This window comes from Homalodisca vitripennis, chromosome 3 (genome assembly GCF_021130785.1).
Source record: "Homalodisca vitripennis isolate AUS2020 chromosome 3, UT_GWSS_2.1, whole genome shotgun sequence".
NCBI lineage: Eukaryota > Metazoa > Arthropoda > Insecta > Hemiptera > Cicadellidae > Homalodisca > Homalodisca vitripennis.
Genome location: NC_060209.1, coordinates 153,516,080 through 153,588,168, shown reverse-complemented (window position 1 = coordinate 153,588,168; position 72,089 = coordinate 153,516,080). Strand labels below are relative to the sequence as shown.

The 72,089-nt window shown below is 32.7% G+C and overlaps 1 protein-coding gene and 1 long non-coding RNA gene across 3 annotated transcripts in view; both read left to right on the top strand.

Moving 5' to 3' along the window:
* LOC124357671 (zinc finger CCCH domain-containing protein 11A-like) overlaps window positions 1-19,048 on the top strand; it is a 23,487-nt gene extending 4,439 nt beyond the window's left edge. The window contains exons 2-5 of the mRNA XM_046809653.1: window positions 46-147; window positions 1,507-1,741; window positions 5,946-6,068; window positions 17,984-19,048. Coding sequence (XP_046665609.1) covers window positions 88-147; window positions 1,507-1,741; window positions 5,946-6,068; window positions 17,984-18,525 — 960 coding nt within the window. The 5' untranslated portion in view covers window positions 46-87 and the 3' untranslated portion in view covers window positions 18,526-19,048. The remainder of the gene's footprint in view (window positions 1-45; window positions 148-1,506; window positions 1,742-5,945; window positions 6,069-17,983) is intronic.
* A 23,275-nt stretch (window positions 19,049-42,323) lies between these two features.
* On the top strand, window positions 42,324-50,326 carry LOC124357669. Of its 2 annotated transcripts, none has more exons than XR_006921961.1 (3): window positions 42,324-42,568; window positions 49,716-49,838; window positions 50,164-50,326. It is a non-coding gene; the product is annotated as an uncharacterized LOC124357669 (long non-coding RNA). The 2 variants fall into 2 exon arrangements; XR_006921962.1 differs by lacking the exon at window positions 42,324-42,568 and adding an exon at window positions 48,008-49,065.
* The last annotated feature ends 21,763 nt before the right edge of the window (window positions 50,327-72,089 follow it).

Below are 72,089 nucleotides of genomic sequence, written 5' to 3'. Positions count from 1 at the left end.
ATATTGTCTAACGAAATGAATTAACAATGGTTTTGTGTTTTTCAGCATTTCTTATGCTACATTTCTAATATAAAAGTAGAAGCAGCCATGGATACACCGAGGAAAAACAACGACTGTTACTTCTACTACTATTCCACGTGTACCAAGGTAAATTGAGTGTTCTTTACTGAGTTAGCTATTAGTAGATATTTAATTTTCTTACTTATTTTGCTTCAGGAGATGATTGTCAGATTACAAATGGTGTTGACCATTAACACTTACTAACATTAACAGGGCCAGAGAAAGTAATTATATCCTTTCCAGGTTCATAATTGATGTGAATAAAACTAAATAATGTGTGATAAAACTGTAAAATGTATTGTTTTAAAAGGCCAAATACCAATGCTATATAAATGTATTGCATATAAAATAATAACAAAAGTAAATTATTTTTGAGAAAATGAGTTTGCTCTCTCCCGAAAATTGTAACAGGCTGTCCAATCTTGGCACAATACGTGTGAAATGTTAACAGGCTGTCCAATGTTGGACCTTATTTTTGGCACAATATGTGTGAAAATTACTGATTCGTTTAGAGAAAGAAATTATATCCTTTCCAGGTTCAAAATTGATGTGAATAAAACTAAATAATGTGTGATAAAACTGTAACATGTATTGTTTTAAAAAGCCAAATACCAATGCTATATAAATGTATTGCATATAAAATAATAACAAAAGTAAATTATTTTTGAGAAAATGAGTTTGCTCTCTCCCGAAAATTGTAACAGGCTGTCCAATCTTGGCACAATACGTGTGAAATGTTAACAGGCTGTCCAATGTTGGACCTTATTTTTGGCACAATATGTGTGAAAAATTACTGATTCGTTTAAAATTGTTTTATATACCTAATCCATATGGTTACGAAGTGTATAAAATGGACTAAACAGTAACATACAGTAATATTTACTTATCAAATCACCTTAATTTAATTAAAAAGAAAACAACTTACATATAGTGTAAAAATGTTATTTGTATACAAATATTTATTAATTATAAACTACTAGCAGTTACCCGCGTCTTTGCACAAAATTTACAATATCAATTAATGGTATAATGCATTTCTGTGCAGTTTAAGAATGGAAGTAAGCTTATCTCAGATATGTATTATGTTAGTGTCCATAGTTAATTACTTCATATGATAAGCAAAATTGCTGATGGCTCTTGTTTGAGGCTCTGTGTGTAGATGAGTACTTCTGATTTGAAAGAATTATATTTTCTACGCCATGGTTGATTTTTCCACTATCAAGAAAATATGTCAAAAACTTCATACCAGCCATTGTAGTTTAATACGGTCTAAGGTACTTTCTAGTACCATAGTTGAGTTTGTCTTGTTTCCACTGACTGTGTAAAAATTATATGTTAGTATATTTGATACAATAAGATTAGAATAAAATATTTGGCAGTATCTGAATGATTCTCTCATCCAGAACTGTTGTATGGGTTCTCTCAGTACTAATTTGTATTGTGCAGGGGGACAACTGCCTGTTCAGGCATGAAGAGGGAGCACTGGGCTGTGAAGTGGTCTGTGCCTACTGGAAGGAGGGCAAGTGTTTTAATCAGCACTGCAACTTCAGGCATATGGAGCTAAAGAAAAACCGCAAAAGTATTCCCTGCTACTGGGAAACCCAACCGAGCGGCTGCTGTAAACCACATTGTCCTTTCTTTCATCGAAAGAACAAAGCTGTCGCTGACAAACCTAATGAAGGTATTAATCCTTTCAAGTTTTCATACAATGGTTAGTTTATGGTGGTTGTTGTTGGTTTATTGATGCGAGTTCAGCCAGTAGTTAAGATGAAATTCAAATCAAACTCACTTTTTGTCACAGTGATTAAAAATAAAGTCTTATTACTGGTACAGTCTTATAATAATTTCTATCACAACATATTTATTTGATTAAGGTGAGAAATACTATACTAAAATTAAATTTAAATCTAGTTCTTCAGTATGAAAATGTCCTTCAATGCCTATGTAATATTTATGAAAAAAATGTATCAGTAATGTTTTGTATTATAAATGTAATGTAGCATAGTACTCGTTACAATAGGTACTGACCAGACACATGATCTAGTCTGCATTGGGGAAAGTGGGTCATTAGACTCGAAATAAATGGAAATTTGTGGGAAGTAGGTACACAATTCGTTACTAATACTAATATAACAAACTTAATTTATAAGAAGTGTGCTTTTTTTAAAGTAAAGTACCCTTTTGAAATTCTGCGTTGCAGCGCTGCAATCAGTATCAGCAGACTGTATGAGTTTATATGTTGTAAATTTATAAAAGAAATTAGATTACATATATTTATTTTACATTTACTTATTTGTAAATACATCTATTTATTTTATTTAAAAAGCCTTTGTCAATTGAGAATCCTACTAGCTGTGAAATATGTGCTTTCATTTTTTTTTCTGGGTGCTAAAGGTCTGAAAGCAGCTGAAATTCACTGTCAGAATTGTGAAGTGCATGGACAAAGAACTTTGAGGGATAAAATGGCATGCAAATGGCAAGGGCTTTAATAGATGGCCGCAAGAAAGTTCATGATGAGAAATGGTGTGGACAATATACAGTGATCACTGATGGTTTGATGCAGAAAGTGAATTATGAATTGAAAATAAACAGATTTTTCACATTTTCATCAGTCAAGTTACAATAAATGTTCTCTATAAACATTTTTTAAATTATTAATTTTTTTAAAAAGGGTAATTTTGCTAGGAACAGTTTGATACCCCTCCAAATAGCCAATTAATGGTCACTATCATATGAATTTGAACAGCGTAAGAGTCGGGGGTAAAAGAAGAGATTTTAACAGTACATTATAGATTATAATTCTATGAAAAAACACCTTTATTCATAGGAGTGAAGTTTATAGGTTTAATTCCAAATCATATCAAAAGTGAAAAACCCCAGTTAAAAAGAAAAATTCAAATAAAACTAATTAGCAAATCTATTGCGTTTTGCCATCTCAACTCAACTTGATTTTGTATTCTTAGTATTGACAATATTGAAAACTGTACCACTCTACATTATATGGATGAAGATTCTTTGACTGACGTCTTGAATCTCAGTACTGCAATCGCAGTACAGTATCATCTAAACAATCGTGTTGTAGTCACTGTTACATCATAGAGAAATTTCTTATGATGAGAGAATGGCATTAATTTCTTAAAATGGTGTTATCTGTGTATTACGCCCTAATGTGTAATGTTTTTACAGCTATATGGCATATGGATCCAATTATGAGGAAATTCATCAATAAATAATCAAAATAAACTATTTATAATAGAAAAGGCGATTATTTATATTATAATACCCAAGCTAAAACATAAAAGATTCACCAAATAAAGTTTCTATGATATCTGTTCCAACATTTCCCTGTACCCATATATGTTGCACATTAATATTCTACAAACATCAGAGGACCAATGAAACTCGAATTCTGCAATATTCTTTTAATATTGAGCAGCATTCAGAATGTGATCAGCGTTATAGACTAGTTTATATGTATCTAACAAGTTGTCTCTATCAGGAAGAAGGATGCTGGTTAATCATTTACCAACAAACAATTACAACCACCGCAGCGAGCAAACGGAAACTATGAAAAAACAAAGAATAAGACAGACTTTAAAAACTAAATGACTTCTTCAATTTTCCCTTTAAAATTTGATCAAAACTGTTATTTGAAAACTAGGTAAGAATAAAACCCATTTCCTTTATATCAAACAGTTTTATTATCTATTAAACCTTTTCTAAATTGATTATATAAGCTTTGTTGCTTAAATAAGGACACCTGATTTCCATTAAAAAAACACGACCTCACGCCATACCCCCATTATCATCAAACTGTTAGGTCTAAAGAATGGCATGATGTGTTTTGTATTATCTTATCAATGTTGATACACAGCAAAAAACTCTTCTAATCTTTTCTTTTAAATATTTGTTAGAACAAGTTCACTTAATTGGTAATTAATTGTTTGCTGAGTAATGTTAATAAATTAAAATGTTATTGTTTAACTCTTGAAGAAGTAATATCAATAATTTATTTAAAATTACGTTTAACATGAAAAAATACTTATTGATTTCCTAATATAGTGGAACTTTGGTAATTCAAGAGTTAAGTAAAGTTTGGGAAAATACAGTCATATTTTATTGAGAACTATTTGTTTATTATGAACAGTGTTTATTATCACTGAACCAGGTACACTATAATATAATAGTACAATTGAGTTCACATAAGTCTCAAATACAAGGATGCAGTTTTCATTATGTAAGAATTCACTGGCCACACCAAAGTTGCAGATAGTTTGCGTTAGTTTTGCCGTAGTTTGTCCTCGCAACTCGTATGGACAGTACAGATGGCTGTGCTACTTTCGTTGACAGCTTGGCGGCCATATTTGTTGTTTGCCTCCCCAGATCGGATTTATTTTTTCAATTACCTCAGCATTATTTGCATACTAATTTAAAACGTTTAAAGAAGAAATGAATAATAATTTAAAACTTATTTTTAATGAATTTTTCCAATACAATGATAAACATACATTTGGGAAATTGAACTCTTATATGTATATTTTAAACAAAGATATGTAAATAAAATGTTATATTTTTACAGAATAAAACTAAAAATACATAACTATGTGTAGTCAGGAATAGTTAGCACATGTCTTTCTAGTTTTCTATCACTTTAGTGTATAGGCCCACTATGTGCCAATCGTCCTATTTGCACAGTGAATGTTCAGAAAAGAATTATAGGCTAATTTAAACTCTACTGCTTTACTTTAAAATAAAGCTGCTCGATAGGTTTCTGTACTCACCAGTGGTGCTGGCCTTACGACCTGTGGTTGTATTATATCTTGGCCAGTACAGCTGGACGTAGGAGCTAAGATAACATTACAGCAAATATTAATCCGCACTTCCAACAAAATGGTGGCAGCCAGTAGAGCTGGCATATGAACCCCAATTATAAATACCTTCCTCGAGTGCATAGAGTTAATAGTTTATAAAATAGTGAGAGGGATTAATTTTTTTTTTTTACATCTTTTGTCTAAATAAAACTGGTTTAGTTATTAAGGAATTTTAAAATTCCCTTGTGTTATGTATCAAAATAACATACTTTTTAAATTTTGGGCAGTGAATACACTAAAAACATCGGCATTAGTCAGCTCTCTGCAGATTTTCACTTCATTGTCAATTTTTATAAAGTTATATTTTACACAACGCTTTTCCCAACATTTGAAAGGTAGTAACATTTTTAGTTTCTTGGAAGATTTCGAGAGCAATATGGCAGACTTTCCTGGTGACATAATACTTGATAGTGCAGTGTTTCTTAGACACTTTTAATGATTACTGTACTTAAAATTGCTCTTTAAATAAATATAAAAATGGAAGCAGGCAAATGTTTCAGAACTTAACAAATACAAAAAATGCAATATATCCTTAAATTCTAATTGGACTTAAATTAGAACCTTTGTGACTTAGTTATATTATTGGCTTCATTCATTCCATTTTTGTACACTACATGGTATGAATATGATGAAACATGTGAAAGAAACAAACACACATGGTCCAGAGCTATGCGTACACTAATTGTAGGCCTATATGATTTGATTTGATATTACTGTAATTTCAAACTCATTTTTTTTGTAGCTCTTGCTGGTTTGTGAGTCAACTGTATAGCCTGCTATGTCTGTGGCATTTTATTTCTCGTAATGTCGCGTCATTTCATAGTTAAAATATCCTAACCATATTAACTTTTGTGTGGCTGATAAATTAATTTGAGTGTTTATTATATGTGTATTTATTTTGAGAAAAAAAAAATAACTGTAACATTGGATAAAAGTATATCCACTTCTTCTATGCCATTTCATTGTTGGATTCCGGTTTTACATTTCTTTTGTCATAATTTTATTTATTTCAAGGCCAAAATGAAGTTAAAGCAGAACCAGCAGCTGTAAGTCCAACGAAGAGACCGAGTCAAGGAAGTGAATCGAGCTTCGGGAACGCTTCTGTAGTAGACCCTGTTGTAGTAAGCTTCGAAGAAGGTATGCACCTCTACTGATCTGCCCCTCGGTCGTTGGATAGTTCTGATACTTGTCTGTGTCACGCTGGGTTAGCGAGACAAGTTATCTTTATTTGCTGAGAGTTTGTTGTGGGTATTATTGTTTAATTATATCATCACTTATTAATGCAGTTGTTTCTGATTGAATAAAGTTTGAGTTTGTTGAAAACAAAACTTTTAAGTGTTTTTGTGTTAGTAAGTGATGATGGTAGCAAATACTTATTTGCCATAAACGGCACCTTGAGTGATTTGTTAGTAGCCTAATAGGGTTATGTACGAGTAGAATCCCATGTAGGGAGATCAGAATATTAAGAAATGAATGTTTCCTACCAATATTTAAACAATAAGAGTATTGTTTTTAAACTATGTTTTGTCTTGTTATGTATTGAAGTAGTAAGTATGAGAAGTGGAGTGTTGGATTGTATTTGTTCTTAAGTTGTAGAGTGGTTTTAACATATGATATCATGTTGTTTTTTAATTTTAATAAAACTTGTAAGTGTGGGGAGTCCCAAAATCTCATAAACATTGAGTTTTAAAGAAGCGTATGAAAATCATTATTGTATGTGATAATAATTAGATTAAAATTCAAAACCAACTAACGATAAAATGTAACAAGAAACTATAACATTAATGTGTGTGCATGACTGAGTAAGTCGATATATGCCCCAGACTAATGTTCTCCTATATGTTCACCTGCAAGGAAATTTCATAAATGAAAAATTTAAGATTAGATTATTCTAAACATTTTGTGTGCGTGTCTAAGGATGTCTTTTTATCATGTTTACTGGTGAGTGGCATGTGCTGTGACAGCCATATGTTAATTTCCTTATATTCCTTGCTAAAAAAAATCATTACAATGTATACAGAACTCGTTTATTTTATAGAAACAAATTTAACAAGATAAACTAACCACATCTTTTGTTGAAAAATTCATGCATTCATAAAAGTTCTGTAAATTAGTGAGGTTATAGTACTAAGTACAGTAGAGTTTATTGATACAAAATAGTTAAAATGAATACCAGTAAAGCGTAGTGGTTACTTTGCTCATTTGTAGTGAGCGATAGAGTGAAGGATAGGTGTGGAACTGAATATTAAGAAAACAATGGGTTTTTATGTTAGTGGAAGTTCTGTAAAGTCTAATGCCAATCCACGAAATAGGTAATCATTTCTCTATTATATACTGGTGAGGCCACAGAGTGGCTCTGTGAGTAACAAGCCATATAATATATTTTGCTTTGTTCACAAAAATATGTACACTAATGAATGTTCAAAGAATTTTATAAATGAGGAAAAATTAAGATTTTCATATCATCATACATATTTCAGTATAAATTGTGCAGACCTCAAAGCAGTTTTAGGTTTCAAAAAAACATATTCTCTTCTTGTAATACTCTTCGAATAAGATATTTTTATGTTATTGCGTTATTTATGCAATTTTTTATAAATATTATTTATAATTTTAATAGTGTGTTAAAAAAAGTTTTTGTATAAATTTATGATTATAAATTACTTTCCTATTTCTTTATATGTGTTTTGACATGTTTCTCTAATATTATAGTATTTAACACTATAGCCCTTGTATTTTCATAGGTGTTCTAACATTGAAGAATAACTGTTTCTCGCTTAAGTCAAACAAAACCAATGGTAGCATTCACGTTTTAACATTAATTCTCTCTAACTAAAAAAAAATTCTCCATGGATATTTTACTATGAAGTAGTTTTTCTTCTTGGCCTAAAAACCATTTTGTGTCATTTTGATTTTGTTGCCAATGTCGTAATCTAACAACTAGTTAAGTCTTGTGTGTATGCTAAAGATTAATTTCTAGTTCCATGGGAGTATCAGCACTAATTTATGACAGTTATTTAGCCTATCTATTGCCTATACAACTACCATAACAAATATATAGCCAGGGCGAAATAATTTGGCAACACTATAGTGTAACATAGGGCAGATAAATGCAGTTGTTAGACATGCCTATGTAAAGTGCATTGAGATAGAGTTACACACATGTTACTATACATAGCAGACAACATATTAAGAACATATCACAGGTTCTAGCCACTGTTTAATCATTTTACGTGCTATAACATAATGGCTGGTATAACGGTTTGATGTATCATTAACTCTTAATGGAGGCTAAAAGTCATATTGTCTTTAAGATAGATTACAGCTTTTTTTAGTTTTAAGGATTTCAATTCAATATAAAAATGTTTAGTAAACCAGTTTATTTACCTTATAATCAGTTTTATTTTCAACCTACCCTGTGAAACTGCTACAGTTTTGCAGTGAAAGTGACTGATCCCAGCCAATTTTGCAATTTTTTATTGCACACGATTAGATTAAATCACAAATTAATTATTTCCTGCGAAGTTTAGTTTATTTCCTACCCCATATCCAATTCGTATCATTTAAGTTAAGATAAAAATTCAACAACATGTATTTGGGTAGGCCTACAGTAGTTAATTAACTACACGCTAGACTTTATAAACTTTTGAGGATTTTTATTTCATTTCTAGAAACTGTTTTAAGATCAAATAATAATTTCTTCTACCAAAAATTACTGATGATGCCGGTTTTTAACTTAAGCTTACAAATTGGCCAAAGAATGTGCATTCAAGATTTAAACTTTGTACTCAAATATTTTATTGACATTCAGTAGAATGTGTTTATACACATGAAAATGCTTGTGTACAAAACGTTTGAAAAGTGTAGACAAAGTTTTAGTAAATGGTTAAATAGCTTAAAGAGCCAAAAAGTAAGTGGTTAATGGTCATGGTAATGAATATGTTGAAATGTGAAGAAATACATAAAGAAAACAGTTCCTCTGACCATATATCATATCATGCTTGCTTTAGTGCTTTTTAATTTTACATATGTAATTGCCTTACTAAAATTGGAGTTTACAAAATATTAAAAAGTTTTAGGTTCTTCAAAATGATAAAATTTTAGAAAAGTTTCATGTGAAATAATTATTTAAAATTCCAAAAATATTATGAAAAAAGGTTTACCACAAACAAAATTGAACTTTTATCATTGAATTTGAAAGAAAATGAACTGAAATGAATTGCCTAATAATTCTGTTAGAAGCTTCTTATAAATCGTTCAACACAAGATATATAATCACTTAAATAAAGTGGGGTTTAATTTCTATAATCAGTTACATATAATTTCCTTTAGTGTAATAGATGTTTTTGGTTGTGAAACTGATGTAGGTTAATTTAAAAATTATGATTTTGAAATCTTATTACATAGGGTTTTTGGAAATTGAAATTATTGTAGGTTAAATGTTATTTTCTGTATTATTATTAAAACCTGAAAAGTTGTGTAATTTTAATTTTTAGTATGTAATAAATATAAACAGATCTAACAAAAAGTGAATTGGGCAAGAATAATTATAGTTTGCGAAAGGTCAAACAACCTCCTTCTCCTCTAGTTTGATTCTAGGCCATTTACAATACATGGTAGTGTACTAGAGTGTACCTGGTCTTGAAATATTTTTTTATAAATGGGCATATGTGTAATCCTTCCCTGCAATAATAGGGTGTTTATCCAAAGTATCATCCAAAGGTATGTTTTGTTGGTTATTGAAATGTCCAGTGAAAACAAAATCTGCATCAGATTCTGTTTCCAGTTAAAAGATTGTACAGTTCCCAATTGTCTGATAATGGCATAATGTTGCTGATATGTTAATGAGCTAACATTAAACAAATAGAAATAGATTCTAATTTGAAAATTATATGTATTTTACAATAATAATCGTTACTTAAAAATACTAATTGTCATACCTGGTAGTTAAATTTAGTAATTATAATTAATTAAAAGCTATTATAAAATCTAATCTACCATTAGTTGATCAATTTTTTATTATTACATAAAATTAAAATTTTACATTTATTTGTGAAATAACTTATTTTAAATTAGCCATTCTCTATAGATAATAACAGAATAAATATTTCATCATAATTTACTGCAATGAATGTGATTATGATGGAATATTCTGGTATTTTTATTTGAGTTTCAAGATGTTGCAAATACACAACGAAACAACAAACCATAACGTACATTTTTATAGAGGCTAATATAATGGTTATACAGTACAACCTAGTTTATCTAAACCGTGTTTATCCACATCTCCGAGTTATTTTACATACTCCGAAACTTTTAACTTTTAACTATCTATGTTGGACTTGGCTACCAGAATGTGCTGTATTTATGACTTTGTCAATGATCATGAGATTTATACGACAATAAAGTGATTTTGATTTGATTTTGATTTTGATTTTTTGATTTTGATTCTGGACGGTTTTACACAATAGAAGGATATCCAATGTTTTGAAGAACGAACCATTTTTTTGAATTTACAGCTGAGTTTATTTTTCCGTTTACACATGTTTGTAATTCAGAATAATATGTAACAATAGAATGACAAATTAACAATGTTCCAGTATGCCTTCCAACAGGTTGTTATTAGTTGAGAAGTTGTAAATGATTAGCTTTAAGGAATTGTATCAGTGCACCTTGTTCTTCAACTACAAAAGAGGACAGTGAAACCTATTCTAGTAATGAATAATCAGAAGATTCCTTGATTTGTGTGATGCCATGGCGCAGTTAGGCCGGCTGATTGTCTTTAGTTAGCGACAGTCTGACTCTTTGTCAGCACAAATAGTTGCCTTGGAAACAATTCCTTATTATCTGTAATCTATTATATGTTTACTATATTCTTGATTTATCCAAATTTTTGTTCATCCAAACCACTTCCGGTCCAGTTAGTCCAGATAAGCAAGGTTGTATTGTAGTTTTAATGTGCTGCCTACTATTAAAAGGCAAGTTAAAGCAAACCATACAAATACATCTACAACAGTTGTATAAGATTTCTAGTACTTTTCAAATGTGTTTTACTACATACATAGTAACTGTACAAAATAATGTAATATGTACAGTATAATTACAATCACATTGGACTGTATATCCAATGATTGTAATTAGAATAATGTTAATGTGCATTAGTCTCTGGTGGTTAAAATTGTTTTAATGTTTTCTAATTTCACATTGAAGAAGCACTTAAAAATGTAATATGTGCTGGATATTAATAGATTTATATATCACACTCAAAACATTAATTTTCATAATTGATATAGACATTGTTTCACAAAGTATCTTAAATATTACAAATTTCCATAAATAGAATTATGTCAGGTTGGGAAACATGTTTAACTAGAGAAATATATGATATAAATTCCTCGTAAAACGACTGAGTTTTAAGTATTTGTATATAGCCATAGATCTTTCACTAAACACTTATGGCTGGCATTAGCTAAATAATCAACTGGCTAGCTTTTTAGGAGTGTGTAATGCTTATGTGTTCGTTTTTTCTAACATTATATATTTTATAAAAAGAAGCGGTTTCTAATAAATCTGAATTCATGAATAATTTCCCTCGATCATATATAACTGCTTTATGTTCAAAGAAGATTGTGGCCGTCTTAATAAAAGCAAAGTAGTGTAGTAGCAGATGGAGCACTTAAAAAGTACATCTTAAGAAACAACCTCCAGATTGCAACACTACAAAATACCTTGAATTTTTTGAGATGCTATAAATTGCACTAGACATCATTTGGAACTTCGCAGCCATGGTACTAGTGGTTTCCAGTTCAGCAGTGGATGTGCCAAAAGTTTTTGTATAGATAAAAAAGCCTGATTGTTCTTAACAACTAGTTATATCTTTTGCTAAACTTTATGATAATATCCTACGTAAAATATAGAATCTTAAATATAACAGAACCATTGTTACTATAAATAAATCATAACTTTGAATAAAAATTATATGTTGTTTTTGTTTTCATATATTATACTTTTGTTTCACTCTTGGTCCATGCCATTAAAAGAAATATGATATTATTTATTTTTTAAATAAAATAGTCCTTATAGCTCAGTTGGAAGAAGTAGGTTGATTTTGTGTCAATAGACGCAATAGAGAGAATGGCAAAAACATTGTTTATTACAAAAGGTTTTTGCAATGTCATTAACATCCAGTACATTTTATTCTTTAATTTCTTAAATAACTGAGTTGTGAATAAAAAAAAAAAAACAAATTTAATGGGCGCCATACTGAAACAAAATATTTTACCAATCTGACCAATAAATGTGGCCTAGATAAGATCAATTTCTGTATCACATTTCAACTTGATAGGGCCTTTTTGGGGCAGTGCCAGAAGTCGTGTCTATGCTACATAGATAATACAAAAAATCCTTTGAATTTTCCTCAAGTCCTACTATGAGGACAGTTACAATAGGCTGAACTTGTATACAAAATCTACCAAAAAATGGTGTGATTTAAGACTGAACTGAAGAATGCGTGTATTATTAATGTTCAAATCACACTGTAATTTCATTTTATATTTTCTTCCTGTTCGATAATTGTGGTTGGAACTTTGTTTGATCCATAAGAGCCTAACATTCTAGCTATGTTTATGGTTTTTAAATTTATTATCGGATAGTATATGAATGGCACTTCTTATTAGGTCAGTTCAATGTAGATATACTTAGTAAAACAATCATTCTTACTTCAATTATTTAAGAAAGTCTTACTCTATTGTAGTTCTACTGTGTTGCCTATAAAAACCATTTGAAGATTCATCACTAAAAGTATATATATATATATATATCATAGAAGTAGTAAAGAATATGATTTTTTGATGTGTCAGTATAATATCAACAAAAGTATATGATCTTCTCTCATAAAATTGTTTATTTAGTGTAATAATTCAACATCACTAGATCTGAGTTGCATCAAAATAAATATTTAACTAATTATTCGTGCCAGAGAGGAAAGCTGTAAAACTTAATTGTGGAAATGATTGGGACAAGACAACAAAGATAAATGTTTATCTTTATTATTTGTGCAGGATGTTTTCATAATTAAGCGATAGTGCAAGATGTTGCACATGTGTAAAAACCATGCTTTGCACACTCCTAAATTTAAAATAAACAAATATGTTTATTTTAGACATTTGTTTGTAATTAATACACATAACTATAGTAATTATAACAAAGCATTTTCTAACAAATGTTTATGGCATTACTCTACTTTCACATTTATTTATGAAGGTTTGTGTTTAAGGGTGTATGGTTGGATAAATCTAAATTAAACTACGTTTAAAGTACATTTTCGAGGCCTTGCATTAATTTTGCAGTGTCCACACACAACTTAATAGCTTGTACTGAGAGATGAGACTCATCTGCCATCTCAATATTAAAATTGTCATACATTTTCATAAGGATTGTTCCCTAATAAATAATCTATTTTGTTTAGTTTTTTTCATGAATTAAATTTATTTTTACTGATGTACGAAAATAATGATTAGATATTATTGAAATTGTTTTAAAACATGACCATACATCCTTATGTTGCAAAATATTGATTTATTTAATGTTATATACTAAATATTGATTTATCAAAGAATTTGAAAGAGGGGATAACAAAGGTCTTCACTGATTTTGATTGTGCTCAATTCGCAGAACACTTGCTTTGTAGTGGGCGAAACTTTGATTAGACATTTCTTGAACTGTACGTAAGTCTTTGATACCCTTCTTTAAATTTCCAATTCTTCGACATGTTTAAACATGTTCAGATAAACTGGAAATATTTTGTTGGTTAATATAGTACTTGAAGTCTGTATTATTGTTTTGAAAATTGTTCTTGAAGTGTGTTCATTTCTAGTTATCTAAATAAATGTGAAAATATTTGAAGTATAAATAGCACTCAGCCAGTTTTATATGTATTCAATGTGTTTTAGGTTATATATTGTGCCCATGTATGTTTAATGTGCTATTTAGAGGTAGACTGTATAAATGTTTAACAAGTTAAGTTTAAATCGTTTTCAGAGGAAGCAGTTTGTCCATATAACCTTTCTGGTGTTGGGAAATAATTCTTATTTATTTTGTTTTTAAAAAAATATTTTCTGATCCAAAACTAATTTAAAGCCCTGTTTCTAATTTAGAACACTTATAGGAAAGCACAAATATGATCGATTGTTCCTTGTGTGAAATAAATTTATTTTAAATAATTGTTCTGTTTTAGGGCTGCTTGCATTTCTCTCAATTTGAAAATTTTCTTCAGCTGTGTTTCCTCCAAGATAATTAGCGATTTGTTTTATTTACACTGTTTAAATCAATATTTAAATGTGGACCAAGTACATTATTGATTTAGATAAAAAAATTCTCTTTAGAGTTTAAGATCTTTATTTATTTTTATATTTAAATTGTGAGATTTAAAATTTAATTTTATATTTAAACCTGTATTGTTTCTCTTGTTATTATTACACCCTTTTGTTACCAATTTTTGTATTAGTTGTATCATTGAATCTTCAGTTATGAATTTTCATATATATAGAGTGTAGATTGTAAATACCATTTTCATAAAATAATGGATGGCGTTTTGTTGTTTTAAGAATATTTGTTTGAATGGGGTGTGTTTCAAGGTGTAATGTGTGTAGTGTGATTTGTTCTTTTGTTATAACTTTATTTTTGTTAAAAAATAATTCTTTACTTTGTTAATTGAATTTTGAGTTTTATTGAAGATTTTTGCACTAAGAGGTTTGATTCTTTTGCTTTACTTCCATTTTTATATTATTATGAAAAAGTTGTATTGTTTATTTTTTTGTTTAAAAAGTTTCTATTTATTTTATAGATCAACTTATAGTATTGAAAAAGATGTGTAGTCAAATAGTAGGAATATTCTTGTGCTACTAATATTAATTAATTGATCAGTATGTACCATAAATAGTAAGTTTTAACGTACAATATTAAAAATATCCGGTATAAATGAACCATCTTTTGTGTTTAATATGAAATTAATTATCTTAAAATTACATAAAATTTATATTTGACTTATGGTTATATAAATAAGTGTTTTATTTCCAGTGTTAGAAAAGAAGAAAAATAGGGTAATTTCCAATCTAGCATTCATGTGTGCAAAATGTTAAATGCTTCATTGTAACATTTCTATATTTTGTAACTATCAAATCAACCACTCACATTGAAATGAACATATTACAGTAATCAAAGCACTTTCAGTATGTTCAGAAATTTAAATAAACAGTAATAAAATAATGTTCATTTACTGTAAACATAAGAAAATTAGAATTATCAATTTTTTTATTTAAATGACATTTAATTTTTTTTAAATCTTAATAGCTAGCCATCATGGAGGATACGTGTATATCGTATGGTATAATATCAGCTACATAAAAACTGAGATTAAAATTTTAGTATTGTAGTGTTCTGTAGGCTGATAGGGGCTGTTTACTGCACTTATAGTACCTGATGTAACTGGGAAACTAATAAACAAGTGACGGGCTAGGTACACAGAATTTATTCATTTAGAGTTACCCCACTTCTGCAGACGAACATCACACCCTAATCTATGGGTTGAAACAGGTTCATGTATAAGAATTGCATAATAAGAATACAGATGATATCGCAAGATATCAAAGTTATGGAATTAATTTGATTGCTTCTCAGTTGAGTAATTTGTGAATTGATCGACTATAGCCAATCGTTATAGGAGAATAAATTTAACATTTCATTCACATGATTCAGAATATGTTATTTATTTTAAAGGCCTGTATAGACTTTGTTTTACAAAAATATGTTGTCTTTAAAGGAGCTATTTATGCATTAGTGAAATTCAAAGCATTACAACCAAATAAACTGGTATAGCTATATTTTTTGTAAGGTTATTGAGTGGCATTATACTTTACTAAGTTAAGTTTTTAAATTTTGCTTTGAATTATAAATTAAAGTGGAGAAAAGTAATAATTTCATACATGTATGTATCTGTTAAACTCTATATTGGATTTCCTGGCTTAGAAATCAGATTCATTGACCAACATGTATCACTATCATACCTGTATTAGCAGCATAAAGAATGGTTGTAACGATCATGTTCGGATGTTTTCAAATGCCATATAACCTGGTAAAGTGGGGCATTTGTTCTATACAGTGTCAATGAGAGTGGTTTATGTATGTTGCAATAAACATTTTGTTTGATCAAAATAAAGTATATAAGTACAATTTTTACCTTTATAATACATTTTGTGGAAGAACAGTCGAGTTGTATTCAAAAACTATACAAATTTCTTGTTGTAGTGAGTCCAAGTCTAACCATGTAAAAATTTTAAACTTAATGATTGATTTATATTTTATGGATGTCAGTGAGTGTCAATGTTCAGCCTTACATCTACAATTATGTACTTTAGAACAGTGCACTCATCTGTTTTAATAATATTCTTGTTATTGTTACATGCAATGGAGGAACTTTCTATCCGTTACATGGGAAATAAACACACAGTTTACAATTATTTTGAGTTTTATTTAGAGTAGTTGGTCTGGAGTTGTATCTGATTTGGTTTTTTTTACATAAGTTGTAAACAAATTTTTAAATAAGTCCTACATAATTATAATCGTTTCTGTTATAATGACCAATCAATATCTTCATATATGTGGTATTTAAACAAGGTATCAAGCTTGAAAATCTCCAGCTACTCGTTTATTCTTAACATGTTATTTAAGTTTAAAAATATCTTAACAAAATCCTTATATATTAGATTGTGTTTTATTTTCATTAATGTAAAACTGAGTTAAATCAGTTGAACATATATCAGTTTCAAACTGTAGAGCTTGGTATTGTTTTATTTTTGTACACATAGCACATAATTTGTAACTTAAATTACAAAATTGATTTTTTGGTTTTGTTATGTATGTGTTTCTTATTGTTTAAGCATAGTAACTTAACATCGTTTAGTGCTTATATAAAATTTGATTTGACTGTATCAAAATTATTATTGTTGTTATTTTGTTTAACTTGGTTTTCAGTTGTCTACGACAATATATTTTTATTGAAGGAGTATTTGTGTGGATGTTGATAGATAAGAAAGATTTATTTATTTGTTTTAAGTTATGAGTTTATTTTCTTGTTATCTGCTCAATGTACCCTAGCGTAAGCTTTCTCTTGCCTTAAAATTTATTATTGTAAAGTTATGCAATTTTTCTTGGATAATTAGAATAATTATTTATACAGAAGCAAAATAAAACCACTTTTAAAATTGAATTATTTTATTATTTTCTCTGAACTGCAAGAACACACTTCAAGAACTGTTGTTTGATCATAATGTTTCTATTTTACTGAATATTAACTATGCATACTAGTTGAAGGTTAGAGCCAAGACATGCGTACTAAAATTTTCTATGACCTAACAAAAACTTGTAGCTTGCTTTTATTGAACAAGAGTTGGGAATTGAACACAAAAGTAAAGTGGTTTGAAATAGACATTCTGCATAAAATTTGTATGTCAGCAATAATAATAATGATTCTTTTTACTAAAATTAATTAAATTTTTAAAGGTATATTATTAACAGTTTTTGTTTAAACTCTATGAAACTAATTAATAATACAGGGTTAGTATAAAGAAATGTGTATATGTTACATTTGATTGAGCTAGTTTAAAATTTGCTTATTATAGCTTTTATAGTTCGTGAAGGCCGAAATTATCATATCTTTAAAATAACGATACAATTTCAACCAAAAATTAAAAATGCCTGTGAAAATTTTTTTATACCTAAAATGCAGCTGGATAATATTCAGAGAAAATTAGAAAACCATTTTCGAGTGACCCACCAGGTCATTTTGTCCGTAAAGAAAGGTCCGTGATTCACCTACCGTCGCAAACATGTTAAAAAGTTGAGAATTAAATAAAATTTGATTTATTATTGGTACTCAAATTTGTGTTCCATTGGCAAAGGAAAGTGTATTATGCTCTGTTTGGTTACTTCTTTTAAAACATTGTGTACCAGTGGTAGTGACCTGGTACAGTTAATATTGTACTGTGTTCTTGCAGAATCAGATAACGAAAGTGTCCCTCCCACTCCCCATAAGATCAAGCCAACACGGGTAAGTGTGAAGACCTTAGAACAAATAAAGCTTGACAAGATCCAAGCTGAGTCTGCCGCATACTACAGCTTGCCGAGTAGCTCATTTTTGCCGGGAGGCAAAGATCTCTCGTTTCACGTCATGTCTTTGGAAGAAATTCGCAGCAGAAAAAGGAAAGTAGATGACGGCCCTTTACAACCTGATTCTACGACCATGAAGAAGGAAGAGGATGAAGTAGAAGCAAAAGTTAAGAATGCCATTGAAGAACACAGAACAAAGAAACCAATTCGTTTAAGACGTGGGTTTAAAATGCCTAGTGATAGCGAAGATCACCCTAGGGCTAGGTCTAAGCGTGTAAAAATGATGGATAATACAATAGTTAGTTCGACCAATTCGGAAGCTAGTGTCGTGCCAGATGATCCAGTTACTTATTCTCTTAATGTAAAAGACGTCCCCATGAAAACGGAAGACGACCTTTTAAAGGACATTGATGCTTTACTTGCTGGATGATTTATTTTTAAAATACTTGTGTATATACCTGATTTACACAGTGCACGAAAATATTTTATGCTATAAATTAATTACATTATATTATTTTTAACAAATTAGTAAAATACCAAATAAATTTGTGGGACCACAAATTTCTTATGTAATTTTATTTTATACCATTTATTGGTATTTCATTGTTCATGTTGGTGCCTTTATAAAATATAAAGTGTCATGTAAATAACGCTTCATGGATACTTTAATAGTGAATTAAACTTGTTTCATGTAGAAAAGTTATATTTACTCCACTCTGAGTGTATGTGCAGTAAAAAAAAACTATATTTGGAGTAATTTTTGTGCATTGAATAAACCCGTTTTTACTGCAAATTAATTTTTAAATTACAAAATACATAAATATATATATTTTTAGTTTTAGTTTTTTTTATTTCACTTGAACACTACAACTACAAGGTATAATATATTACAGTAATTAACATACAGAGTGTAAAGAAGTCAAGCACAGGCTTGATAATTCCCAAACGGTTACAGGTAAAGCAATAAAACTTGGTACATCATTACTGCACCTATAAATCTACTTTTTGAAGTAACTACAATTATTTTGTCATGCCAGGGGGATGGCCCACAAGGAGTTAGAAGAAAATCTTTAATTAGAATGTAGGTTAAGTAGTGCATCAAATTAAAGGTCTCTATTAGTAGAATACAATGCCGCAAATCCGGCCTGAAAAGGTTCACTCTTTAAAAAACTAATCTGGTTTAAAGTTTGACATATTTACAATTTAGGTCCTGTTCTAGGTGGTTTAATATTCTTATCTTAGCTCAAGTTGTGAAAGTTAAACTTAGTAAATGATTACTGGACTTAGGAAATAGTTTTTAAGGTAGTTATTGACTCTTCACATCAAATATTGTTAGTTTAAAATAATGTATATGTTGAGATATGCTCATGTTAAATTCTTTTGCTGAACTCCTTGTAGAACATTGGATGTGAAGGCGCAGAATGAGATGAGTAGCTGGCCTCCCTCAGCTGCAGTAAGATACTAAATGGCTACTCTCAGTCTTAGACAATGTGGGCCAACTACAGCATCCTTAGATCTAGTATGAGAGTTATTCTAAAAGTTTTGAGATTTAAGAAGAGTATTTATGCTAGACTTAACAAACATTAGGCATGATCAGAGCAATTCGCTTCAGGCAATTCCCCTAATGCACTTTTAAAGTCATGATTTTCCATGTGAAAGCATTCAGCCACTAACTTTTTAGAATGGTCAAAAATGTATAAATCTTATCTATTTTGGCTTTTGAAGAAAACCCACAACCGAGCAATTGTTTTTTTCAGATTGAAGAATAACTAGGAGTTGCACATTGGCGGGGTCGGGTGAATAAGTGGGTTGCTCCATTGTTTTAATGTCATTTTGGACAATCGGCCAAAAACGCCAAAGTTTTTTCAGTGTTGTAAGAGGGGCATTGCCACTGAAAAATTACACTTAATGTTCAAGCCCTGAAGAACTTCTAGCTTAATTAATTGTGTTCATCAGTCTCCTACTCGTACAATTCCTTGTGGAATGATAAAATATTCTTATATTTTCCTTATCTTCAGGCAAGAATGTAGCCAGGAAAGATGGGGGGGGGGGTTGTAGACGACTGATATTTTTCCATAGTGGACAGAAAGTAAGGCAAGTGCAGTCAACCGCTCATTTCCCATTGTGTTCCTTAAAAATTTCTTGGCCTGTCTCAATGTTAAGAACAATATTTCAGCAGTACACATCAGTAATACTGAATTATTTAAAATAATAATAATCGTTTGCTTGAAAAAGTAATTGAAAATTTAGGCGGGAAAGTCCGAACTTCCTCACTGGTTATGTCTTTCAGGGAAAGTATAAAGGGCCAATGAAGATCAAATAAATCGCCAACCGAAACCAGTTGCATGCCTTATTTGAAAGGAACCTTTTATTTTAAATATAATTATATACTTAAATTAAATAGTAGTATTCAAATATGGTACGGTTATTTGTGGAACAGTACTTAATGACAAATAAGACGAGACAAACCGTGTAATGTAAGAGAGTAGTCTTTTGTGGTCAGAATACACTTGAACCTGTTTTATTACTTATGTCTGAAGCTTATCATAATTAAATTTGCTGTGTCCTGTATATGGATAAAAACATTAGATTATAGAAATATCACTTCTTTTAAGATTTCCATGGACAAGTTGCACAGTGTAACAGTTGAAGTATGTATATGTGTGGATTTGTAAATAAAGACTGTATATAAAATGTAAATATTCTAGAAAACCGTTGTTTTAAGAAAAACCTGACTTTTATTATAGTAATATTAATCTTCTATGTACTAAACTTATGAATAATGAAGAAAAATTAACCCCCAAGATTAAAATTATAACTGTAAATCTAAACTTTACATTGTTTATGTTGTGAATTTTCAAGAATTTCCATTTGTAATTTGTGAAAATGTTTACTTGCATCTATGAAATGCTTTGTACTTCTGGTTGATGAACTGAGACTCTCTCTAGCTGGGATGGTTTAGCTAGAGAGAATGTAGTTGTTAACGATTTTAAACGGAAATTATCTAAATTAATGCCAAATACATGCTATGGGCACTGATTGTTGATGTAAAGTGTTTTCTTTTACACTAGCTACAATGTTTGCATTACACTTCATTTAAAAAAGAGAATATATAAATATGTTGCAATGAAAAGAATGCTGGCATTTACATTTCTATATATTTTATATAATTGTGAATAATCAAAACAATAGTTTGATATTCTAACTATCTATAATAAAGTACTTGGTACATTTAACTCATCTTATACAACTGTTAGGGCTAGGACTATTGTTTGAAGCAGCCTTTACAATGCAATGGCAATACAATAATTATGTGAAACTATTCTCAGATAAATTAAATGTATTATTTTTTTATGATTGGTTTTTATTTAGGTTACAAGAATGGTTTTTTTTTCATAAAAAATGAATGATTTTGGGTGCAAATATTGTACTGTTATAATTGGAATTGTTGGATTTCTACTTAATATATCAGTTTTATTAAATTATCTTGAACATTTTTTTGTTTTTCATTTCTTCCTAAAATGTTTTGGATTTATAGTAATATTTCTAAAACATTGCCCCTCCCGTGGTCACCACGAGATTGCAAAATTAATGAATATAGTAGTTGAATCAATCATTTTCTGTATTTTTGATTTCATACAATGGTGTCAAAACTCTTTGTAGTTTTTAAAAATTACAAGATTGTTAACATCTGTTGGTCAAAAAGTTACATAATGTATATCAAATAGCTTGATTACTAGTAGTCAATTGGCATTAACCCTAGAACTGGCTAAAGACTCATGGCGAGTCCTTTGTATGTGTTCCCCTGTTGGCAAAAGACTAATGGTAAGTCTTTCGAACAGGGTTTTTTAAATCATGTTTATTAGCATCCAAATACAACTTATGATGTAATCTATAAATTATTGAATTCAGAATGTTGTGGTTGGCACAAGAGTTAAGCGCCTTTAATACTGCCTGGCTATATGTGAGAATGCTAATCTTCTTACTCCTGTATCACAGGCACAGCACATTCCATTATAGCTGTGGTATCTGCTTGAAAGATTGTGGGATAAGGACCAATAGGGACTACCATCTCCTTACATGGTCTCACTCCTATAATTCTAGCGTCTGTGCCAGGAATGACAACGTCCAGGGGACCGAGGACATCCCCCCCACAGACAGTCTAGAGCTGCACCTGGCACACTTGGAAAAGCCCCAATAATAGCAAGGCAAGCCATCCTTTGGATGCCAGCCAGACTAGCTACTGCCATCTTGGTTACCAGACAAGAGCCACAAGTATTAGTGCAGGTATGACCACGGAGACAAAGCCTAGGCTTAAGTTCCCTAGACCCACCTATCAACCGTTTGCATTAATTCAAAGACCATTTCCCTCTGGCGATAATTCTTTCCAGATGGGGTTCCCAGTTCAGGACCCTATCAAGGATTATGCCCAGGTACTTGACTTCGGACTTTAACTCCACGGAAGAGTCTCTAAACATGGACCAATACCCTCCAACTGACGCCTTCTTGTAAAGGTAGCATTTGTGGGGCTGACATTAAGGCCCATCCCATCGTACCAGTTCCTCACATGTTCAGAGCAGCATTGGCCAGTTCCGTGACTGTTGTGTTGAACTTTCCACTCACAAGAATCACAATATCATTTGGATACCCCTGTGCAAAGACATCAGTGCTGTTCACAAACACAAGCAGGTCGTCCGCAGCTGCGTTCCACAGAAGAGGAGAGTGGACGCCATCCTGTGGACAGCCCCTCGTAGGCCTACTGATGCTCGCTCCCATAAGAGTGGTAGTAACCACTCTAGCTGTGAGTAGGGATATGTATAACCAATCACATATTATTGACTATCAATACGACGTCTCGAGGCCGCATTGACAGCCGCCTATATTGTAAAAAGTTGTGTTGATATCCAAAAAGACACATATGCCATCGCCTTCTCAATCCTGCATACCGGTTGATGCAGACCTGAGTCGCATGATCTTCCTGCATTGTAAGCATGCTGATTTGGATGGTAGGCGTTCCAAGTGAGATCCCTCCCAAACAAGTCTAGCATTCATCTTCATGGTTTTCAGAAGAAATGAGGACAGACATATCGGCCTAAAGGACTTCCGCTTTTGCTCCGGTATAAACAATATTCGGGATACCCTGCGGGATATAGAATGCACATGAGGGCCACAGTGGTCCTGAACAGCCTTCAGAGTAGGGGAAGAAGGATATCCGACCCCCGCTGCAAGCAAACCGGTCTCCCCCAGAAGCTTTATATGGACTAAATAACGAGCTTATCGCCCACTGAAGATACATAACTTTTAGAACCACTCCTGGTTTAGTAATATATCTACCTTGATCGCCCTTGAGACCAAGCGGGAATATGGGACTTTTTTGCTAATAGCTTATGAAGCCTTGCACAACCCTGAACATTGTCAATGTCGGTACGGAGCTAATCTCTTGACCGTACGAACCTTGTGGTTGTACAGTGCAAGGGGCCTCGTGGTAGGTCTGGTCTATAAGTACCCAAGTTTTTTCTCTCCTGAATAAAGCCCGGACTCTCTTCCTCAGAGGCCAGTTCAGAGCTCCACCAGGCTACTTTGAATCTCCCGATAATTATAGGACAACTGGGATCAAAAGAAACCCACAATTACAGAAGTCAGACAGTCAGAAAATGTGTCCAGCTGTCCTCAATTGTGAACCCGTTTCCGGTTACTACCGTCGAATTCTAGTGTTACTCTTAGGGTTTCCTTGTATGATATCCCGAGTCTGCATTTCTCGAATTTGTATACTACACTTTTCAAGTTCTAGATCTCCGATTTTAAAGCAGATGTGAGCATGTCAAAGAGGGAAGGCTCGTCAGACACATGCCAACCATTTATCCAATTAACCATACCCTCCGTTACGATGGTCACATCTATCACCTCATTATGCGTCCGCGTGCTAACGTAGGAGCATTACCCACGTTTGCGACCACAAGACTAGGAGATTGTATACTCCACTTACTTATGATGTTTGTGTTGGTGCTACTCCAAGCCTTACTATGCGAGTTAGCATCGCAGCCAATTACCAATTCCATGCCACTCCTCCCAGCATGATGCACCAAAGTAGACAATTCTCTGTAGGGTGTGGAATCCACATCATATGGCAGATATGATGATGAAATCATCAGGGTTCGTACAGTGCTAGTCCCAGTCAGCCTGACGGTGGAGAGATCCCTGGAACATATCCAGAATAAGAATGCTGTTCACCTTGTCGCTTACAGCAATGCAAGCTCTGGCATTATTAACATGGGCGGTAACAATTTTAACCCTTGTCATGGAAAGCCTTGATATTTTACCCTTACAATTCTAGGGTTTCTGTATCAGGACCACGTGAAATTCTTTCCTCCCAAAAGGATCTGCAGAACACTGCTGAAGCAGCTTTACTGTGCTGCAGATTGACCTGGAGAACCTTGATCCCCATTATCAATTGTACACCTCGCGTCTTTATCAACCTCTACATCAACACCACCAATTGCTGAATCTTCGTCGATGGTAGTTGAGCGCGATGAACAGGCAGAGACACCTAAAGTCAAAAGTGCCAGTAGCAACTGCCTGCTGTAACCCTTCCAGATTAAGATCTGTTGGGGTTTTGATTTCAGGATCGATAAAAGGTTTCATGAATACCGAATAAGTGACCAGTCAGAGCCCCGAATGACCAGGTAAGGCTATTTCCACTTGGGGTGTGCCCAACCGATTCCGGACAGACTGACTATTCGAGACAAGTCATGTCCTGGCACCACTACTGCGTGACGCCGAAGGCAACCGCTCCCGCAGAGTGCACAATCGGGGTACTAGTCTTAGATCCTGGGGTTCAGTTTACAGCAGAGCCACCTCATGCAGGACGCTTAACGAGCGTTCATCCGAGCCCAACAACTACTGTATTGGTTGGATTCGGATCCCCATTCGTCTTGAGTGGCACTAGACAGTGTCACCCCTGGAGAAGTACTTTCCCAGTTTATTAGGGATCGAACTAACTAAGGTCAGCCCTTCCCCTTGACCCCAAAGTATATTGTTTTACTTTTAATTATTTTTCCTAAAACAGTTTTTACGATTTCTGTAGATCACGTTATTTACTTCCAACTGAAATTTAAAAATAGTGCTATGAATTTTGCAAAAAATTTACACTTTTTTAATTTGGTAGACTTTTACTAATTTTAAAATTTTGCTTTCACTATATGAAATTAATACCATTATAGTTATGATTCTTATAGATGAAAATGTTCTCTATGTTTTGTATACAATACATTTTTTATAAAAAATGGCTAAACTCAAAATATTAGTCAAATAATATACTTTTATTTTTATTCTACACATATACAATAAGTGTACTTAAATATTAAAAACAATTATAACTATGCTATAATATGAAAGAACGGTTAGTTTTGAATAAAACTTTACGCAACAAGATGAAGTAACTATATGAAGTCCATGTTTAATGAATTTTTGTAATGTACCTTGCAAAGACTTAAAAAATTTCTTGCCAGAATAGAAGTTTACCATTGGCAGTTCTAGGTTAAACAAACTAGGCTATAGAAGGACTGCTGTGTCAACCTGTTGCTGAGCACCCTAATCAAGTCTAGTCCTCTCGTTCTTCTCAATTGCTCTGGACGGTGATTGTGTACCCTGCAGTAAATATAGATTGAATATCTTTATGCGCTGATGTTGAGGTGTCACAAAATGTGAAGCATGCCTAGAATGATGTTACTGTTACATGGTGGATCTTGACTATCAGCATACATGACTGCTTCTCATATGTATCGTCATGATCTCAAGCACAATAGGCCTGTAGTTGTAGATCCGCAAGAATCTTTACAATTTGATTTTGCAGTTATAACAGTTGTGAATGAAGTTGTACGTCACAAAAGTATGAGCCGATATTCATGGTACAGCATACACGCTCCAGAGTCATATCTACCATATTATAAATAATCCTAAACTAACACGCACCTATTTTCAGACCAACTGTTGAAATACGGTATAATGTTACAAGCAGAAGCCATGTATAAAAACATGAGCCGATTTTGATTGAACCATGGTAAATACAGTCTATATACAATCATAATGTGTTTACCTAACAACAACTATTACTTTTAGGATACGCCTCTTTCTGAACGAAGTCGATTTACAGGCTAACTACTGACATACAAAAATTACATTATGAACCGTAAAACCGATTTTCGTGAAACCATTTACACTCTATACAGTCTATTTTAACATATAAAAACTTCATTCATACTTAGGCTTCGAAAAATTGTTCGAACCGTATCGAATTTACTGATCAATTGTTGAATTACAAAATTATGGATGGAACCAATCGTACCTCAAAAACGCAATGGCCGATATTAATGAAATTGGCGTATATACTACATGTATACAGAGTCTGCTTTGCCATGTAAAGGCAGGCGCACACAGCAGCATGTGGACTGACAACAAATCGTCCTCCAGCTTATCAAATTTGTCAACTCGCACAGAAATCCATCCGTCTGCATGCACTGTATATGTTTTGGAATCGCTCTCGGGGAAATGGTTATAGAATACGCATTGTCTCGCACATGTGATAAACGTCATGTATCAACAGTTTGGTTTAAATAGTATTTATTTAGGTTTGTTACACATTTGATTAAATGGTTTATGTAACACTGCATATAGTTTAGAAATGAGATTTAATCAGCCCTCTATACCATGTTTAGTGTTACTATTGTACTTACAATACAGGGTGGTCCAGACCACTCGTCCGCGATCGTATAGCGGTTGCACCGAGAAACCTACAAAGGAATTGATAAAATCATTTTTAACGCTAAAAATATCCCTAAAATATGGTACTATTAGGGGGGAGGGGGTAAGGGGTAATTTAAGAAAGATGTTACAAATGAAAAACACTAATCGTTTTGAAAAATATATTTTAAATTTATTTTGCTTCTTGTATACAGTGTGGTCCAAAGTGTCAAACTTGTACGTTTTCATAGTTTTTTCATGTTACCTCTACCTCGTTAACATTTTTAGAAAATCCAAATTGTTATCCATTATTTTTTAGTACTCTTTCTAACAATACGTTACATGTCTCATTTATTAGCAATTCCAAATTTTGTAAACAGTTCAAATCGAGGATATTTTTACCTTGCAAAACGTAAAAGATTCAAATAGCAAGCCAGAACTTTTTACACCTATCAATATCTCTATTCAAAACTAAAAAAATGTTTTGTATTTAAAGTAAAGTCATAAAGTATTTATGACGTTTTGTTACATTACAGCGCTTTGTACTAATATATTTTCTGTAGGTTCTCAGTGAATTAATTTTCTTGTTACCTTTTTTCCATGATACGTTGTAATCTAAGTAATTATTGTACCTACAATTATCAAGGTTGTAACTATTTCGTTCCAACGATTATGTTATCCAACTAACCTTATTTACAAATAGTCGAACTGTAATTCGTTATTTTTTTACAGAGTTCTACCCTGGACAACAGTAAAGACCTCTTCTCCGGTTATTGATTGAATAGCAGCTCTGATTCGTTGCATTATGGCCTCTCGAATCGTGGCCCTTGATGCACAAACCTACAGTTTGTTTTTCTAGAGAAGGCTCCTGACAGAGCCGGGTTCCGGCGACCTCTCTCACAGTTACACATCTCTTAAACGTTTACCACATTAAAATATACACCTATATTACCTCGGGAACAATGTGTTACTACCTCTGTAGTATTCACCCATGTATTCGAGTGGGTGAATAGTTATAACTAAATATTTGGAGAAAAATACAGTTTGGAGTTTAAAAATAAATCTTTCTCCACTTTAAATCATCATTATTAACACATTCACTGCTGACCATATCATCTACACCTACACCGTGTGCTGAAAATATATATATATATATATATATATATATATATATATATAAAAACAAATTAAATTTAGTACTTTTAATTGTTTATTGGTATTAAAAATGCATATTGATAATAATTTTAGCCAAAATTGATAAAAAATAATAATGACGCCCAGGGGCGTCGTCAGCACATAACACAACATTTTTGTAGTGTGCGCTGATGACGCCTATGGGCGTTTGATGTATTTTTTATACAGGACATAATATAACGATTTTATATTATACAAATGTTTATTATAATAAAATACACACCTGTAAAATGTCTTCCAATATTAAAACTTACAAATAATAGTCTTTTATACCACTTTTGTCATATTTACATTTTGGAGAACTGTTAACGAGTTCATTTCTGTCAGGAAAAAGAGAGAGGAGTTTCCTGTGCGCCATTTTACTCAAAACAGTGACAATCCTGGTGGAAGTACAAAGGAAGTGGCTAACTCTTTTAATTTGTTTTTTTCGCAAGTGGGAAGGAAGTTGGCCATGGAAGTGCCGGCATCAACTGGTCCCCTGCTGGTGGATGATACAGTGCATAGGGTACGGGGGCATGAGTTTCGCTTGCGCCCGGTCTCGGACAGCCAGGTGGAGGAGTGTGTCAGGGGAATGCGAGGTGGATCGGCTCCCGGTATGGACGGCCTCCCCGTAGCCCTGCTCAAGCAACAAATTAGTAAGCTGGCGTCTCCTCTAAAACATATAATAAATCTCAGTATATCTTCAGGTGTTTATCCAGAATTATTTAAATCTGCAAAAGTAATCCCAATTTACAAAAACAATAGTAAATCAGACATGCACAATTATAGGCCAATATCATTGCTAAGTGTGCTAAGTAAAGTACTAGAGAAGTGTGTAAAATCTCAATTACAGAAATACCTCGAAGATAATAATATTCTGTCAGAGTCCCAATACGGCTTTCGCAAAAACAAAAATACTTCAGACTCCCTATTCGCAATTAATAAATGTATAACAGATGCCTTAAATAACAATAATAAAGTGTTACTTCTTTACATTGATCTGGCAAAAGCTTTTGATAGTATAAACAGAAACCTGCTTTTTCGCAAATTAGAATGTGTTGGAGTTCGCGGATTAGAGCTGAACTGGTTCAGAAGCTATTTGAGCGGACGTACGCAAACAGTCTCTATAAACAATCATTTAAGTGACACAATGAGTGTTGATTACGGTGTAGTCCAAGGTAGCACTCTTGGTCCACTTCTATTCTTAATTTACATAAATAATATTGTTAAACTCGAGATTACTGGTAGGATATTTCTGTTTGCAGATGATACTGCAATATTGTTTGAGCGGAGATCGTGGGAGGAGGTCTACCGTGTTGCTGCGGGAGAGTTGGCGTTAGTAAAACGGTGGTTTGATGAAAATATTCTAACCATGAATGTTTCAAAAACTAAATGTATGCCGATCTCATTGCGCAGCGCGGGCGAGCCGCCTGTGGACATGGTATTGGTACTCCACTCTTGCGGTGACACGAACAGTGGCTCCTGTGATTGTCGGGTGTTACAGAGGGTGAACCAGTACAAGTACCTGGGAGTCATCATGGATTCAAAATTAAAATGGGAACCACACATGCACATGTTAAAATCTAAACTAAGGAAAATGATTTACGTTTTCCATCAATTAACTGAAATATTAAATCCCAATGAAATTAAAACTATTTATTACGCCTATGCACAATCAATTTTACAATATGGTATTATAGTATGGGGAGGGGCTTACAGGTCTATTTTATATCCGTTAATGACTGTTCAAAATTTAGTTATTAAGGCAGCGTTCAAAAAACACAACAGATACCTGACTATCTTGCTTTATACAGAGACACAATTGTTATCAATTCGGCAGCTATATATTAAAAGCTTACTGGTCTTCGCGAGGAGCCACAGGCAGGAGATCGTCACCCCTGTCACACATAGATATTTTACAAGGAATGCTCTTAGCGTGGGCTTGCAGGTTCCCCGAGTAGTAAAATCGTATAATTACACCAATCCTTATTACATTGCAAATTTCCTACTCAGAAATATTCCGCAACACATAAGGGACCTGCAGGTCCCGCTGTCCGCATACAGAAATCTTGTCTCTAACTGGCTGTTGGAGGTCGGCGCTGAACACGCTGAGTCGCTGCTCTCATCTATATACTAGACTAAAATATATGATCACGTTTATTTACTGAACTAACTTACTTTACTACACGCAACAAACTGTTTTTCACTATTGTTACGATGGCCGTCTTGCGCCGTTTCGCCTCTCCGATGGATTTGAACACCTCTAATAAACCAAATTTAACCTAAGTATCGTTAGTAATTAATTTTGTTCCATTTTAATTATTTGCACTATAGCAAATAACATACCTTATTTTTATATGATCTTTTATATCAAATAATTAGACTATTGGGTATTGTGGCATAATTAATGTTGTCTGTGGCCTACAAATTACACAGATTATTTCAGATTTCATACTTAATAATTGTTTTGAAAATAGATGTAAAATAATTTATTGTTATTAAGGATAACTATTATGATACCGCTGTGCATAGCAACTAGAAACAGACTCGTCACCACGCACAAGCCTCTATGGCCCATGTGGGACTAATTTCATTTATATTATGTGTACTGTGCTTGTTTGCAAATTTTGAAATAAAATTGATTTTGATTTTGATTTGATTTGATTTGATATTATTGCGTGTGGTGTGTTTTGATTGTATTTGTACGATGTATGACATGTAATAAAAAAACTATCGATAACACCATGTAATATAACCTCCAAATGCAATTTTACAGTATCACTGGTAACCACTGACTGACAGGCTGCACCAGAATATAGCGGGAAATAAGCGCACGCCATAACCGGTCTTTGACGCCGAAAGGCGTGAGCCGCAGACACCATAAGACCGCCGTGACGCCTAAAGGCGTCGTCAGCAGTGAATGTGTTAAAAAAACTAATGACAGTAAAAATAATCTTTACAGCATTTATTGTATGCCTCTTGAAGAACGACATACTAAAAATTTAGAGCTCGAGGTTAATAATTAAAGACGTAATTATTATTTTTATTATTTGTAATCCCTTACGAAATCTGTTATTAGCTATTATTTTGGTATTTTGAAATTGTGTATGATACTCTACGTGCTGGTTAAGGATACTGATTACGATTCGAACTAATTTAATTTTACACCATCCCACAAATGAAAGATATTTCAAAAGTGTTTTAGTAATTACAACGGGTGAGCAGTGGTGGGGAGTTCAGTCTGGGTGTTCAAGCGACTATTGTGGCCAAGCGTCACCGTTTTCCAGTGGTCTGTGAAGCCGACATATCCAAAATATCTTATCCTCTTTTTTTAAATGTAGATTGTTAGTTCCTATTTGTTCTCATGAAAAGTTCATTAGTTCAGCAGTATTAATGATTTTAAAGCCCTGATTGAATGTGATTAGACCAATAGCTTATCCACATTAAATAAATGGTAATTAGGTTTTCGGCCTATGTAAAATTGTCTTTTCGCTACTGGCTGTTCTCAAAAATCTACCATTAATTAAAAAAACCATATTGCCATTTTAATTCAAAGTAAAGTCCAACTTTATAGCTTGAAATTTAGCGTACCCACATTAAATGTAATTATTATAACAACTGTATGTTTCCGGCATTGAGATATCGTTAGGTTCTTGTTAGTTTATAAAAATTAAGTCACTAAAAGACTAGCGACATCTATACACCAAAAATATGACAAAACACGTCATTTCTATAGAATTTTTTGCTAGTTTTAGCGGTTTTTTATTTATGTGTCAAATATAAAGAAAGGAAGTAATTTGTGTGTGTGTGTGTGTGTGTGTGTGTGTGTGTGTGTGTGTGTGTGTGTGTGTGTGTGTGTGTGTGTGTGTGTGTGTGTGTGTGTGCGCGCGCGCGCGCGCGCGCACGAAGGAAGATAAATGAATTTAGTCATTCATCTACAGTCAATATCAGTGTAAGGCAAATGGTGACAAAGATTTGTAATTGGTGGTGAAAGATTCGTTACAATCTATTTCCTACAAGAGGGGGTTGGCAAACCTTAAGGCGGAAGTAACCGCCCCACGTTAAGAACAGTGTTTACCTAAGACGAATGAATCATTGTGATTTCCAGAATATGGTTTGAAAGCATATATTTTCACTAGAACATCGGATGTGTTTTATTGAGGGTGAGAAGATTTGAGAGCTCTCGAGCACACCTGTTTTGTCCAGCTAGTGATGCGCCTTCTAAGAAACTTACTCGTGGCACAGTGGCGGGCCGGGCCGGGCCAGACATGTCTAGAATTTAGTTTTGTGACTGTACCTCGCTTTGTCTGCGCCTCTCACTCACAAATAAAGACAGCTAGAACAAAATATTTCCTGATTTAAAAGTAAATACAATTATAATTATTATAAATCCAAATCAGTATTCACATGCAGAACGTGTAGTATTTTCAAAATGTTAACATGATAGCTACTAACCGATTTCGTAAGGGTTTCAAAAATAATTAATTAGGTATTCCTTTAAATATTAACTTATAACTCTCAATATTTATTATGTCGTTCTTCATGAGACATACAAGAAATGCTGCATAAGATTTTTTCACTCTCATTATTTTTTAATAATGGTGAGTTAAATTGGATAAAGTTTGTTTTTAAACAAAAAGAGTGTTTTTCCATATTGTTGTTTATAATAACCCGCATAAAACATTCGCTCTAATACACGGGTGTACAGTACAGAAGTAGTAAAAAACTGTTTCCAAGGTAATATAGGTGTATATGATAATGTGGTAAACGTTTGAAGTTAGATCTTTAACTGTGAGAGAGGTCGCCGAGACCCGGCTCCGACAGGGATCTTTTTTAGGAAAACAAACTGTAGTCTTCTTCCACAGAACTAGTACTCCATGCATGTTAAATGTGTGTGATGCCCGTGTTGCCAGCACGGCCATATAGGAATTTCATAAAAAATTATACTACGATTTAGTACTTATTTTTACTAATTTGTCCAGCAGTATGACAATTGCTGAGATTTAGATAGTATTTTTACATTGGTCTTATTTGTAACCGTTATGTACAAGAGCAGAATAAATAAATTTTTATTCAAATTGAGAACAACCATATTAGATTTTTATTCTTAAGTAATGGAATTCATAGAATGCAAAGTAAATGTTTAGAGTAACTCTTCAACGCATTGAAATAATGACTGACAGGTGTAACTATTAAAAACTCGGGATACAAATAAGAATTTAACACAATTACACTTAAATTTAAATGTAACTCCCACTTAAGACACGCCCAGTAACGGTCAATTTAATGTCATTATTACGATTGTTTATGTATTACATACGTTGTGGATGTACTGTATTCATTTAGTTTAAATTATTAGGTAAACTGAATTATTATTTATTGACGTAGACGACAATACTAATGGTACTCAGGAATCAAGACTTATCTTAAGCCAATATTGTTTGCGTTAAAATGCTTTGTATTGCAATATCTATGTAGCACTGCACAAGTAATTCATTCACAGTCAAAAGTAGATACATTTCCAAAGGGAAGTTTTAATCTCTGCTGTAGGAAGAAGACGGTTGACAAAAATAATCGGCTCACACCAAAGAACACAGTCTGTAGGAACTTGTAATAATGAAACAAGGGGATTTCCAGAATGGCCATTCCAAGACTTGCCCCTTAAATATTTTCACTTGAACAGATACTTTGTTTTATAAAAGGAATTACGGTCCAGTGAGAATAATAGCCAAAACTAGTATTACCGTTTTGTTCGGCGAGGGAATCCTGTTCTAAGGAATTTTAGTTCTTGGAAGGTCCCCGAAAGGGTCGATTCTCTCTTGTACTCTTTTCATTCATACACGCCTTTGTGGAAAGACCAAAGCTAGGCAGGCGTTGGAGTAAATACATATTTTAAACAAATGACAATGACAAAACTAACAAAAAGCTATCAACTAGCATGAGTTTTGTCTGAACTTACGTGGTGGGTGGGCTACTGTGAAGTTGGCTCAACCATATTGTTATGTAAAAAACTAAAGGAAGGAGATCAAAACAAAAGTTATAAATGCCTAACTAATGTAAACTAATGATTCCAATCAATAGTGCCATTAGTGGAACGGCTATTTGGGATGGGATAACTTCACAGACCTATAATAACTAGTTATGTTATGTGCAAGTTCAATAATTCTTATAATACAGTTAATAATCTATCCTTTACCATACTTTGAAAGTGAAATGGACGTATTATACTCGAATCATATTAGCGGTTAGGCAATAGTTTTTATAGGCACTAACGGAACATACTCAAACATTCGGTAACACGTGATTGACTAGCTCCATTTCAGTAGCACTTGAACTATTTTAGCCGTGGAGGGGTCTTAAATTAATACTTTGTAATGTAGGAGCTAATATTTTATTTAAAAATATATAGTTGATTACAGAGTAAAAATTAATAATACCACAATAATTTGTAATTTGTGTAAGGAAGTACATACTCCTAATAACTGTTGTAATATTAACTATAATTCAATATATACAAGTATATGTACATTTTTCCAGATACGTAAAGTGATTCTATAGAATACGATGAATTTTATGATAAGCTCCAAGAGAACTTTACTACTCATGAAAAGAAAAGCATGGCACAAAAAATACTAGAGTCCAACACCTCATGTTTCGACTCAAATAGTGAACGAACATTTTTGGTTGGTTACTAAGTGTAACTGCTGTTTAGTATTGAAAACAGCACAAGTAAACGACACTGGGAAGTATTACGTCAAAAAGGAAGCTAGCTGTAAAGATTACAGAGGAAGCTTTACAGACAACAATTCCGTCTGAGCACCAAAGGAAAACTTTCAGTTTATATGCTACATTGTTATTTATAATATGATCAATATATGCATTGTTCACTTCAAATTTGTTACTTTCTTTTGGTTTTTATTTTATTTACCTTTTTAGGGTAACCACCCGTTGCAATTATATTTCAAGTAATCCGCAAAAGCGCACTTTGTAAACGACAATTAAAAGGAATCGCAAAAGACGGAGTGAACACAGCATTAACTACTGACTGTGACACAGTATCAGGGTATAGGACCAAGACAGCGAGTAATATATAATATATACTAAGTACTTTTAGTGATGAGGAGCTACCACATCTGCCATCATTAAGTGCAATAAGGTGCCAAAAGTATAAAATACAGGGAAAAAAACCGAAAAAATGTGACTGATGCTGTAATAGCAGCAAAGTTTACACCTTCCAGAGAGAGTATCCTTGGTGTTGGCCTTGCGAAATTTCTTGTAAGATACTGGACGCCATCGCAGGTACATTGCTCTAAAGAATTATGCGAACAAGATTCTTACCCTACACTAATTATTGATGTACTGGAAGATAAGTAAGAACAATATCTCGGCCTTTCAACAATAAGTCTGGAAATGTAATTTTTTACCAAGAAGTTACGATTGATATAGATAATTCATCCTTTCCTGTGACTCAAATGCTATCTGTAAGATGTGACGAAGCAAGTATAGTACAGATTTTAAGATCCAATAACCTCAACATAATTCGTCAGTTATTGACAGCTCTTTTCATTGTTGCTGAAAGTGAAACTGTTGGGAAACTATTATCAATGAATACGTGACTGAAAACAGACGCCATAAGAGGAATCAAGAAAATTACTGAAGGATGGAATAACAAATGCATGTTTTGAAGATAATTTTGTATTTACAGAGGAAGAAATTATTTCAAGCGACTAGAAGGCGATAACTGGCCACAACATCCTTTTAGGTTTTGGGTTGAAAATATTTTAAAACAAGAGAACAAGTCAAATGTGAAGGAGAACATTATAATGCATTACACTGCCCTCACCTTGTTCCCTATATATTCGATTTAGTGGATTACCTGCCTCTTATTTGAGCTGTTATGGTGCCGATGTTTAGATATGGAGAAATAACTGCTAGTTCTACGGCTGTAAAGAGTCTATTTAATACCTACAAGAAAATATTGGTCACTTACGGAAGACGAGCTTCCTATAAGAACAGACCAGTTTTTAACGAAACATATAATTCTTTCGAGACATAAAACTTTGCATTCTCGGACTATACAGGTCTTTAGTGACCTCAGCTTGTGAGTTTGCCTCCTAACAATAAAGAAAATGCGAAACCGTACAACATATATCATATAGTGTGTTGTTTGCTTTATGGTTCCACTTGCAGCAAAAATAAAAGTATATTCTTATTGAAACTTAATTTTCTTAGCTGGATAATTTCTTACTCTGTGCGTAGCAGTTGTAGAAAAGGTTGAAATAAGAAGTGTTGTTACTTTAAAGCTTACTCTATGCTTACACACTACTAACTGTATAAATGTAAACAAATTGAAAATAGTGGATAAATTAATAAAACAAATGGTTTCGGTGTTATAAAACAATATTTACTCAAAACAGTTGCTTGCATTTTAACAGGCTTTTCATTATTACTATTTGTTTGCTCTAATACGACTTTAGAGACCAAGGTGGGATTTTTCGCTGCTTTCGAGATCAGATATGCATAGCCCGCAGAAATGTTCGAATAAGCCTATATCTTTAAAAGAAACTGTAAGAATGTCCCTGTAAAATTTCAGTACACCGGTTGAATATTATGCGCGAAAGCATGACAAACATCACTTTCGTATTTATGAGATTAACATTAGGATATATAGGGTTATTCTTGACAAAAAACAAATGTACTATCTGCTGATTGAGCTAAATCCATAGTTTTCAAACCACTGGGGCATAACCCGAAAGGATTTTCGAAATAGGAATAGGCCTATATGTTAACATACTAGGGACCCTAACAATGCCCATTTAAAATTTCAGTACAATCGGTCTAGTAGTTTTCACGTAACACAGAGACACCATTAGATTAGTATATAGTAGTATAGACGTAAATTAGTTCATATTTTATTTTTTTCTTTAGTAACAAGTTGATTCGTATTTAAATTCCCCCTCTATTATCAATATTGCATAGTTAGTATAATTTCATTTGTTGTCTTGAATGTGCTCAAATGAAGACAGGAAGTAACATATATATTTTTAGTTTATAATTGTTGCGGTAAATTATCTTAATTACTTTTTGTGTTGTCCACATGCATTGTTATAGACAGCTATATTGCGTATTTACTGTTTATATAAATTGTAATAAGTTCATTTCACATTTAGAACATTATACAAATGCATTACTTTTAGTCGCATTTGAATTCAAACTATGCATAGTAGTAGCAAAGTCCAGTTATCTAATTTTGAAATAAAGATTTCAAGCCGGGAGGAATGTTACGACTCGGCCTCGGTTCTTTCTTTTTTATTTGTTTAATTATTTATTTATTTAATTAGTTAGTCGTAGTAATATATAAATATATTGTGTTAGTAGCATATCTAGTGCAGACTCATGTTTAGACGTCATTTTATTGTTAGAAAGGAGAGTTGTACATCATAAATGTTAAATTTATAATATTTATGACAGGGTCGCCTAGTTATTTATGACATATTTCTGACAGGGTATAGTGCTGGTTCTCAAACCGTGGGAAGTAATAGAGCTTTCACCCCAGAGAAGTAAGGAAAGTTGGCCAGAGCGATATAGAGGTATGTAGGCATGTCATCCCCAAGTTTATGGTAGGGGATGGCTCCGCTTTGCAGTGTGGAGGGCTAAACTCACCTTTTGTTACAAGAACAATACTTTCACCTCTGCCAACGTCGAATCAGCCCTGTCTTGAGCTCTTTACACTTCACATAGTTCAGAACAGACATCAGCTCTATATATATGAATCGGTATTTGTTAAAAGGGCATCAGTCCATGAAAAGTAAACTTTCGGAAAACTTGATAAAACCGATTAAATATTATATAGCAAATGTAAAATTCCTAAATAAATATGCATTGCATTTTCTGCCTTATTTTTAACATCCCAATATAAAGATTTCAAATTTTTATCAAAATTTCAAATTTTTATGAATTTTTAAAAATGTGTGACTTATGCCCTTTTAACAAATTTTCAATATGTCACATGAAAAAAATAGTGTTAACACTCATAATTTATAAAAAAAAACATTTATTTTTAAAGATACAATGAGTACAGAATTATTGGTATAGGCCTAAGCTTAAATTTATGTTACTTAAACAATTTTTTTAAACTCCTTATCATAGAAAAGAAACTAAATTTGTGCCCTATTGTAGGTTTTGTTGATACTTATCACTCATCTTCTTCTTGCATATTAATATTTTCCATTACAGGCCATTCTAAAATATCATTATAAAATTGTCTGTTCTCATGAGGTACATACTGAATGACTTTTCTTAAATCTTGGAGTTTTGATTTTTTTATAGGCACTTTACCCTCTGGGTAAGCAAGTTCGCTGGGACCAGTAATCCCTGTGTTTGTTTAAAGACATGAAAAAGGTGTGGCAATGGAGACCATTAATGGTGGTGTATGCCTTTATGTAGCCTTTTAAAAGTAGATTCAAATACAAAATGAAACAGCTTACTGATCCCAAATTTGACTTTTTTCTTTGCTTGGTTTCTTTTTTGTTTCCTCTGAAACTGGAGTATTTTTGTAATACTTTATCCACCAAGATTTGAAGTTAGAAATCTCTGAAGCTCTCACCTCCTTCACAAGAAAACTTTCCAGGTTTGGCACTTTTTATTATTACCTCAATGATTTCATACATACTGAATATTCTGTCATGCTTATTAAGCATCCCTTTTGATTAAGCCGAACTCTCTGTCCACAAGGAAAGGAAACTGTGACCTCTGACAGGATAAAAGTGCTGAATTTTTTAAGAACCTTTTACTGTCAGTTAAAAAATAAGAAAAACCTAGTCAATGTCTGGTTCTTATTTTGACCAGCGCAATTGTCCGAAAAAATAACGGAGCTCTGTCACACTTTCCGGAACATGTTTAAGGTAGTCATCCAAAAAGGAGCAAACTTCGTTAGGCCCCTTGTGACCTTCTCCTTCATGATAGAGGTAAGATGTTGCTGTTTCTACTTTTTAAGTCTGTTTATACAAAACACATTCACTGTAAGTTGGCGCAAATAAAACAGTTTCCTGCACGGGCACCTTTGGGAGGGAAATGTTTTGCATGTAATCAAATGCAATTGAAAGAATATTGTTTTCTTCCTTAGCATCTTCTGAGGCCTCATACTTTAGCGCAGAATAAAACTTTTGGCTTCGTCGCTTATGTACAAGAAAGCTCGGGCCACAGCACTCCGTTTTGCAGCTTCATTCAAGTGCGGAGATTTAATTTTTTAGCTTAAGCTCTTCACATGTGCAACATGTGTCGACTTGAGGCCGACCAAATCTGAGATTAAAATTATCTTTAAAAAACGTGTAGTAAAAACTATAACTCACCTTCTTTTCAGGGTACTTCTCACAAAACAAGTTATACATTATTTTTAAATTTAATTCCGCATTCAGGTAAAATTTGGTTCCTCCCAAATAGTGGGATTCCTTCACAGGAAATGAACTAATATGTTCTCTAACCAAGCTTTTTACTTCATCGGACACGGAAAAAGACACTGCCTTTCCTCTTTTATCTTCGGGAGTTTTGCAGCCTTCTTGAGTTCTCTGATTCGCCGGACTCTTTTAGTTGTAACACCAAAAGCAATGACAAAAGCATTCAAACATACTATATGTCTTGAAGTTCCAATCAAAAGGTGATATTTGAAACTAGCACTGTTTATTCTTGGATTTTCGTTTCTTGGTCTACGTATAGCCACTTCCTCCACATCAATAAGTCCATATAGTAACATGTCTTTTTCATTTTTTCGTACCGAGGTCGTGAAACCTAAGCAAAAATCTCAGTCACGTTGTCCTCTGGAAACTCTCCTAAGCAATTTCTCTTGCATCTGTAACAAAAATGAGAGTTTTAGGCTAATGTAAACCAGTTATTTCAGTAATAGCCTACTTAGGGCTCAGACTTGTAACTTGATGTAGCTCTGAGGATTTTATTATATAAGTTATTTAAAAAGACACACACCAATTATATTGGTAAACAAAGTTATATAAGTTTATGTCGATAACCTCATTTAAATTATTACTTACCCACAAGTAAATGAGAAGGCTTCTTAGCTGGAGTTTCATTGCATTTATGGTTCACATATTTCTCCCCTTTGATAATGGCTTTCCTTATTTGATTCCTTTTGTACTCACTAGGATCTGTAAACTTCCTTTTACGAGAAACATCATGATTAACACTTTCCATATTTTCAATCATATTTTTCTACTTGTTTACTCTGTTGAATTAACCAAAGAATCTGAAAACTATAACCTTAAAACCTGCTCACAATATTCAAGCTGCTAGACAGCTGTTTCCATGTTAACAGCTGTAGCTAAACAAAAGTACAGCCAACATTTTTAGTTAAAAGGGCATGAGTCATAGACTGATGCCTTTTTAACAAATTACACAATATTCAACCTTGTGCTGTGGGCTTATTACTTGACTGACTGATGCCCTATTAACACAGAATGTAGATCTAGAAATAAAGAATCCAAATCCACCAAAAAGTGGAATTGTGAAAAAAAGTGACTGATGCCCTTTTAAACAAATACCGATTCATATTCACTGACATTTTCACTTCATTGTATTATATCATAAATGCTTTCAATAGGAAAGCTAAGAGCTTCGACTTTTGAGATTTCTTCAAATTGGTCGAAAATAGTTCCAGTGTTACACAAATAGCTGGAAATATTTTATATATACTAGCTGACCCGGCAAACATTGTTTTGCCATATAAATTCGTATTAGAATGTGCGAATGTGGTGTATGAGTGGAAAAAGCTTGGAGCGCTGTAAACAATGACAGAATATAAAAATTCCAAAACATTAAACATTCATATTTTTTTATTTGATATAATTTATTCTGTATGGATAATTATCATAAATGATACATATGATAATATTACTAATTACAACATCAATACCTTAACGCAATGGATTCTACAATATTTTTGGCTGGCCAATCTTTAGCTAACACAAACAAACTGAATGGTTAACCCACTTGAGAGCACGCCACACATAATTGTCCGTGTGAAAAGCAATACTTCTACACGGATGCTTTTCAACAACCTACGGTACAAACCTGTATGAAGTCTTCTGGTTTGTGTGAATTATATTTCCGATGCTAATGTTAAGTTTCCCTTCTTCCGAAGATCATGATAAAAATTCTTAACTGGTTTATTTATTGTACATTGTAATTTACTTTGATATTAGTGTTTTTTCATTGGTGATTTTGCCTCTTTTCTGATCAAAAAAATATATATACATACATAGCTCTGATAACCCCAATTTTTGTAAAAAGACAAATTATTTAGGTTTAGTAACAGTCTCTGAAGTAAAAGTAAATGTCAGACTACATTGTCTCTTATATCTGCACTTCTAGCAGTTACCCGCTCCTTTGCACGCAATTTAGTAGGCACGTTGCATGTGTATGACCACTACTGGTTTGAGTGAATTTTATTTCCGACGCCAATGTTGATTTTGCCTTGTGTTCCACAATCAAAACGTTAAAAGTTTATATTTATGATTATTCTAATTTACTTTGTTTGATAGTAACATTATCTTTTAGATCTAATACTAAATATTTGATTAAAATGTACGTTAACAATGACACTACGCGTTTGTTTCCTTTTTAACTGAAAAACATTGTTAATATTTTAGAACATTTAGAGCTGGAATTAGTACATGAGTTCAAAAGTACAGTCGAGCGAATTTTCATCAAGCATAGTTTTTGCCAACTGCTTCAAAGGGAGTCTTCGGAGTCAAATACTGACTATCTTATGTGTTGGGATATTTTGTAAAATAGATAAGTATACTAACCTAATAGCTGAAATCTAAAACGACGTTAAACATATTGTCACTCACTATAAATGTAAACAAATTTAAAATAATAAACAATGTTTACACAGAACAGTTGATAACATTAGGAATGCTTTTTTACTTAATATTTCAGAACTTTAGAGGGATTATGTTGTTACTTCAAAGACCAGTGGGGCGTAGCCCGGAGCGATTCTAGAAATAAGCATATGCATATATTCATCCCAGGGACCAAGAATCTTCATGTCCAATTTCAGCGCAGTCGTTTGAATAGTTTTTGGTTGAATAAAAAAATCAAGTTAATTTTACAGACTCACAATAATTCAAGACGTAACGTTTAATTAAATAATTAAAATTACTTAATGATAGTAATTACTTCTATTTAAAATTTAATGATAGAAAATTAATTTTTTTTAGGCTGAGGTATCCTGCGAAAAACAACAAAATTTAAAAAGACGCAAGGTACATGTACATGTACTTTGTTATAAAGTGGTCTAAAATTCAAGCTTTAAGTTCAACTATAGAAAATTTATTTTAAACACAAATATACGTCTTAACTTAGCGCCTTCAAATAGTGTTTGGCTATATAACAAACGTAACTGTATCGTACTTGCAGTTTCCAATATGCAGGTGCTTTGAAAACTGTGATCTTCTAAATTTAATTGGTGGACCATCCTGTACACTTCGGGGTAAGAAAAATAGATAGTAGCCGTTCCTGAGACCTACTGAATATTCATATAAAATTTGGTAAAAATCTGTAAAGCCGTTTCGGAGAAGTAAGTTAACTACCATTGTGACACGAGAATTGTGTGTATGTATATATATATATATATATATATATATATATATATATATATATATATATATATATATACAGGGTGTTTGAAAAGTATGGGTACGGCTTTACTATTTTAAAAACCTATAGGAGATAACATCTATAAACTTTTGCACATTGTCATATGGCTATTGTAAACTATGTAAACTTTTTTCCTTGCTAAAAGATGACATCCAACCATGCCAACATGGGGGACGGCCCACAGAGGAAAACATGGAAATCTTAAATTGAAGCATGGTCCATGGGTCGAGTGTACCTCATTTGAAAGAGCTCACTTAGTAGTTGAATGCCGCATGAATGCCGCATCTCAAAAGAAGGTATCCAAGAATCAAGAATATATTTTATTGCCATCCCACACAAACGATGCATTGACAAAGTCATAGAGTTTAAAATATGTCCTTAAAAACATATATATATACAATATACAAATAAAAACACATACACAAACCTTAAACATAGCCTACATGGTACAGTTATATCCTTAATGCTGAGCATACATGAAACTACATGAAAAATCCTATTACTTTATATTGTAAAGATACATTTCTTCGATAGAATAGAATGCATTTTGCTTCAACCCATTTAGACACAGCTATTTAATTTTAAAATTTCCCTAACTTCTAATGAAATTTCCCTAACTAAAACTTGTTAACTTTATGCCTATATACAGATAACTATTATGGGTTTTGGCTAGCCTAGCATGTTTTTTGGTTGATTGAGTCTTGGTTTCTTGTATAATGAGTATGTATTGAGCTTTTTAAGTCAAATTGTTCTAAATTTTCTTTTACATATATCAAACTCTGCAATACAAAAATACAAGGGAGTGTAAGTATATCAATTTCTATAAAGTAAGGTTTACACGAGTCACTATTGCTAAGATTAAACATTTTTCGCACAGCCTTCTTTTGGCACAGAAAAACCTCTGTAGCTCCGCTGGAGCTACCCCAGAGAAGGGTACCATATGTAAGGTGGGAATGAAAGAGGGCAAAATAAGCCTTTAAAACCAAACTAGGACTAGTACAGGATGTTCAGTTTTTTTTAACAAAAAGATCACTCTCGATAACCGAGTACATAAGGCATCAGTATGTGTTCTCCAGTGAGCTTAGAATCAAGATAAAGACCTAGTAAACTTCATAGACTTATTCTCAGAGTTGGCACCTAGACTAAATATAACATGCTCTGATTTATCCTCGTTAACATATAGGCTAATTTGCAGAAAACCAGAGATGTGATCTCTCTCTCATATAATTGATCATTACTAGATTAAGTTGAGAAAGTCTATTGGAGCACATCAAGGTAGTGTCGTCTGCATAAAGGACATACTTGTTGGGAAGAAATTTTGGAGGTCGTTAATAAAAACAGTGAACAAAAAGGGACCCAGGACAGAGCCCTGGGGTACCCCCCATGTCACCCTCTTGAGATCAGATCTCTGGTCACTTATTCTGACATACTGGTACCTGTCAGATAAATAAGAAGTAAAGAGAGACAACTCAACACCTTCCAGCCCATAGTGGTTTAGGTTTTTTCAATAAGTTCTGAGTGAGGCACCACGTCAAAAGCTTTACTAAGATCTAACAGTAAGGCACTAAATCTCTTCTTTACCTTCAAAGCCACCAATAATATAGGAGACAATGCTTTCAACTGCTTTGACAGTGGAGAGACTATGTCTAAATCCATATTGTTCAGAGGAAAGCAAGTGATTGTCCTCAAAATAACATTCAACCTGTTGTTTAATTAGGCTTTCAATTACCTTGGATACTACAGGAACCAGCGCAATCGGGCGGTAGTTGTTTACATTAGACCTGTCACCCTTTTTGTAAATTGGCACTGTTACAGTTGTCTTAAGGCATTGTGGAAAAACACCAATCCTGAGCATCCAGTTAATAAGTATTGTTAAAGGATATAAAATTTCACTTAAAACTTTCTTTAAGACAAAGTTTGAAAGTCCAAAAACATCTTCTGATTTTGAGTTACTAAGTTTAAGTACAGTGTTATAAACATCGACAGGGTAAACATCATTCCACTTAAAAGGTAATGTCTGGGGATTTCTTATACCAGAAGATTTCAATATTTCAATAGCACTAGCAGTATTCAGAATTGGCCCCATTATTATTTACATTACTAACACACATTAATAAAATAGTCATTAAAAATCATCAGCAGACAATGGCAGCTTGGACAGAGCAAGATTTTTAGATAACCGCCCAGATTCGGCATTAATTACATTCCAGGCAGCTTTGCATGGGTTTGGAGATTCCAATATGTATCTATCATTTTGCACTTCTTTTTGCAATTTCAACCTGTTCTTTATAAAATTTCTTAATTCTTTTTATGTCTTTCTAACAAAGTAGGATTATTTTTACTCACTTCATAGCTAATATCCAGTAATAACCTAATTTTCTCTAAAAAAGGAGTGTACCAGTTTTTATTTCTACATCTAAGTTTTCCTTCAGATCTAGTTTTAGTCATTAAAGGACAACAATCATGAAAGTTGTGAGACAAATGCTGCAAAAAGGAATTAAAAGCATTGTCAAGGTCATCAGCACCTAAAATCACATTTGACCAGTTGCTATTAGTTAACCTACACTTAAATCTATTAATATTTACATCGTTCAGCACCCTATAGCCTTGTATGTTGTTTTTTTCACTCTCACGTTTGGCAGTGAGGGACCTGCAGCAAGAAATTTAGTCTTTAACAGCAGGCCAAGATGATCCGAGAGATGAGGCTGTACAGTTCTACAAGTGTAATCAGTTGGGTGAAGATTGGAGATGAAGTTATCCAGGCAGGACTCAAGACGAGTTGGTTGTAGGATTCACACAGAAGCAGTCATAAGATTTGAGGGTATTAATAAAATTTACAGTTTGCAGACTATTACTCCTAGGATCAATATTCAAGTCACCTGCAATAACAGTCTTGCACTTGCGGAATTTAAGGCTACCCGTTATAAAGTCAAGAAGTTGACACAGTCTATCATCATTAAAAGCTTCTACAGATGAATCAGGTGTACGATACAGTGTCACAATCAACAAACCAACAGCACTGGACATAATCATAGCAGCCTCAAAAACCTTGCACTCACAGAAAGTGTCAATATTTACTACTTCAAATGGGTGCAGAAAAGAGTTCTTAACAAAAATTGCAGCTCCCCCGTAGGGAGACGGTCTACAGTAACTAGTAATTAGGGAGTATCCTTCAGGTACATATAACCCTAATTCGTCCTGAGTGCACCAATGTTCGTTGACACAAAGCACATCACACAAAGTATTGCGATTAAAAATCTCTAGTAGGTTCAGTTTATTTTTTATTGACTGAAGATTAATATGTACAAGTGTGAGTTCACTCGACAATGTAGTTTGAGCACTGGGAGTTAGCCTTTGCCCACTGTCATTAATCAAGTGTGTAGGCCCATGACTTATAGTATTGTGTCCATTTTCCTGGCCGGTTTCCAAAAAAGGAGCCTCATGGGCAATTTGAGGGATTTATTACGTGAGTATTTGAACCGACTCACATAAGTTCCTTCTGGCCAGAAATTTTCAGCATACACCATATTCCACAGAGACAGTGGAATACCCAACTTTAAAGGAAACTATATCCTGGATACCTATTCCTTAGCTTGGTTACTTCACAATCATTATTGCCCTTCACACCTTCATTTACATATTGTTTAATGTCTACACTTTCCACATTTTCTGCAAATCTAGAAACAAAAATATGTCTTTGTTTTTCAACAACCCTCAATTTATCATTTGTTACAGATGCACAGCCCAATATAAACTTGGTCTTCTTGATAATGGCACTTCTCTGAGGTTGAGTTGAATAATTTATTGCGTTTCTTTGCGTTTCACTTCAATAAATTCATTGTTTTACATCTTCATTACCCAAGTCCTCTTGTTCCCCGTCCGAGGATCCAAGTCCGAGAGCAGACGGAACACCAGCTGCAGGACTGCAATGCGAAATAGACGGCATACGTGGTTTGTCATGTAACCTTGCTTTCTTAGCATTTTTTCCTATGACTGACAGGCACAGGTGCCTTCTCAATCCTGTCCTTCATAGACGATTATTTTTTTTGCTACCGTCCAATGTATTGGGTGGCAGCACTGAGTTTGTATTGCCTTGATCAGAAAAATCAGAAATGACCGCTGAAGTCAAAACACGGTCGTAATTTCTAACCTCACTAACCCCGACACTGTTTTTCTTGTCGAACAACTTTAGTCGACAAAATTGAGTTTGTGTTTGGCAGAGTAGATTTTAAAACACTAGCGTAAGATACATTATTGCCGTTATTACTAGTAAATATGTCCCCAATGGCCTCCGTATGATTATTCACAATCAAGGTTAGGTTTTGAATTCTCTTTTTGCACAACGCTCAACTGGCTTCTAAGCTCAGTTTGATTTTGAGTCAGTTCAGAAAATTTGATCCGTCAAAATTTTTATAAATTCAAAACATTTTACAAACACAGTCATTTTCGGTTTTATCAGCAGTGGTTATCAGCAGGTTGCGTACTTACGCTACGGTCACGTCCAATCAGAAATGGCGGGTTGTTTTAGGTACACATTGTGAAGTACATTATGCGCTGCCATTTCTGACTGGATCGTCGTATTCTGATGCGGTAGGCGGTCGGTGTTTCACTCTACTAACCAATGTGTTTTTCACCAACTTTTTTTAATTAGCAAATTATGTCATAAATTTATAACACAATAAATAAAACACAATAAATACCGATGTTTTTCAGTTTTATTTATTTGTTTTTGTTTTCAACTGTTGGTTTTCTAAACGGACTGTTTCAATTCCTGGCTCTAGACATTCCGAGAGTCTAGCCACTTTTTTCCTTGATGTAAAAGTGCCTATCAACTGATTGAGCTATTGACCAAATTTGACCTAAATGTCAATGCAACATTCGTTTTGATGCAGCGTCCTTACCATAATTTATGTTATTCATGTTGAACAACATATTGGCTTGAAAAGTAACCTAACATTTTACAAGACTGCCAGAGTAACAGCCAAATAACTGCTTTGGCAGAAGATGGACAAAATAGTTTATGCCTAATAAAAAGAGTACGTTTTTGTTGTTATATATACGCGCGCGCGCGCGCGTGTGTGTAATGTATAATGTAGTGTGTAATGTATATATATATCAAAGAAAAATATTATTTCTAATTTTTATATTTTTTGAAACAAAATTACATTTTCATCTTGTAGTTCACAATTCTACAGTTTCATGATAAGACAGTTTTACATTGCAAAATACTGGTAAAATATCATACAAACATTATTACAGATAACTAAGGAATATACTATTTGCCATTAAATTATTTCTTTATGTATATATTAGTTCAATTATCTTGTTGAAAAGTTTAATTTCTGCTAAGCCATGTGATTTTGGTATCCCACGATTATTGTATGTGGAGTCATGCATAGATGGAGGAACAGAAGAGTTTCGTAAAGAGAGTACTGGCTGGGATGGTGACGAGAGTGCTCGGGAAATGTTTGAGCTTTGGAAAAAACTCAGAAAAAATGTATTAATACAAGAAGTGGACAAGAACAGGAAGATGAAAATGATAGAAGAGAATCTGAAGATTTTCAAAACGAAGATGAAATGAAATGCTACAGCAAAAGAAAAGATCAGGCCAAGCTCTATGATGAACAGAAGAAAGAGAAAGGTAAGACAAATAAAGAACAAGATAGAGAAAGCAAAGATCCAGATGAAAATAAAGACAACATGAAGAAACTAAGGAGAATGGTGATAAAAATAATGGGCAAGTTGGGGAAATCCGACATCAAGACGAAAACAAAGAGCAAGATGAAGAAATCAAAGATCGAGACTAAAACAATTAAAAGATTGTCATCACACCACAAAAAAAATTGATTTGTAAACCAAGTAACATCAGCCCTGCTTTTTTGGGAAATACTGTATAGCCTGAAGAAATTCCTCAAAAGAAAAATAGGTTCACAAGGAAAGGAGCGATTGCCACATTAAGCTACGTCAGCTAAGTGGTTGAGTTATTGGAAAGGCCTTGAAGGAGAGAAAAAGAAAAAAAATTTAAAAAGCAGATAGAGAGGAATAGAAAAAGTCCAAAATAGTCAAAGGTAAAAAACTAGATCGACCATCCAAGCACAAACCGGATTGGATATGTAAAAAATGTAAAGGAAGCTTTAATATGATGAAGAAATGTGCAACAACAGAAAGTATTGGGCCGTGTCATGACTGTGACAACTGGTACTACACAAACTGCATTTCCAAAAACCTGATCTTAGAGTTCAGACTGGATGATGTCTCTGATAATGAGAAGTCCGATTTTGTATGTGACTTTTGTTTTGGTGAAAGTAACGAAGAATTTGGTGTGTGTTTGAACTTAAATTGGAGTAGAGCCTCATGGTATTATGTTTGTTAAATTAGGCTACTAAAGGTAAATTTATACATTGATTTTTATTTATATGATGAAATAATAATGGTTTTATATTAATCACAACTACGGTATTGTTTTCTTTACGGACCTTGATTAATAACTGATAAACTGGTGATCAAACATCGGTGTGAACGATCAATTACTGGCATTTTAAAGATTTTTCTTTTTAACAATTTCCTGTGCTTAAAATATTACATATATGTGTAACTTCAAATATGTATTTTAATTTGTCAGAAAATAACCTATCAGATAATATATTAATATTTACTTTTGAAGGTACTATACTGGCACAGTATATATTTAAGCAGTTACAGGTTCTTAGTCGATCAATTACTGCCCGAACCACTGTACGCTATCTGTATAATTGTGTGCACTTTTATAAACCTATTTTTTCTGATGTGAAAATAAAATTATTTTCCAGCCTTTGCCTATGATTGACTGTTACTGCTGGCAGATTTACTCAACACCCACAAACTAATAGCTATGATATTAATAATGAAATTTTGTTCTATCTTGCCTAAGGTTTTACGTTAATATAAGGAGGTTTTAACAGCTAATGTTCTTAAGTATATATATTTATATATATATATATTATATGTATATATATTATAAAAATGTTTTATGACTTCATTAATGTAAAGAATTTACAGATTGATGAACAACTGCCTAACTTCAAAATGTGCTGTAGAAGAAATTATTTTCTTCTAGAAAAAACCTCACGTAAGCAGAAAAAAGAAACTGAATAAAGTAAACGAACCATTGTCATCAAGTTAGTAAGTATACCTATGCAAATTTAGCTTTTTGTCTTTTATTTCTACATGCATTGGCAAACTTATGTACACTTTAAAATTGCTGTTATTATAAATAAATTACTGTTTAATAGTCATAAACTTAATTACTGTTTAATCTTATCATACTATTTCATTTGTATTAAGTGCACTATCATGATATAAAAATACGTTGGTTTCCCCACGCATAAAATATGAATTTTATATCGTTACGTTCTAAATAATTAATTAATCTTTTTATTCATCAGTGTTTTCAAAACCCCCCTTGCAAACATGCTAAACAGTATTCCTCTATGCTTTTTATTTTCAGGCACCTGCAACGCTTTATTAAAGGGAGGCCGCGCTGCAACATAAAAGTCCTGCAGCAAAGACTGAAGAGGTGAGACAAGAAGATTAGCTCTATGAAACAAATTATTTTATTGTTAAAGAAAAGGTAAATAAATAAAATGTTGTTAAAAAGAGAAAAAGCTCAATGCATTGGAATGGTTGACTGAGGTATTATTAGAGAATAATTTTTCAGGTTTCTCAATGCATTTACTTATAATAATAATCTTAATAGTTCTAAACGTAGCAAATTAAAAAATACTTACACAGATGTAATGAAAGAATTTACTCTTACAATTTTTTTTTACTTACCAAAAGCTTACAGCTACCTTAGAAATATGAACTTAGCCTTACCTGGCTAATTCTAATAGTTCTTCTTGTTTCTTGGAAAAACACTATTTAAAAAAATTAAAATAAATACATGTCAAAGAAAAAAAATACCATATGTTAATTTGGTGTTTGATATTATTAGTGTAAGGAAACAAATAATACACGATCCGAGAGAGAAACTCGCATGATTTGTTCAATTAGGAAGTGGTGCCAATATAGATTGTGAAGAAACTTTGGCTTCAGAAGCCTTGTTTTCCAAATTATATTGCTGAAGATACAGTAATTTCAAATGCGTAATTGCATACATTTTTACTGATAAAATATGTGGTGATGTTTTGTCAAATTTAATAAAATTGGCAATTATGAAACTCCATGATATCGGAGCATGTGTAGAAAATGTCACTTTCTGGATGCAGTGGAACACTAAAATTGCTGCAGTAAATAAACTTGGTTGCTACTATCAAAACTAAATTTTGAAATTAAAGGGATAGGGAGTAAAATATTTGTTAAAATACAAGCTTACCACATACTTAAATTAGCACGCAACACCTTAGTAGACTTGCGTATATTTGAATCAGAACATCGCGTAGTAGAATTCAAGTATGTAGAAGAACTGAACTATTGTAAAAAAGCAGAAGAGTTATAATTTGCAAATAAACTTTCAGATAAACATGTTTTTTATAGAAACTGAAAAATGAATGTACAGGGTGCATTATGAAAGTTTTTTATTTTTTTTTTTATTTATTTATTCTCTGAAATGACAACAATTACAAATCATTTTATACTTAAATGCAAAAACCCTATTGGGTTTGTCTGCATTTCACTAAATATACTATTACTTATTTATGCTTTAAATTAATTTGTGGTCAAGTCCATGCAGTTTTAATACAAGAGTAAAACACCTCACCAATAATGCAGTCACTATAATTAATTAACATTTATAAAAAAATAACTTAATCCTGACAACAATAAATAAATATTCAAGGATAACAATAACAAAAACAACAAACAGAAGAAACAAATATAAAATATGCATAATTTAACTCATAACAGTATTCCCAAAAACATGTTTAAAGCTCAGATAAAATCAATTCAAATAACAACAAATAAATAAATATATATATAAGTTACTTAATTGTATTTGAAAATTATTTTCAATAACATTTATAACAACAATTGTAAACAAACCCATCAACAACCAACAAACACAACAAGAATCAGTAATATTAAATTTCATTTTTCCATAACAACTCTTTAATGCAACTTTAAACAATTTACAGCTCTTAGCATTTTTAACATTGCTTGGAAGCATGTTAAAAACTGTAGGCACATAAACTTCCAGAGTTCTACTTCCATATTTGTTACTGAATTTAGGTACAACAAGATAGTTTTTTTCTGACCGAGTAAGGGATGTGTGTTCTTTATTTTATAAGTGTCAACTCTTAAATAATCATTAAATTATTAAAAAATTTAAACAATTTGTCTACTTGTAATCTATTTAAGTTTTGGAAAACATCAGCATCTGGTAAAACTTTCAAATTATTTGGCATAATACATTTAAGTGTCTGTCTTTGTATGCTTTCTATACTTTTTAAATGATAGTTTGGACGCATTGCCCCAAGCTCTGAGCCCATATCTTATAACAGATTCACACAGTGCATCATATATTGTTAACAGTGTTTTACTGGGCAGATATTGCTTTAAGTAGTATAGTTTACAAGAGTAGACTCTGACCTTTTGACAGACACTTTCTATATGCCTATCCCACTTGAAATTGTGATCAACCAGTACCCCTAAATATTTAAAAACTTTAACATTTTCTAAAATACTACACTGACAATTATCAACAATATATGTTTTAGCATGTAAACAATTATAATCATGATGTTTAAATTTCAACAATTTTACATTCAAATGATGGTGAGTGTATAACGCATTAATTTTGATTTAGCGGCATTTATAATTAACCCATTGTCATGGCACCAGCATATGAGACTATTAAAATCCATTTGCATGTTTTCCTTTGCCTCTGTTATGTTTTTATGAGAAGTTACCAAAATTGTGTCATCAGCGTACATATAAATTTTACACTTTTTCATTATACTTGCTACACTATTTACATAAATTATATACAAAAGTGGTCCCAAAATACTTCCCTGAGGCACCCCTGATATTATGTCATGTTCCTGTGAAAAAAACAATTTCCAATTTTAAACTATCAATTTTCTATTATTTAGGTAATCTTCAAACCAATCAAGAAATTTCCCTCTTATTCCCACTGCTCTCAGAGATTCAACTATTTTTATTGAACTGAAGTGTATCAAATGCTTTTAGAAAAATCTATAAAGGTAACCAATATTTGTTTTTTCCACTACCAATTTCCCCTGTTTACATAATTAGAAAAAATCTTTTAACAAGGTTTCTGTACTTTTAATTTCGTTGAAATCCATACTGGCAATCATCAATTATCCTGTTATCTTTTAAATATTTATTCAAACCATTTGCTATGTAATGCTCCATAACTTTATCTACCGCAGAGAGTATTGAAATGGGCCGATAGTTTCTGGTATGTTGTGTGACATCCAGAACTTGTATATAGGTCTAACAATTGCTATTTTAAGTTTATTTGGGACTTTGCCTTCTGATATTGACTTGTTTATTATAACTGATAGTGGCTCTGAGAGACTTACAGAGAATCTCTTTAAATCCATCATTCTGATTCCATCTATGCCAGGACTTTTCTTCTTCATTCTTCCCAAAATATTTTCAATTTGTTTTGCATTTGAGTATGGTATATACAACGATGTATTGCATGACATAACAGGGTTATTAATTAATACATTTCTCTGCATCTGATAAGTCTTTGTATTACATTTATGTGTTATGCTGCTTATATCTTTTGTGTAAATCATTCCAAATTTCTCACATATGTTCTCTAATGTACCTACTTTATTCAACATGTATCTATGTATTGTATCATCAATATTCATCTTTCTCTTTCTTCCCAAAATTTCATTAATTTCGTCCCATGTTCTTTTGATATCCTTTTTATTTTTTTCTAAATTTACTTTATGAAATTTCCTTTTTGCCCAAACAATGTTTTTATTTATTTTAAAATGTGCAGTAATGCACATCTTCTGAGAAAAATAAATTTATTTATCCGATTGGTACAAATGGTTAAACTTCTACAAAATAGTCTCCTTCTCCATCAATACACCTTGTTGAGATGATTCTGCCACACCTGGAAAGCACCCTGGAACTCCTTGACTGGAATGGTTTCTTACCATTGCATCCACCATCTTGTTTCTTACAATCATTGTAAAAATCAAAGCTGTAGGACATTTTTTCCTTTAAATATACTTGTGATCACAAAAAGAACTTATTTAAGTAAGAGTAGTTTCAGCTTACCGGCTCTCTTTATATCTTAGATTTAGTGAAAAGTGGAATTTCAGTGTTATCTTTTTTAATCTGCTTACATGAAATTTTCATCTAAAAATTCCTTCTTATTGCATATGTAGAGGCTAAATGGAATTACCATTTGAAGTTACAAGTTGATAACTTTTTCTTGATAAATAGTGATCAATGAATGAGTGAATACAAGACTTTTTATTTCCTTCAGCAATATACCAACTTTGCAATGTATATCATCACAAACATAAAGTGTAACTATAAAATAGAATTGTCTGGAAACAAAGTTAAAATATTAAGCTACAAAAAAAGGCTGTAGTTAAAAATCCAGAATTCCAGACTAATTCTAGTGATTTTAAAATATTCATCTAACAGATTCAGATTGTCTCAAGTTAATACAGCTGTCATAATGTTACAACAATAAATTGCAAATTAAAATTACAACAACATTCAAATTCTTAGATCAGGGGTCACCAACTACTTTCGTTAGGAGTCCTTTTTTTAAAATAAATTTTAAATAATAACCTTTGTGGTCCAGAAGGAAAATACCTCTATTGGCTTAACCATTGAACCAATTTATTTATCCGATTGGTACAAATGGTTAAATTTCTACAAAATAGTCTCCTTCTCCATCAATACACCTTGTTATTGTACTGTTTGAATATATGTAGATACAATCTCAATAAATAAATATTAAAAAATGGGTTTTAGAACATTATTTTATTAAATAATAAACAAACATTAAAAACAAAAGGAAGTACATGGGTTCTTTTTACAATATTAATGAGAAAAATAAAATTTTTGCCTCAAATTATCCGTCCAAAGTTTGTGCAGGGTATTGTCATTAAATCTTTAAGATGTTGGTCAGTAAATCTGCTTCTGAATTTTTTTAAATGAAGTGCGTCTTAGAAAATGCTGCTTCACAAACACATGTTGACTCAGATAAAGTGATAAGTTTCAAGGTTAATATATTTAATTCTGGATATTTAATAGCACAAACAAATTTTATCCAAACCCTTGACTACAAATGTTCTCTTGTTTGGTCTTTTAAAACTGTATTGTCTTGGAAATCAATAATTTCCATCTGGCGAGCAGCTTTTTAACTCCCGGAAATATTTGTAACTCCATTCCTCAATCCATCAGCAGGATCCAGAGAGTAAATGCTACTGAGAATGTCAGCGACATTCTCAATTTTCTTAAAATCTGTGAGTCTGTTTTCAAATTCCGATTTAAGATCCATAATGGAAGTGTTTTATTGACTGCAGTCAAGCTCGTTGTGACCACTGATTTTTTAAATTAGGGAAGTACAGGTGTTCATTTTCAAGATCAAAGTTGAAAAGATCTAGTTTGCGCAAAAAGCTTTTTATTTCTATCAGGAGCTCCCATACAAGCTTTTCCTTGCCTTGAACTTTAAGGTTCAGATCACTGATGTGTTTTAAAAATACCTGATAAGAAAGCAATGGAAGTTACATTTGATTTATCAATAAGAAATTTTAAGTAAGTGTTTAGTTGATGTTCGATTAATGTTGAAAAGAAATGTCTTCTAAATGGTGAAAAATCGTAAAACGCAGACTTTGCTTAACCATCTCACATTATTATGCAACAGAGCTTCATATTGAGAGTCCACTTTGTCAAGAAATATTTTCAATTCACAATGTTTTTTGCTGATTTTGCACGATGAGCGTATATTATTTTCATTACTTCTTGCATTACTCTCTCAAGGTTAGGATTGAGTGTGTAGCAAAGCACAGACTGACGAATGATACAGTGGTAGGAAATCAAATTTTCATTACATTTTGTATTGGTTCTTAATAGGTGAACTAGTTTTTTTTTTTTGGGCCCAACCAATATTGATGCTCCATCGGTAGTTACTGATAAAAGCTTTTTTTAAATCTAACTCAAATTTAACGAAATAATCAATCGTTATAATCAGCTTCGATTATGTCTTCTCCCCTGGGTACTTCCTATTAACAGCAAAATAACTAATAGCTCCTCAAGAAAAGTTTCACTCACTTGATCCAAAAACCGTATAAACCAATTGTGCTTTATTAGTAATGTCACATGATTTATTCACAGCTACAGTATAATAGTTGGAATTATTTAACTGCCCTTTCACATAATGATTTCCTTCTGCCAAAACGTGTGCAGACAAGGAGTCGTCTGCTGGTTTGCTTGTGTGGAAAGTTGGTTGCAACTATAATTTAAATAAGTTTTTAATGTAAAGTTTTTCAAAAGTGTTGTTTGGATGTTGGATAAGTGAGTCTTCTCTATCCTGAAAGTACTGGAATAATAGGTATCAGTTGATTTTTAAGTATTAAATTGAGCTCTGATCAAGAAAATTGCATAGACATTATAACCTATATACATGTTTATTATGCAGACAGTTTAAATGTATTCCACAACATTAATATCTTTTTAAAGTAACAGGCTCTAAATGAGATAATAAGAAGCAATCTTCCAGACTAATAGTTTTTATTTTTTGAATAGTTTTTGTTTTTTGAAAGTGAAGTTGAGTCATATGGCCTGTTTGCTGTGACATGGTATAACCAAGTTTGCCTGTTAATTGAATACCTTATCTAGCACTGATAAGCTATCTTAACCATCAAGTATAATAGCTCAATGGTAAGAGTCTCTGCTTGGCAACATAGAGGTACTGGGTTCAAATCTGACTTCAAGTGAAACTTTTTGCTTGATAAATTTAATTGAGCTAATATTACTTAATGATTTTTATTTTATTGAACTGACAAAATAAATACTATTTATTTGACAGTAAAATTTTTTACATTTTTATTTGTAGAACAAGGTGTATTTCTGTACATATTTTTATATATAGGACTACCTGAATATTTGTAAATATTTTTATTTTCACTGCCACATAAATTAGTGAACTTTGAAATATATTATTTTAAAATGACGAAACAAGGTAAAAAAGAAAGTAAAACTAATTCTCCTTGTGGTAAATGCAGTAAAAATGTTTCTAACAATAGTAGAGCTGTATTGTGCAGAAGTAACTGCCTTATTAAATGGTACCATTTGAAATGTACGAACCTCACTCTAAAGGTGTTCAAAGAATTGAGTAAAATTAATATAATATGGACCTGTAATAAATGCATGAATAAAAATTTAGATGAAGATTCTTGTGATGAGTCCTCTGAGGAAAGCAATACCAACTCTGGATGAAAATTTGTCGATAAGTGAGGACTTGGGACAAGAAGAGATAATAACTAATGAAGTTAATTTTGAATTAAAAGAACAATTAGAAAATGTAAACTGTGTCTTGAAAACTGTAAACAAAGATTTGTTTCTGGCAAATGAAGAAATAAAAAATCTAAAAAATCAAAAGACTTCGCTTGAATTTATTGTCTTGCAAAAAGAAGAAGAAATAATTAAACTTCAACAGGAAATTAAAGAATTAAGGAGCAAGTCTATTACACAGCCAGAGGAGTGTTTTAGTTTTAATTTTCCTAGAAAGTCCCATAAAAGTAAACGATATAGCCTACCGAATTCCTTAACTACTACTAAGCCTATTCTTAAAAAGGTACCTTCAATTGAGAGAGGAAATAATGACTCAATAAATGAAACAGAACTATATGCAACAGTTCTCCGTGAAGGGAAGCGAAAATATAAAATTAGTTCTTCTATTTTAAACTCAAATGCGGAACATAATTTTATTTCAAAAAATTACTATCATGCTATAATGCCATCAGACGATAGTGATCATGTGGATTGTGACGGACTGGACACTCATGGAAGAGTAAACAAAATCTTGATTTGTGCTGACAGTCATGAAAGAGACTTGTCATGGCATGTAAATGCAAAAATAAATAAACATAACAAGAAGGAAATGGTTAACAATGAGAAATTTATGTCAGTAGGTTTTGTAAATCCAGGTGGTCGAACTTCAGATGTTTTGAAAGAAAGGAATATTAAAGAAGAACTTACTAACAAGGAAGATGTACTAGTGATTGTGTCCGGGACAAATGACATTGCTAGAAATGAAGGAGACGCACTGGCAAAAATTAAAGAGACACTTGACAAGTTTAGTGATAAACGCATAATTTTAGTAGACTTACCTACTAGGTATGATTTGGTTGACTGGTCGTGTGTGAATTTAGCGACCAAAAAAATAAACGAAGAGCTCAAAGGACTAAGTGAGGCATACAATAATGTGACCATGGTGGAAGCAAGTAAGGCGGAGAGACATTTACATACATCTCATGGTATGCATCTGAATCCAAAAGGAAAGACATGGTTGGCAGAGAAGATTTGTGAGGCAGCTGGGATTGGCTCCTTTCAACTCGAGCACATGCCTTCTTCTAACCTCAGAACACTAGTAGACTCCACTATCAATTTGGGAAACGACAAGTCAACACAAGAGGACCCCCCACCATTGGTGCTGCAGCCTTCAATAACAAAGTCTTGAGTATATTTCACCTTAATTTACAATCAATTAGGAATAAATTATTTTCTTTAGACAGTGTTAGATAAGTTAAGCTGTAATGTTTTATGTATTAATGAGCATTGGCTATGCCAAGATGAAAGCCTGCTCTACATTCCGGCTGGGTTCACTTTAGCTGCTACTTATTGTAGAAAACCACCACTCACCAAAGGTGGCTGTTGTATCTTTGTGAAAAATGGATTAGATTATAGGATTATTAATGTACAGAACTTTTGTGTAGAAAAATAGTTTGAAGTATCAGCTATCTATTTGCAGAGTGTTCAAACTGTTATTCTAAGCATTTACCGAACTCCGGACTCAGATGTTGCTATGTTCATTTACCTTTTTGATATTTTTCTTAAATTTTTAGTACATAAATATGTTGGGACAATAATCATAGCAGGGGATTTTAACATAAACATAAAAAAGAATACAACTAAAAGTGAAACTTTTCTGAACCTTCTACGATCATATAATCTGTATTGCCTAAATAAAGAAAACACAAGAAAAAATACCTGCTTAGATAACATCATAACTAATGAGTTGCCAAATAGAACTAATTGTGAAGTCTTTCAAGCTCATCTATCAGACCATTCTTGTGTTATTGCTACATTTAATAATAAAACCTTGTTAACCAAAGAAAAAGAAGTTATGTATCGTAGTATTAGGAATGTAAAACCATGTGCAATTGCTGTATTTAAAAATCATCTTGAATTATTGGATTGGTTAGAGCTAACTTCTTTTAGTAATGTAGATGAAGCATTTAGTTATTTTATAGTATCAGATACTTATAATTATTGTTGTAATGTTAGAGAAATTAAGTCTACATCCTTAAAAAGAGAACAAAAAGTCAAATGGTTTACTCCTGAACTTAAAAAATCAAGAGAGATATTGTTGTTGTTGTATGATAGGTTTCAGAAATGCAATAGTGATTTAGAGAAAAATAGGTTTAAGAATGACTATATGGTGGCAAAAAGATCATATAGATTTAAAATAAAGCAGGCAAAAATAGCAGCAAACAATAACTACATTGAAAAGTCTAATAACAAGTGTAAAGCAGCATGGAACATTATTAAAGCTGAAACTTGTCAAAATGGTAAAGGAGGTGAAACAGAATCAGAATCAGAATCATCTTTATTTACAATCATTGAGATTACAAATAGTGTCTTTTACAATAATGTGAGTTTTGAGTCTTCAAGCAGTTTTAGATGAGTTTCACTGTAGAATTCTTCGAGTTTGTAAAATGGTCGGTCCAAGAGCCATGCTTTTAGTGCCGACCTCAGCGAGTTCCCTCTCTTGGTGTGCATTTCTTGAGGCAGTGAATTGTGAAGTTTTCTGCCGATGTAGGATGGTTTAGTTTCAAATAGCTTTAGGTGGTGTGCTGGCAGGATGTAAAGCTCACCGTTTCTGGTGTTGTGATGGTGAGTGTCCTTGTTCCTCGGCAGATCTTTTCCATCTACATACATCACTACCTCTTGGATGTAGAGTGAGACAACAGTCATGATTTTCTGTGCTCTGAATGCATCTCTGCAGCTATCCAGGTGGTGTAGGCCGGCAAGGGCCCTAATACATTTCTTTTGGAGTGTCAGGATTCTTTTTAGGTTGAGTTTTGATGTACCACCCCATACAGAAAGACCATATCTTACGTGTGATTCAAATAGAGAAAAATAAGCTGTTTTAGCTGTTTTCTAAGTTGCTCAGAGATATTATTTGTTTTATCATGTATAGGCTAGTATTTAGTCTTTTACTCAGATTGTCTATGTGTGGGGTCCAAGAGATGTTTTCATCTATAGTCAAGCCTAAGAACTTAACATGTGTCTCCAAGCGTACATCTGGGATGATTTGAACTTCGGTCGCTCTTCTTCCAAATGCTATCTGGCTGGTTTTAGTCGGGTTTGCTACCAGATCATTCCCATTGCAATATTGGTATGCCATGTTGAGGGCAACGTAGGATGATACTGCCAGGTCGTCTGCGGTTTGTCCTTTAAGTAGCAGGGTTGTATCATCCGCGTACATGAGAGGTAGGCAAAATTCTCCCACATAGTGAGGCAAGTCATTTACAAACAAGATGAAGAGTGCTGGTCCTAGAACCGATCCTTGAGGCACGCCTCTTTGAACTGGAAGAGGCGTTGATCTTATTTCTTCTGTGATTCCTCTGTGTGTATGTTTCAGTTCAACGAGTTGTTGTCGTCCCTCTAAGTAGCTTTTAAACCATTTTTTTTGCAGTGTCACTCACTCCCAGGTGTCCTAATTTATTCATGATAAGACTGTGACTGAGGCAGTCGAAGGCCTTACTCAAGTCAAGTAGTATAGCGGTTGTTAGTTTTCCTGCTTCTAAGTTGTCTACTACGGTTTCAATTAGCTTTATTATTGCTGTGGTGGTTGATTTTCCTGTAGAGAAGCCATGCTGGTTGTCGGTAAGCAAGTTGTTTCTAGCACAGTGGTCTAGAAGTCTCTTTAGGACAATTTTTTCACACACTTTTGAAAATGTTGAGATAAGGGAAATGGGCCTGTAATTGCTAATTTGTGTTTTTTTCACCATTTTTGAATTTTGGGTAGATTTTTGAGACCTTTAGTTCTGAGGGAAACCTCCCTTCTCGGAATGATCTGTTGAAAATAACGGTAAGGGGAGATGTGAGTTCATCTGCAAACAATAATACAATAATAATATTGAATCAAAACAACTTAATGAGTATTTTACCGATGCTGCTTATCTTTTGAATAATAATGTCATAAATGATGAGACCAGAGCTTTAAATTTTTTAAATCAGTACCTTATATCTAATCATAATAACATATCTTGTAATTTTAGATGGTGCAACATTACAGAATATGATGTCTTAAAATTTGTAAAAGAGTTGAGTTCTTCTTCTTGTGAAGACATATATGGATTTTCCAATAAGATCTTAAAGGAAGTAATTCTATTTATATTAAAACCCTTAGTATACTTATACAATATTATGCTTCAGCAAGGTATTTTTCCAAGAGTTTTGAAAGTTGTTAAAGTCACCTATCTATAAGAAGGGTGACAAGTCTAATCCTGCTAGTTATCGTCCTATATCATTGGTTCCAATTTTTAGCAAGGTATTTGAGTACTGCATTAAGAATCAATTATATTTTTATATGTCAAACAAGAGGTACATTTGTAAAGAACAGTTTGGTTTTATACCTAGCCGTAATACAATTCAAGGTGTGGAGTCAGTGGTTTAGAATGTTTTAGATGGCTTTGAAAATAAAATGATTTGTTCAGCTACCTTGATAGATTTATCTAAAGCTTTTGATTGTATTCCACATAAATTACTCTTAAAAAAACTAGAAGGTAAAAGATGAGGAATTGAAGCTCTTTTCATCATATCTCAATGGTAGAAAACAAATGGTAGTACAAGGTAGAGACAAATCGGATCTTAAAAATGTTACAATAGGGGTACCACAAGGTTCAGTGTTAGGGCCTTTTCTGTTTGTAGTGGCTGTGAATGACTTTGCACACAATATACCATGTTTTTCTGTACTATATGCTGATGACACCACCCTAGTGAGTAGCAATGAAAAAATAGACCAGTTATTGATAAATCGTAGGAGGCTGCTAGATGATGCAAATGAATGGTTCAGATCTAATTCTCTAGTTGTAAACCATGATAAAACAGAGAATATTTTATGTTTCTCTCTTTATAATAATATTGAATTGAATTGAATCATAATTTATTTCCAATTTCGGTACATTAAATAGTGTACAAACTAAAACTTAAACTCCTTAAAACATAAACAAAGAGTAACAATGTAAAAATTAAGCAGTAATTATAAGTTATTTAATAATATACAATTAAGGAATCTATTTATATAACTAGTTGTACATTCGTTAGTAGTAGCAGTTAATTTCTTTTAAGAAGTTGAACTCATTAATAGAAAATATTAGTGACCTAGGAAATAAGCCTACATGGGCCTGTAGAAAGCCTGTGCGTAGGCTCGAGTTGCTGCCATGAAACCGTGGACGGATTGTAATTTGCTGTCTTTATTCAATATAAATCATGCAAACTACGTAGTGCGCTCGTCGCGCGCACCCACACACACACACACACACACTTTATGAAATATTGTACTAATGTCAATCTTAGCGAATAATTAAAAGTATTAAAATTTAGGATGGTGTATTTCCAGAATCAAGAAGAAACGACAGAGTATTAACTTATATACAGTAGTTGGTTGAGAGGATTAAAGTGAAGCAGTAAAGTTAAATATATAAATTATACTACGAGCTACCATGAATCCATTCATAATTGTCGGTAGTGGAGTAACAGGTTAGATAAGGAGGGTAGATAAGGAGGGGGGGGCAATGTTAGAAGTAGTTCCGTCTGTATTCAGCCGTAATAATTGATTCAGCCTCGTCAATACTGATAAGAGACAACCATTCATTTGAAAGTTTTTTACACATAAATACAGATAGTGAATCAAAAATGTGGTGATCAGGAAAATATCGACGAAGATTTCTAAATAGAAGATGGGATATGTAGAAAGAGTTAGTTGATGATATGGATTTACTAATTTGCATTGGGACAACACCAATATTCCGTGCATATCGAGTATTATGAGAGTGTGAAGTTGTTGAGAAGATTGTTGTAAAGTTGTCATAAATATGGATGAGGATTGTTTTTATGAAAATTTTACATTTTGATCAAACCAATTCTTTAGGATCATAAGGTCATATAGTGCTTTTGAACGAGCATCAACCTAATCGTTGCCCTTAATTAAAATAAGGCTATCATCGGCAAATAAAACAGGTTTGCCGTTCAGATTTAATTTAGAAATATTGTTTATGTAAATCAAAAACAGAATTGGGCCCAATGTACTCCCCTGGACCACTCCGTAATCCACAGGAAGCGCATCACTCTCAGTCCCACAGATAGACACGGTCTGTAGCCTATCCGTGAGGTAGCTTGTGAACCAAGAAAGCGCATTACCATTTACTCCAATATACTCTAATTTTAGAATCAACTTATTTCTATCGATGCTATCAAACGCTTTTCTTAGATCAAGAAATATTAGAATAACACATAAGTTATTGGATATTGCGTCATTAATTTGCCTATTGACATCGAACAGAGCATCAGAAATGTTCCTGTCTTCTCTGAACCCAAACTGGCAGTCACACAGGATTTGATTATTATAAAGATAATTTACAAGTTGTTCTTTAACCACTCGTTCAAGAATCTTAGAGAATACACTCAAAAGGCTAATTGGACGGAAATTATTTTTTTCTAAAAAGCTCTCACCTTTATGCAAAGGAATTACTTTTGCAATTTTAAATATATCTGGAAAAATCCCAGAAGAAAGACTTAGATTAATTAATTGCAGAAGAGGTTTCGAAAATACATGAATGTTATCTCTTAACTTAGTGGCCAAGATACCGTCACGTCCAAGGGCAGATCCCCCACGCAGTCCAGTCACATGTCGTATTACATCGAGTTCAGTTATAGTGTGTGTAACAGGTCAAATTACGACATTTGAATATTCGCGGGGAATTGGTAGACTGTGACGTCAATGAATCGGCAGACTGTGACGTCAGTGAATCACATGTTGTCAGAATTGAAGTTTATTTAACTAATAACGAAGAAATTTATTGAACTTTATACGGGAAAGGATTTGATCAATTAAAATGAAGTAAACATAACCAAAATTCGTGTTTTACAAAAACACTAAATAGAATTACGCAGAAAAGCCAATTGTGGGATGAATGACTTGTATATTGATGACGTCATAAAGCACATGTTGCTAAAAATTTAAATAAAAAGCTTTGAAAAAATAATAAAAAGAAAATAGAAAGACTTAAATTGATTAATTATAGTAAACGTGATAAATTTCGACAATTATAAGAAAAGAATCAAATTATATTTATTCGTGAAGACGCTGATTTGAACGAGAGAGGGGATGAGTATTGTTTTGAGTCGGTATCCGTAGTTTTATACGGAGATTCGGTCTTCTCTCACCAGACTTGAAGCAAGGAGGTTGTGTTTCCCACAGTCATCTACTGATGAACTGATCAATAGCCTATTGTCACACGATTGGAGTATCTTACTTTATAATAAAAAAGTATTGTGCGCACAAACCTTTTTTCAAGTCTTTTTTTCAGTCATAATTAATAAAATGGAATTTTTTTTCCAAATTAAAGAAACAAAATTTCTCTGAGACCAAGATGAAAAAGAATAATAATGAATGGTATACAAAGGAACTGGCGCAAATGAAAAGAGAGGCTTTTGTACCTGCACAAATTAGTAAAAAATTCTGCCTGTGATAAGCTTCACACACACTACGCTGATCTGAAAGGAATTTAATAAAAAAGTCCATAGAGGATGCAAAATTGGCACATAATGCAGCGAAAATAGAAAATAGTAAAAAACAAATGTAAGACTGCTTGGAACTTAATAAAAGAAAATACAAATAACTTTCCGTCTCAACCAGACATAAATATCACCCCAGATCAGTTCAACAACTTTTTTTATTAGTTCAGTTAAGCAAATAAAGGATAGTATTGAAAGGCCTAATATTGATAGTATGAGCTTTATTATAAATCACCATATTGAAAGAAAAGATTTTACTTTTACAGAAGTCTCAACTGAAGATGTCACTAAAGCTGTAAAAAAGACTTAAAAACTCAGAAAGCAAAGATATTTTTAATTTGTCTAATAATTTGTTTAAAAAAATTTGTCATACATTTTTGAAAGCCTTTAACTGTATGTATTAATAAATGTTTGAATGAAGGGGTTTTCCCTCAGGAATTGAAACTGTCAAGATTGTGTCCAATTTTTAAGAAAGGCCTAGAGATCTACCTGAAAGCTATCGCTCTTATATCAATTGTACCGGTACTGTCAAAAATTATAGAAATCTTAGTACATGATCAAACTTGTTGCCTAACTAGAAAATAATAACTATCTTAATTCATCACAGTTTTGGCTTTAGGAGAAATAAAATGTACCATTGATGTTGTTGACACATTAATTAGAGAAGTCCTTGATGTTTTTGAGGATGGATCCTTTGCTCAAGTCACTCTGTGACTTGAGCAAGGCATTTGACTGCGTTGAACATAATGAACTAATATTGAAACTTAACTATTATGGCATTACTGGTATTTCTGCTAAGTTTTTATCAAGAATACTTATAAAAATCGGAGGCAAAAAGTTCTTATTAATGGAAGCTGGTCCAATGAGTTAGTGGTTGAGAGTGGAGTGCCCCAGGGTTACAGTGTTGGGGCCCCCTTTTATTCCTACTACACATAATGATCTTCCTACTGCTGTTTAAGGCCAAATCTCTGTTATAATGCAGATGACACAACCTTTTTAAATAGTCATACAGACTTTGCAGCATTAAAAGACCTTGTGAATGAAAACAGTCGAAGAAGCTTCATTGTGGTTCAGGTCAAATGGCTTTTTATTAAATGAGTTAAAAACCCAAAATATTTTATTCACCTTAAGACGAACTCCTCAATATGATATAATAAATAATTTCTCTTCTTGTGTAAAATTTCTAGGTATTTTTATTGATAAAAAATTTAATATGGAATCCTCATATTGAATATATTTCCAAGAGATTAATCCCGTGTAATATTTTTACTAAGACGAATAATGAAATATGTGCCTGAAAGCTATATAAAATGTGCTTACTATGCATTTTTTCAATCTATAATAAGGTACGGTTTAGTAATATGGGGTAAATAGCACTAAAATCAATGAAATTCTTATCTTACAAAAAAAGGCAGTTAGGGTAATAGCACAAGCACAACCACTGGACCATTGCAAAACCACTTTTCATAAAACTAGAATTGCAAACTGTTTATTAACCTATATATATATTTGACCTCAGTATTATACATTATGAAATATATTCAATCTCTCAAACTTTTAGCAGAGAGATCTACATAGCCATAATACCAGAAATAAAAATAATATTGTAATGCAACATTGTAGGCTAAGCAAAACCCAACAAAGTCATATTTTAATTTCCCAAAAGATTTACAACAAATTAATAGGTCTAGTTAATAAGTATTCTGTAAATATTTTTAAAACTAAGCTATATAACTGGTTAATACAGAACCCATTTTATGAACTTTCAGAGTTTTTTAGTATTAATGATATATATTTCTAGATTGTCCAATTGCATATTCCAATTTGTTAATCTAGTGGTTTAAAGCTTTCATCTGTATACTGGAATTATGTTTTATTTAACATCAAACCTAAAATATATGTACAGTAATTTTTATATATTAGAGTAATATCTCTTTTGACTATGCCACTTAGGTGTATTTATGACTTTGTCTATGCATTTTGTAAAATGACAATAAACATTATTCTATTCTATTCTCCTGGGATAGTAGTGATCTGTTGTATAGTGTATTGGAATTTTAATGAAGGATGGGATATTATTTTAGACTTTTAAATTATCAAAACATTGCAAGGTGAGTGAAATTATAATATGTATTGAGAGTGTGACATGGAATAAATTAATCTCATGGTCACTTGGTTTGACTTTTCTTTGAATATCCCCTTTATAAAAAGTGTGATGGAGTGATATTAAATTTTTTAATCACTACTTAACATATTTTAAAACCTGAGATACACACAGACTTGTTGTTGGTGATAACACCACAGACATTCAAATTTAATAAGTTTTAAGCAGTACCAAGGGAATGCAGCTAGCATTGGGCAAGATGGCGACCAATACCATGATGAGCAACATGGTACAACAACGTGCCACTGGTGACAAAAAGGCGTACAACTACATGGTGAGTCAACAACACTAAAGAACCGACTCACAACAAATTGACGCAGTCAAGGTAAAAGGGCTTTCAGCAAATTACCGCAGTCAACGTGGGGGTGACACTCATCAAATTGGCACCAGAACGTGGGACACACAACAAATTGACGCTGCCAAAGTGGGACACACAGCAAAAATGGTGCTGCAACGAGGGGCACTTATCAAAATTGGCGCTACAACCTGGGACTCTCATCAAAATGGTGCACCAACTGGAGGGCTCCAACTTCCACAACTAATTTAAGTAGATTAGTAGTAGCATATTTTAGACTAAGTGAAAATCACTGTTTTTATATAATTGTATTTTCAGGTGTGTGTCTAGAAGAAGTATGACAAATTATTGTTAGTCTATAAGTTTGATAACTTTGAACAACCTAGTTATAATATAAATTGGTAAAATTTTCCTGGTAGGCTATTAAAACAAATATTAGGCCTAAAATTAATAATAGAAATTTTCAAATTAAACATAGGCTACAAAATGGAAGGCGAACAAAATAATGAAAGGCCCGCACCAATATTTAGACCAGAAGAAATAGATCTTCATAGCTCAGGAGATACAGGGTTTTTAGGTTGGTCATCCCCTAATACAGTAGAACATGAGGTGTCTACAACAGATGACAGAAATTCATTAGAGAATGAGGTTAGCAGAGTCAGTAGTCCAGTAGGAGTTGATAGGGATGAAGGTCTTATTGCATTCATGAGGACTATGATGAATAGTCTGAATGAAAAGATGGATAAAAATAATGAGGAGTTGAAGAAAAATAATGAGGAGTTAAAGAAAAATAATGAGGAATTAAGGAAGGACTTGAATGAAAAGATGGATAAAAATAATGAGGAGTTAAAGAAAAATAATGAGGAATTAAGGGATCTGAATTATAAAATAGATCAGAATAATAAGGAACTAAAAACAGAAATTCAAAGAAGTAATGAGCAGTTAAAACGAGACATGGAACAGATGAGAGGTGAGTTAAACAATAAAATAGTAGAGATTACGGAGGCTATGAGAGTAGAGATAAATAAAGACTTAAAGAACTTGGAGGAGGGGGTCAGACTTGAAATAAGCGAACAAGCTGAGAAAATCAAAGGTGAGAGGAGTAAACTTAAAAGTCAGGTTAGAGGAGAGGTTACAACGGAGATAAAGAAATTAAAAGATAAAAGAGAAGAAGATATGAGGGAAATTGAGAAAAGGTTTGTACACATTGAGGATGATAAAAAGAAAATAGATCAAAGATTAGAAAAGATAAATAAGAGATTTAAAACAAGATTAGATGAATTAAATGGTAGGGTAGATAGGGACAGAGCTAACTTAGAACTTGACCAGGATACAGAAAATGGTAAGGCAAGTAGGGATGTAGAAAACAAGTCAGTAATGGGCAGTAGTTTACAGGAAATAGAGGACATGGGAAATAGGGTAGAAAAATCCCTGAATAAGAGATTGGATGAAACTTTAGGTAAATTAGAAAACAAACAAACAAACACAACTAGAGAATATGATGAGAAATCAAAGCATGGTGGGTATGAGGATAAGCCAACCAGCAAACACAGAAATATTCTTATTGGAATTTGATCCAATAAAAAATAATGTACATCCTATGGAATTTTTGGAAGCTTGTAAAAAATATATAGAGAAAAATGGAGAAGGATGGGACTTCCAGGTATTGATAATTTTAAAATATATGAAAAATGAAGCAGGAAAGTGGGGCGACAGCACATAAATAATTGGAAAAACTTTGAATAGTTTTATAGGAGTTTTAAAGGGAAATATTGGTCCATAGGGGAACAGAAAAAATTTGAAAAAGAACTAATGGGTAACGGTACATACAGGGTTGGATTTGATAATCTAGTAACCTATGTATTGGAATTTTATAATAAAAGCTAGTATTTAGAAACTAGAATTGACATGGGAACATTCCTAGCATATATAAGCAAACATGTTCCTAGAACCATAAGTAGTGCAATTGCTGCAGCCCAAAATGTTGAAAGATCAGAAGATCTAGAAAACCTGTTGAATCAACTTAATATACTGAATATTGACACATATACAAGTTATGACAGATCATTTGATATGAGAAATGAGACAACACTCAATAAAAATGTAAATCAATACAAGAATTTAGGACATAGAGATACACCATATAGAGGGACACAAGTTAGAGGGAATATTAGAGGAAATAATTTGACTAGAGTAGGCTCATACTACAATAGGGACACATATAATAGGGAGAGAGTAGAGTTTGAGAATGATAGGAGAAGACAAAGTAATAATAGGGGTAGAGATACAAATGATTATGGAAAGGAGAAAGAAAGGTATGAAAACAACGAAACGAGGCATCAGAGAGATCAATATGAATATACAAGGGGAAGAGGAAGTATGAGAGGTAATAGATGACTAGAGGAAAACAGGATGGAAAACAAATGGGTAGGACAGGCTAGAATGAAGGAAACGATTGAGAAAAAGGAACCTAATTTTGAGGGATACCAAATGATAGAAGATTCTCAACTTAGGAGATTTGGGGAAAAATAATGAATTTAAGAGGTGAATATAGAGAGAAAGGAGGAAAGAGAATTAACTTATGCATAGGAGGTCAGACAATTGAACAGTTAACCAGAGAGCTAAAACATGCAAATAATTTAGAAAAGCAGCTAATAGTAATGATAGGTACAAATGATTTATTAAGGGATAAAGAAGTAAAAAGCATTTGTAATGATTATGACAAACTAGTAGAGGTTTTACTGGAGAAAGCTGATAAAATGGATGGTGTTATGCAAAAAGGAGTTAACCCCACAAAATATTAAAAAATGAGTTATCCAACTCTTGTTGTAGAATCTGATGCTCTCTACATTATGTAAAAATGATTTCAGCCCTATCAGTGTTTCAAAGACTAATGTAGTAAAAAATGGTAACCCACAATCCTTGAATCTTCAATTTACCATTATGCAAAAAACATTCAACCACTATAAAACACTCATCCCACCAATCATAGATATTTGTAGGCTATTTTGCAACAAGCACTCAACCAGCTGTATCAACCCACAGGAGCAGTGAGCACCATTAATCAGGAAAGTGAGTGGTTGTTGTCTGTTCAATTTGTTTACTTAGTTTTATTATTATGAAAATTCATTCAGCTAAGTGATATTTTAACGACCTTGCAAGTGACAACCTTCATTGAATATTATAAAGGTAAGTCACAATTTGAATTATTTTACTTTTTGAGCGATAGTTATTAAAAACCTAACCTATAACAATAAATGAAAAGTTTGTTTTAATCAGCTTTATTAGGAGTTTTTACTATTAAGATAAAGGTATTAATTAATAGTTGGAATGTTTATTTTTTAACCCAAAAAAAATGGTCCCTTCATAGACGTACACTATGTGTAGGCCTGTGACTTAAATCCCTATTGCTAAACTTTAGCCTATAACAGATAGTTGAGTGGGTTGAATACTTATTACCAAATGACCAATATGGATTTCATACAAAGAACAGACCAATCTTGAGGGTTAAATGTTTTATTGCTAATTTGCCATTAAATAATGGCAATTTACTTATTTTATGTAATCCACTGTGGGTTAAATGCTTATTACAAAAACTTTATACAAGTGGCATATAAGCTCTGTAACAGATATATGTGTGGGTTGATTGAATGGTTATTGCTAAATAATTAATGTGTTATTTCAAGCAAAAAAGTCCAAAAGTTTTAGGCTTAAATCTTATTGCTTATTTATAACAAGCCTATAGCTAAACTTGTAAGAGCTTGAAAAACTATTAGCCTTATTTTTATTTATTTATTTCCAGATGCTGTCTAGGAGGAAAAACGTTGATTGACTTGGCGCTCAAGAATCAAAACAAAAGCAAGCAGGCGAAGAAAGGAACGGTACCATTATTTATCAATAAACCGGACCGTGTAAGTATTGTAAATTCAAATTTAAAAATGTACTGATGAAGATCGTAATGGATAAAGTTATTGACGATGTTTGTAAAGATGTGACAGTAGAAGAAGTCTGTAATACTAATGAATCAGAAAATTAAAATGCTGTAAAACATTGAAGCACACAATTTAACATTAATGTTACAGTGGCAAAAGAAAAAGCAAATGTGGTTGCCAATGATCTCAATGACGAAATGCTGGATGTTACTGTTGAAGATGGAGAGTAACATGTTTCATAGAAGAAAGAATACAAGGTGCACTGGTTGAAGGGTCAAAGTATAAAGAAGACTCGGACATAGAATCCCTTAGCCCGTTGTTTTCTGAGACTGGCAGTGAATACCTTCCCTCAGGCTCAGACATGACAACTGATGATGAAATGCCAAATCTTGAGGATACACAGATTGAAAATAATGAAAGATCAGACCATGACTCAAATAATGAAGATGTGGAGGACGAAATCACTGAAGAAACCAAAGGAAAGAAAAAAACGTGGGCGTAAAAGGAAGTTTGAGAATCAATCAAGATGTGACAGAAAAAGGAAATGTAACACAAATAAAAAGTATATAAATGCCAAAGAACAAACTGTTGTTCCATAACAGTTTCTAGATGATTTTCATTGTAATTGTAAAAGGAAATGCACTCAAAATGTATGTGAACAAGACAGAAAGAAACTTTTCAACCAGTTCTGGTCAATAGGAACTTTTGCTGGACGATGCGCCAATGATTAACATGTGTATTAAAGAAATTCCAAAGAAACGATGTTATACAAAAAATGACAACTCTAAGTGGAAGAATACTCGTAAGTATTATTGTGATGGCAAAGAGATATGTAAAAAAACATTTTTAAAAACACTACAGATTAATCAGAGAAGAATTGATATACATTAAAAAAACTGGGAGCGGGAGGTGATATAAGACCTAAGAGGATCAAAAAGTGGGGGAATAAACGATAAAAAGACTTCTGATGAAAAACTAAGGAAAGTTATTGATCACATCAACTCGTTCCCTAG